Source organism: Malania oleifera, chromosome 8 (assembly GCF_029873635.1).
Source record: "Malania oleifera isolate guangnan ecotype guangnan chromosome 8, ASM2987363v1, whole genome shotgun sequence".
NCBI lineage: Eukaryota > Viridiplantae > Streptophyta > Magnoliopsida > Santalales > Ximeniaceae > Malania > Malania oleifera.
The window spans coordinates 35,380,267-35,452,355 of record NC_080424.1 but is presented as its reverse complement, the minus strand read 5'-3'; the positions used below and the strand labels follow the sequence as shown (position 1 = coordinate 35,452,355).

The 72,089-nt window shown below is 35.7% G+C and overlaps 1 protein-coding gene across 1 annotated transcript; it reads left to right on the top strand.

Moving 5' to 3' along the window:
- The first annotated feature begins 17,740 nt into the window (after positions 1 to 17,740).
- Positions 17,741 to 68,320, top strand: LOC131162641 (protein NRT1/ PTR FAMILY 5.10-like). Its single transcript, XM_058119251.1, has 4 exons — positions 17,741 to 17,894; positions 17,999 to 18,216; positions 66,664 to 67,223; positions 67,501 to 68,320. Exons 1-4 carry the CDS (start codon positions 17,741 to 17,743, stop codon positions 68,318 to 68,320), a joined length of 1,752 nt encoding a protein of 583 aa, XP_057975234.1.
- Positions 68,321 to 72,089: the final 3,769 nt, after the last annotated feature.

Here is a 72,089-nt window from a genome sequence, read left to right as displayed (position 1 = left end):
AAGTCTTTTGTACTGACCAAACTATTTCCTATGTCACTTACACAAAATGCAATCAAAAATAGGCAAAATTTGACACAAGGTGATGATCCAAGGAGGATGGGATAAGATGAGACTGATATGCATTTTTATTTCATTCAATTTCTAAATGATTTAAATGAAAAGCATGGATGCATTCCTATTGTTATCACTCTTAAGTGGTCAAACACATCATTTTTGTATCACGTGAGCTCACTTCTGAAGTTGAATACCAATCAATCCTTCAACCCGATGGAATTTGCAACATTTCAACTTTGATCGGGCAATGGGTTCCCATGATTCTAACCTTTCGCCTAGAATAGAGAGATTGTTTTTGTTCTGCTCAATGATGGAACCCTAAATTATTAACTTTGCCACCTCGACACACCATTTTTACAGAGAATTGGGATGTGATTATCGACTTATTGGAGATGACTATGAATGCATGGTTATGAAATTGAGCATGAGATGCATGATTATGTTGTGCAATGGGTGTTTATGTATGAGTGTAACTAGTGCAAAGATACATATAAACAGGGATATAAACATGTATACAATCTATTGTGCATGACTATGCGTGAAATTATGCATGAATGCATCAGTGCAATGTAACCTAAATAACTACTTTGCTAGAATTCTGGAAAAATCCCTATCGACTAATGAAAGGTTTCATGATTAAGCCGACCATTGATAGACCACTAATTCAATTAAATTACTCCCTCAAATATTCCTTTCCTTGATGATGGTCCATGTACCTTAGATCCTACGAAGGATCAAGTTATGATCTGGGTTTGGGATTAACTCGGGCGAGTCAACCTATTGGGTTGGTTCAACGCAGGCTTATGGACTTTGATGTGCACTTGGACCTCGGGTGTTTCAAAATATAGGCTTCAAGCTATTTTCTGATGGGTCAAGGCCCGAGTTTAAAGAGAGTTGGGTTTGGATGGCTTTAAAAATGTTGGCCTAGATTTTTATGTAATAGGGCCGAAGCCCCCTTTTGAAATATGGGTTTGACCCTTTTTGAAAATCAGGCTCAAGCCAGGTTTTTTTTGTTTAGAAAAAGGTCAGGCCTAGATTTGTTTTTTTAAAAAATTTGGGTCCGAATTATTTGTAAAGGATTGGACCGACCCATCTTTTAAAATGTTTAGGCCAAGTGTTTTATTTTTTGAAGGGATGGGTCATGCTCTCATTATTGGGTTTTTTTTTTTTTTTTTTAGAATAATGACAAAGTAGTATGCATGTCTCAAATGGATGCAAAATGCGTGACACGTACAACACAAAAACATATACATACAAAAGACTCGATTACATAAATGTGAAGAAGGATATGACCTTTGTCCCAACCTAGGGTGGGTTTGTATATACGGGGTTCTTCAGGGCTTTATCCTAGGCAAGAGATTATGGATAGTTATGTGTGGTTAGGTTCTAACCCTATTGACAATAGGTTCCCAATCTGACCCACATCCTTGCCTAAAAGAGGTTTGGATAAAGTTCAAACTAAGCGGATTGGTTCGCTGGTCCCCACAAGCCCTGCCACGTGGGGACAAATGGTGTTACACTTCTTTCTAATCTTAGCAGGTAAAGCCCAATAAAAGGTGCGTGAAAGTGTGTAAATTCAAATTTAGCCTAATCCCGCTACCCCACATGCATGTCACACGCTTATTCACAATTAATCACATACTTATTCAAACATCCATGAAAACAAATATTTTCATTAAATCAAGGATATTTTCCAAATATGGAAACTAAATGTTTACATTAAATCTAGAATATTTACAAATATAGTAACAAGCATTCACATTAAGTCAAGGATATTCACATATATGGGGGCTAAATATTCACATTAATCGAGGATATCTACATACATGGGAACTAAATAATCACAATAATCGGGGATATCTACCTATATGGGAACTAAATATTCATATTAATCAAGAATATCTACTTATATGGGAACTAAATATTCAAATTAATCAAGGATATCTACCTATATGAGAACTACATATTCACATTAATCAAGGATGTCTACATATATGGGATCATTGATTCACATTAATCAAGGATATCTACCTATATGGGAACTAAATATTCACACTAATCACAGATATCTACCTATATGGGAAATAAATATTCAGATTAATCAAGGATATCTACCTATTTGGGAACTAAATATTCAGGTTAATCAAGGATATCTACCTATATGGGTACTAAATTTTCACATTAATCAAGGATGTCTACATATATGGGAATATTAATTCACATTAATCAAGGATATCTACGTATATGAGAACTAAATATTCAGATTTAATCAAGGATATCTACATATATGAGAACATTAATTCACATTAATCAAGGATACCTACCTACATAGGAACTAAATATTCTCATTAATCAAGGAAATCTACATAGATGGAAACTAAGTATTCACATTAATCAAGGATGCCTACCTATATGAGAACTAAATACTCTCATTAATTAGGGATATCTACATATATAAAAATATTACTTAAGGATATTTACGAATATTAACTCAAAGATATTTACAACTATGCAAACATATGTCTTTACTAAGTCAAACAAGTTAATAATTTTCACAAACCACTTTATTCAAATATATATATATATATATATATATATATATATATGGGAGTATTTTATTTACAAAGTAAAGTGAAGTAATTAAAAGACTTAATAAATTTAAAGTGGGATAATTCCTAATTAATTATTGGCTCGACTCTCAAAAATCCCCAGCGGAGTCGCCAAGCTGTCCCGACATCCCGAAGCACGTGTGCCTCGGGGTCAGCGAAATAAAAATTGTATGTTTAATTTTCAGGGAAAATAGGAATGAAGTCGCCACTAACCTTTTAGTGTAGTTAGAACACTTGATTATTACCTAATTAAGGGTAGAATCGATCTACGTTACCAAAGTTGGGATGGGGAGTTCGGTTATGCGAGGGGAAGGTATGAGCACCCCCTACACGGCCGTTCTTACGAATAGTACCTAATTAATTAAGAGTTATCCCAAATTTAATTTAATAGATCTTTAAAATTACTCCCTTTTAATGAATTTTTGAAATACATACAAAAATATATATAATATATATTCCCTCAGAACTAAAGGTACGTAAAGCTCGAAAGCTTGTACCTCTTTTTGAAATCATAGGGATAAAAATAAAAAATATTTAATAACAAAAATATAATAATAATAATAATAATAATAATAATAATAATAATAGTGACAATATACACATATTAACACTAATTACATACTCCGAATATCATAATGGTTCCGTAATGATTCCACACATGATAATAATAATAACAACACCTAACATACATTATAATAGTAATAAAAAGTAATAATAATAATCCTCCTAATGATACACACCTCTAATATCTTCTAAATACCACCACACCAATAGGAAAATAATTAATGAAGGAAATAAACCAAATTTAGGATTAAAACATGGAAACCAATGAAGGGGTAAGGATATAATAAAATTATCAAAATAGATTACATTCTAAAATGTGTATAATCACCGAAATTAGTATACAACCCTAAAAAAAAAAAAAACTTGAATCCTGCAAGAAAAACACCAATATCATATTATCACATTAAAAACAACAATATTCATTATTTAACATGCATTAATATAAACAATAAAATTTTAAAATTAAAAGAATATCATGACAAAAATAAAAATCCTGTAAGAAAAATATGAATATCAACTGTTAAATATTATCACATTAAAAATAACAATATTATTTAACATACATTAGTATATACAATAAAAATTTAAAACTAAATGAATATTATGACAAAAAACAAACCCTGCAAAAAAATAAATTAACGTCAAATATATATATAACCTGAATAAAATATTATTACAAAAAGGCAAAAAATTCTGTAAAAAAATAAATTGATGTTAGATATACATATATAACAAAAAAAAAAAAAAAAAACATCGATTAAAAATTCACCCTTTACCACCAGAAGCTGCTGGCGGTGGTTGGCCCTGAATGGTGTCCACAGCTGTGGTTGGTTTACCTGATTTGATGACGGGGCTAGGCACAGCGACGAAGAATCGGCAGGAAGCGGAGGCGACGGTAACGGAGAGGAGGATGGATGACGGCGACGGCAATTGGACGGGGGCAGTGTGCTGCGGAGACCCGAGAGCGGCAGTGATGCTGAGTGGCAGCGATGATGACGGTAGAGGGCATGGATGGCAAAGGAGAGGCCAGGGGCGGCGACGACGGTGCATGTTGGCTGCTGTGTGCGTCTAAGCTTGTCGTTTGGTTTACGGTTATTGTCGTTCTTGTTGCAGGGGTTTTCTGTGGTGTGTATTGACATGAGGGAAAGGCTGTCGAGTAGATGGGAGACGCCGTGAGTGATGGGTGACGCCGCGAGAGTAGCTGGAGGGTACTGGAGATCCGAGAAAGGGAGAGGGGTGTTCGTGAGTTGTCTGTTTCAGAGACGGTGAAGGGATGGGGGGTGTGAGGGGCTACCGAAGTTGATGGGGTGGTCGTGATGTAAGCAAGGGGTGGCTGGAGATGGAGGGAGAGGGCTGCGTGGGCGTAAAAAATCGTGGGGGAGCAGCAGCAAATAGAGATGAGGGGAAGAGAAAGGAGTGTGGGCATGGAAAGCAAGCTTAGTTTTTTTTGAATGCCGCCCACCTCCCCCCTGTGCCGTTACTAATAGTGTAAGCATTAGTAATGGTTTTAGCAGTCGTCACTAATACAAAACTATTAGTGACGGTTTAAAACCGTTACTAATACATTTTGTCACTAAAACTGTGCGGCAAACAATTTTTGCACGAAAATTTTTTCGAAAAAATATTAGCGACGATTTTATGGTATTAGTGACGGATTAAATTCGTCACTAAAAGTCACTTATTAGTGACGATTAATAAACCGTCACTACTAATAGTTATGAATATATTAAAAAAATTTAGTTAATGATATTAGTGACGGATTGAGATATTTGTCACTAATAATGGCGTATTAGTGATGGTTTTAAAACCGTCAATACTAGTGTTTTTATTTAAAAAAGTTTAAGTATAGGGTATTGGTGACGAATTGGGAGATCCGTCACTAATAAGATCATATTAGTGACGGTTTCACAACCATCACTACTAGTATTTTTATTTTAAAAAATATTAAAAAAAATTAAGTAAACGGTATTAGTGACGGATTGAGAAATCTGCCACTAATAATAGCATATTAGTGACGATTTTGAAACCGTCATTACTAATTTTTTATTTGAAAAATATAAAATAAATTTGGTTAAGGGTATTATTGACGATTTAGGAGAACTGTCACTACTAATAGGGCATTAGTGACGGATTTGACAACCGTCACTACTAAAAAAATTTAAGTTCAAACTATTAATGACGAATTTGTAGATTCTTCACTATTGATCATTATTAGTGACGGTTGTCACTAATACTACCTATTTTTAAAAAAATTAAAAATATTAGGTTTAGAGTATTAGTGGCAAATTTATGATTTCGTCACTATTTGTCCCTTATTAATGACGAATTTGAAAACCGTCACTAATAATTCTTTTTTTTTAAAACAAATTAAAAAAAAATTCAATTTAGAGTATTAGTGACGATTTTGTACATTCGTCAAGAATAAGAGACTAATAGTGACAAATTTTTGGATTCGTCACTAATATTTTATTTTTTAAAAAAAATATAAAAAATTTAAGTTTAGAATATTAGTGACGAATTTATAAATTTGTCACCATTGGTATCTTATTAGTGACGAATTTCTATATTAGTGATGAATTTGGACCATCACTAATGCTGTGTTATTTATAAAAAAATAAACATAGAGTAGTAGTGATAGTTTTGAAACCGTCACTAATGTCGAGAATATTAGTGACGAATTTATAAATTCGTCACCATTGGTGTCTTATTAGTGACAAATTTTTTATATTAGTGACGAATTTGGACCATCACTAATGCTTTGTTATTTATGAAAAAAATAAATGGAGAGTAGTAGTGACGGTTTTGAAACCGTCACTAATGCCCAAATACCCTTATTGCTGTCCGCGGGATATTTTCCTTCCTTCTCATGGCTTCTTCCCCTTCCCCTCCACCTGCTCCCACGAATAGAGATCCCAGTCGAACTCTCGCCGCTCTCCGCCCCAAGCCACTGCACCAGCTCCTCCTCTTCCCCTCATGTTCCGGCGATCCTCTCTCCCAGTCTCCCCCTACTCTCGATCGGCTACAAGTCCGCTCCAGCTCCTCCTCTTCCCCTCTCATCCTGCTCCAGCGATCCTCTAGATCTCTCCCAGTCTCCCCTTGGTCTCGGCCGCAAGCCACCCCTCTAGCTCCGGCGATCCGCTCTCCTAGTCTCCCCCTGCTCTCGGTTGCAAGCCTAGGTTCTTCTTTCCCTTTATCTTTTTACTTTCAAGAATATATTTACATATTGTAAGAACGAGCATGTTATGGGCTGATTGAATGGAAGTACAAAAATTCATCGCATGACATCCTATAAACTCGTTCAACTTGTTTCTTGTCTCCGAGTCTCTCAAACTGATTTTTTAAGCTGTGTGAGCTGATACTGTGCATCAAAAACTGATTTTGAAGCTTCAAATCAAGATTTTGAAGGACCAAGGGTCTTCAAGTTAGGATTTGTTTGCATGGTTAAAATGTAGCCTTCTCTTGCTTTTTTGCTTTGATTCTTCATGGTTTAGGGTATATATCTAATCATTCTAACTTAGAGATATTGTCTCTAGATATATTATCTCTACTTGTCTTTAAATGTTTTCTAATTTTTCTAGTTGTAAATTAGTGAAGTATTTATTTTATATAAATATAATTGTTACTTAGTTACAAATTTACAATTTAGAGGTAGACTATAGACTATGGAGTTTAGATTTAGAATGTAGATTACAAATTTATGTGCATTTGATTTGTAGTGATTCATTATAATCTCCTAAATCCAAATTTATAGTGGAACTTTCAGAATTAGTTTAACTGTTTTTTTTTTTTTTTCTTCAATTTATTTATATGAAAAATAATATTTTTTTTATCCATTTTATAAACTGACTAGTTACTATACTGTGTACATTGGTTAAATCCGATCCAATATATGGCTTTTTGTGCCAATAGCAACTTGAAAGCCAGGTTACTTTCAGTAGTTGCAATATATGTTGCATGGAAATTGGACAAAAAGATCTAAACTTCATTTAAAACATTAACTTTGAAGGTTCTGGGGTCCAAACATTTGAATATGAGTGTTCTCTACAAGTTTGAATTCCACCCCATGATGTTACTTCCTCATTCAGTCCTTTGTAAGCTTGGTTTCTAAGGTTTGCAAATGTGCTTTTAATGATAATTGAATTGTTCTGATATGATTTGGGCACCTTTTATCTATTGGCTTTTTGTGCCAACAGCGACTTGAAAGCTACGTTACTTTCAGTAGTTGCAATATATGTTGCATGGAGATTGGAAAAAAAGATCTAAACTTCATTTAAAACATTTACTTTGAAGGTTCTCGGGTCCAAACATTTGAATATGTGTGTGCTCTACAAGTTTGAATTCCACCCCATGATGTTACTTCCTTGTCTAGTCCTTTGCAAGCTTGGTTTCTAAGGTTCGCAAATGTGCGTTTAATGATAATTGAATTATTTTGATATGATTTGGGCACCTTTTATCTGTTGGCTTTTTGCACCAAACCGTCTGTTTTTGTCAACGAAGGAAAGATTTTTATCCTGATTTATGTTTGATAACGATTTAGAGATGGAATAGTTGTCTAACACATCCAACTTATTTCCAAACTTTTCCCCTGTAAAAACTGTTTCAAACATGATATGCTATGCTCATTTGGCAGCCACTCAGGTGGGACAATTCATGAAGTTTGAAGAAGCATCCGAAACATCTTCGAGCTATGGTGGGATGACAACTGTAGGGGCAGTTCCTGTCCCTCAGTTGCCAAAAGTACAAGAAAATGTGTGCAACTCCATGTTCTTCTGTTGAATAGCTTGGACAAACTTTTTGGGGGGGGGGGGGATTAAAATGATTGAGCACAACATGCATGACTTCTGTATAGTTTCTGGATTTTGTTCCGTGTGTTGGACAACTTGAATCTTTAGAAATAATAGTAGAGGTAGTAGTGGTGATAAGCTTTAGGAGCATCCATTAGGTGTAGGGTTATCTTTTGATGATGCCTGATGTTGTTTTACTTACACTGTTAGACATGGCGTGTCGCCATTTTGCTTCAGATGCAGCTTGAGGCCTTAATGGATTTGCTCACTGCCCATGTCAATTAGAGCTTTATGCTTTGAATTAAGATGGGCAGCAGTGGTTCTACATTTTCTTGCGATAAAAGAGCTTCTTTATAATGTTTGAAGGACTTGATGTCATTTTTTTTTTCTTTTGTGATAACCATGGAACAATAGACTACATAAGAATATTGAAGATCTAAGTGAGATCATTTACATATATTTTCATAAAATAAAATAGTTTTTATTTATAAGTATTGTTAATTTACATTTATTTTTTCTCAAAGAATAATTAAAATAAACAGTAAAAATTAATTATAAATCTTTATGCAAAGTTGTTTTGAAAAAACTGAACATAATTAATATTTTCACAATTTTTTAAGACAAAATAAACACTAGAAAAATTCAGACCCACAAGAACTATATATGAAAAGGGATCCCCCTATCAAAATTAAAAACTTAAATTGTACTTTTTAAAAATTCATCAGATTTGAGCCCTCGAGTATAACTTAGTTCAACATTCCTTGGTTGTTGGTTCCGTAAATATTTTTAATATAATTGGCCTTCTTCCTCATATTAAATGCACGACTTCCATATTTTGAAGTACACAAATTTTCGAAAAATACTTTAAATTAAGAAGATTGCAATATTTTTTTTTTTAAATAAAACAATTTCATTTAAATAAGACACTTCTTTATCCATGACGTATGAATATCATAGTGAGATAATAGATGAAATCAACCTCTTCTCTTATTTAAGAGCAGATATCAATAATCCATCTCTTACTCTCCCAATCTCTAAAACTTACCTACTTTTAAATATGCCTAAGCTACAGTAACATTTTGAGCTGTCTCATTTTCACATTTTTTGGTTACATGTGAGCATGAATTTCACATTTTAAATTTAACTCGGTAAATTTGAAGAAAACACAATTATGTGCAGCAATTTGTCTCTCCAAAAATTTTTTTTTAAAAAAAATCCATGTTTAAAATCCAAGCTCAAATTCTGCACAAATCCAAGGTTTAAAGTCCAAGCTCAAGCACTTCTAGCACAGGACAGGTAAAAATATATGGTAATCCCTTAACTTTCTCTCCTACCAAGCATATTTTCCACCCCCCTTCCCATTCCCCTCACCACTTTTCCCGCTCAGCATGTAGCATGCCCTCCCTGCACACTTCTCTCCTAAACACGACTTCTCAAAATTTTCTACTTTTTTCCCTTGACTCCTCCCCACTCTTCCTCCTCTTAGGACATGTAGCAATTCCTATATCATATCCCATTTGGCATATAACATAGTTTCTGTCAAAACAATTCCTGCTTGCAAAGTAGGTCAAGAACTGCACGCTTATCACAAAAGAAAAAAAAATGACATCAAGTCCTTCAAACATTATAAAGAAGCTCTTTTATCGTAGGAAAATGTAGAACCACTGTTGCCCATCTCAACTCAAAGCATAAAGCTCTAATTGACATGGGCAGTGAGCAAATCCATTAAGGCTTAGAGCTGCATTTGAAGCAAAATGGCGACACGCTATGTCTAATAGTGCAAGTAAAACAACATCAGGCATCATCAAAAGATAACCCTACACCTAATGGATGCTCCTAAAGCTTATCACCACTACTACCTCTACTATTACTTCTAAAGATTCAAGTTGTCCAACACACGGGACAAAATTCAGAAACTATACACAAGCCATTTTGTGCTCAGTAATTTTAACCTCCCCACCCCCCTCCCCCCCAAAAAAAGAAGTTTTTCTAAGCCATTCAACAGAAGAACATGGAGTTGCACACATTTTCTTGTAACTTTGGAAACTAAGGGACATGAACTGCCCCTACAGTTGTCATCCCACCATGGCTCGAAGATGTTTCGGATGCCTCTTCAAACTTCTTGAATTGTCCCACCTGAGTGGTTGCCAAATGAGCATAGCATATCATGAGTTTAGAAACATTACTTGGCTCTGTGGAAGAGTTATGGGAACCTCATAGACTATGTTAATTTTCAGTTTTATGCATATGATAATTGAACATCTGTGTCTCAGTTCATTAGCTACTTCAATACCCAGATGATTCAGAGGCATGTTATTTTGTATATAATACGATAGTGGCAAAGCAGATTCATGTCTATTTGGGTCTCGCATCGATTTTTCAGGATATGTTTAAGTCATTTAAAAGCTTTTCAACGAGCATATTATCGGATGACTCGAGATAACAATTTTTATTTAAATTATGAATTTAAGATATGGTTACATGGATTACTGTTGTGAATATGCTACATGATTGCATGCTAGTCTAGAATGTCTCTTGCATGACAAATGCAATTGATGTGTATTGCATGCTGGTAGTGGATATAGGTTCTCGTGTGCCTTCAACTTCTTATAAATGATCTATTTGAACCTATCAGGTGCAGGTTTTATGGAAAAACGTCCAATTTATAGACGGCATGCTGCCGAAATTGCGTTAAAATTTTCCCAAACAAAAAAGAAAAGAAAAGATAGGCTTAGTTTAATGTTAAAATATTTTTGAAAGGATAAGTGAAACTTAGCAATCATAATAAATGAGGCAATGCAAACTTAGTTCTTTAGAACGGACATTCAATTATATGTTTTTGGTTCAGTAAGCTTAAAACATTCATTGCCGTGCTTAAATCATTGAAAATATTATATACATTTGGCTGAGGATTTGAAAATTTAAGAAAAAGGCATACATTGAATATATACATAACTCACAGGGAGCATCAGTTTCATAATTATTTAAATTAAATGCTCTCATCATCTCATAACGTTCATGTCCAAATGCCTGGATGAATAACAATACTACATTGAACCAATACTATCTACTATTTTTTGCTATTTATATTCTGAATTTAAGATATGGTTACATGTAATACTATCGTGAATATGCTACATGATTGCATGTTAGTCTAGAATGTCTCCTGCATGGCAGATGCAGTTGATGTGTATTGCATGCTGGTAGTGGATATAGGTTCTCGTGTGCATTCAATTTCTTATAAATGATCTATTTGAACCTATCAGGTGCAGGTTTTATGGGAAAACGTCTAATTTACAAATGGCATGCTGCCGAAATTGCGTTAAAATTTTCCCAAACAAAAAAAAAAAAAGAAAAAGATAGGCTTAGTTTAATGTTAAAATATTTTTGAAAGGATGAGTGAAACTTAGGAAGTATAATAAATGAGGTAATGTAGACTTAGTTCATTTAGAACAGACATTCATTTATATGTTTTTGGTCCGGTAAGTTGAAAGCATTCATTGTTGTGCCAAAATCATTGAAAATATTATATACACTTGGCTGAGGATTTGAAATTTTGAAAAAAGGCATACGTTGAATATATACATAACTCACAGGGAGCATCAGTTTCATAGTTATTTAAATTAAATGCTCTCATCATCTCATAACGTTCATGTCAAAATGCCTGGATGAATAATAATACTACACTGAACCCAATAATATCCACTGTTCTCTGCTATCTATATTCTGAATTTAAGATATGGTTACATGTATTACTATCGTGAATGTGCTACATGATTGCATGCTAGTCTAGAATGCCTCTTGCATAGCAGATGCAGTTGATGTGTATTGCATGCTGGTAGTGGATATGAGTTCTTGTGTGCCTTCAACTTCTTATAAATGATCTATTTGAACCTATCAGGTGCAGGTTTTATGGGAAAACGTCTAATTTACAGACGACATGCTGCCGAAATTGCGTTAAAATTTTTCCAAAAAAAAAAAAAAGATAGGCTTAGTTTAATGTTAAAATATTTTTGAAATGATGAGTAAAAACATTTGCCATGTCCGAGCAAAAAAAAAAAAATTGCCATGATCTAGTGGCTTTTCAGGTGTTGAGTGAACACTATAAATCCCTTAGACTATCTTTAGTTTGCAGAATGCTTATTCCTAGGAATAGAGATAGTTGTAATAGAAGAATTTGATAATTTGTATTAAAAATGTATTATAATGCACAAGTGAAAATTTATAAATTCTTATCAATCATAGTAAAGAGTAGACAAGGAATGGCTATAATTTCATCATAGATATACCTTCCATATTCCATGTTGAGTGGAAGAATGATGAATAAATATGAAATGACTATTTTCTCTATTTCTATATATCTTCTTATATTCCGTCCTATTCGTGGGAATAGCTATTCAGTGAACCAACAAAACCTCAATGTATCTGGTGAACTTTTATGAGGCATCCCACTCATTATCTGATGTCAATTGTTCTCATATGGTGAGGTGCCCTATTTTTGTTAGTTGTTTGTCGTCAGCTTGTAAAAGTAGCTTGGGCTTGTTTAGTTGTCAAACACAAATTTTCATTTTTCATTTCTAGATTTAAAATGACCAAAATATAACCTTGTTTTGAATTAATATAGATGTCTTCAAAACAAGAAAATGTGCTGACATTTTTTATTTTATTATATTTTGAAAATAGAAAAGAAAAATTATTTTCCAATACTAAACTAGCTGTTACATTTTCTGATACTCAATGATGAAGGGGGGGGGGGGGGTATCTTTTGCACGGGAAATTTGTCAAGCATCAATTTACACTACTGAATATTGTTGTATTTGTTTTGATTTTTCTTTTATGTTGGGCATCTCGGTTAAATGCATTTTTTAAATGGTTTTGCAGATATATTTTGGAGGGGAAAGAGCTGGAATTCTACATGAAGAAGATCCAGAGGAAGAAGGGAAAGAAGGGAAAGGGAGCAGGTGTTGCCTAAAGTTTTGTTGCCTAAAGATCGTTTTCATTTTTCTCAATCCCATATTTCATTTTAGGCATTGGACTGTCTCATTAGAATATATCAGACAACATTGTCTTTTATAGTTTTAATTGTTATTTGAACAAATGGAGTTTTTTGTATTTTAATTTGAATTTGTACTAGTATTTGTATTTGAATTTTGAATATTTTTAAATAATTTTTGTTATCTGAACATATGTTATTTCTTCATTTTAATTGAATTTGTATGAAATTTTGAATGGTTTCAGTTTATGTATTTGAAAATGTAATTATAGATTTTTATATAAGAATTCACGATTAAAAAAAAATTAGTATTAAAAGGTTTTTTTTTTTCTTTCTAATTATTAGTGAAGGATTCAAATTCCTCACTAATACCCTACTATTAGTAACGAATTTGAATCATTCACAAATAACTTACTTTTAGTAATGAATTTCGGATTCGTCAATAATACAATGCTAGTAGTAATGAATTTTTAATTCGGTACTAATACCATACTAGTAGTGACGAATTTCTAAGTCGTCACTAATACTTTACTAGTAGTGATGAATTTCTAATTCGTCACTAATACTCTTCTAGTAGCGACAAATTTCTATTTCGTTAGTGACGAATTTGAGTTGAGCCGTTCTATACTATATAGTGACAGTGTTAGGGTTTTAGTAACGGATTATATCCGTCACTAATATTCCATTATTAGTGACGAAAGTTATATTCGTGACTAAAAGTAAGTAGTAACGGCACATATAGCAACTATTTGAAAACTGTCACTAATAATCATAAATTCGTCACTAATACTATTAGTGACGAATTTATGACTATTAGTGACAGAATGGATCCGTCACTAATACCCTGATTTTTTGTAGTAACTACAATCCACCAGACTGAAGGTAATTTTAGACTACATCCATACAAATGTATGGGGCCCACAAAAATGGCTTCGTTAGGTGGTATGCATTATTTTATCACTTTTGTTGATGATTTTTCCGGAAGAGTTTGGGTGTATTCTACGAAGCATAAAAATGAAGTGTGTGATATTTTTCCTTAAGTGGAAAAAATTGGTTGAAACTCAAACTAGAAGAAAGATTAAACAACTCAGATCAGATAATGGTGGTGAATACATGAATGACCCATTTATGAAGGTATGTCAGGATGAAGGTATTGCTCAACACTTCACAATTCGAGATACACCACAGCAGAATGGGTTGGCAAAGCGCATGAATCGTACGTTGCTAGAGAAAGTTTGATGCATGTTGTCTAATGCTGGGTTAGACAAAAGGTTTTGGGCTGAGGCTGTTAGATATGTGTGTCATCTCATCAATCGTTTACCATCATCTGCAATAGGGGGAAAAACACCCTATGAGGTATGGTTTGGAAAGCCTACTAGTGGTTATGATTCTTTACATGTATTTAGTATTATGGCTTATTTTCATGTTAAAGAATCTTAGTTGGATCCAAGAGCCAAAAAAGCAATATTCTTGGGGATAAGTGTAGGAGTCAAAGGATACTGTCTTTGGTGTCTAGAGACGAAAAAAATGATTTTAAGTACGAATGTGACTTTTGATGAACTTGCGATGATGAAGAAAACAATACGCAAGGAGTCACGAGTTGAAAAGAAGACCAGTGGTACTCAACAACAGGTGGAGGTTGAGACAATTTTGGGAAACCCAGTGAGAAATGAGACTACACAAGGTAACTTTTCATTTATGGTGGGGAATAGTTTACAAGAAGAGGAGATTTCAATTTGAGAATCTTCACAGCAACAAGAATAAATTGTTTCTTAGAGGCCAAGACGAGAAATTCGAAAACCTGCTTGGTATACTGATATGGTGGCCTATGCACTTCCAGTTGTGGATGATAATGTTTCTTACACTTTCAAAGAAGTAATGAGGAACTCTGAATCAGACAAGTGGAAAAGAGCGATGGATGAAGAAATGCAGTCTCTTCATCAGAATCAAACTTGGGAGCTAACCCAACTGCCCAAGGGTAAGAAAGCAATTGGTTGCAAATGTGTTTATGTAAAGAAAGAAGGATTTCCATATGCAAATAATGTTCGCTTCAAAACTGGATTGGTAGTTAAGGGCTACGCACAGAAGGAAGACATTGATTATAATGAGGTATTTTCTCCAGTTGTTAAACATTCTTCCATTCGAATTTTGTTGGCTTTGGTAGCACAATTTGATCTTAAACTAGTTCAGCTCGATGTAAAAATTGTATTTTTACATTGTGATTTGGAAGAGGAAATCTATATGACTCAGTTAGATGGATTTCAGGTTGCTGGAAAAGAAAATTAGGTATGTAAACTGGGTAAATCATTGTATGGTTTAAAACAGTCTCCAAGATAGTGGTACAAATGATTTCATCAGTTTATGATGGATCAGAAGTACATCAGAAATAAACATGATCATTGTGTTTATTTTCACAGACTACAAAATGGATCTTTTATATATTTACTCTTTTATGTTGATGATATGTTGATATCTTCAAAGAATAGGGAAGATATGAACAAGTTGGAAAGTCAGTTAAATCAAGAGTTCGAGATGAAAGATCTTGGTGAAGTAAAGAAGATACTTGGCATGGAGATTTGCAGAGATAGAATGAGAGGAAGAGTTAGTTTGTCTTAGAAACAGTATTTGAAGAAGGTAGTACAGAGTTTTGGCATGTTTGAGCAGTTAAAACCAATAAACACTCATATTGCTCCTCATTTCAAACTTAGTGCGGCTTTATCTCCTAAATCAGATGAGGAACGTAAGTATATATCACAGACCTGATATTGGTAGTCTGATGTATGTAATGGTTTGTACTAGACCTGATATTTCACAAGCTGTTAGTATGGTGAGCAGGTATATGCATGATTCAGGTAAAGGACATTGGCAAGCTGTGAAATAAATTTTGAGATATATTATGAATACGATTGATATTAGTATAGTATTTGAGAAAAATAATATTATTGATCAACGTGTTGTTGGATATGTGGATTCTGATTTTGTAGGTGATTTGGATAAATATCGATCAACTACTGGATATGCTTTTACATTTTCTAATGGTCCAATGAGTTGGAGGTCTACCTTACAGTCTACCATTCTTGTCTACAATAGAAGTAGAGTACATGGTAACTTTAGAGGCTGTTAAGGAAGCTATTTGGTTGCAGAGTTTACTTGAAAATTTGGGAGTTGTTTAGAAGCACATTGTTGTGTTTTGTGATAACCAGAGTACTATTCATTTGTTAAAGAACCAAGTCTATCATGCAGGAACGAAGCACATCGATGTTCGATTTCATTTTATGCAGGATATTATTGATGAAGGCAAGATACTTCTTCAGAAGATTACTACAGCTGAAAATTTCGCAGATATGTTGACCAAAATTGTGACAACAATCAATTTCAAACATTGTTTGAACATGATCAATATCCTGCAAGTCTTAATATTTTTGGAAGGCGCCGATGATGTGAAACTCTAGAAAATGTCGGTGACTGAAAAATTTGTTGAATTTATCGTCAAGGTAGATATTTGTTATTTTTTTGTCCCATATTGGTAGAATAGTTCCCCATTAGTATAAAAAGTGGTTTTGAATCTTTTTATATTATTTGTCCCACATTGGAGAGAAGTGTTTTTTAGACTTGAGGTTGAAGCTATATAAAGAGCTCAACTCTTCATTCATAAAATATACCTCAAAGTTGTACTTTGTCAAGAAGTAATGGATTGATCATCGGCGTCCGAGGACGTATGTAATTGTATACCGAATCTCACTAATTTATTGTCTTATTCTTTTTACTGTTTTATTATTAGTTTTTACATTACTTTAGTTTCTTATATATTCAATAACAATAGTTGTAGTATTAGTATTTGACACAAGTGGGATGTCCAGCACAACAATTTTCAATCGTTGCGAGGCGCTGATTGATTGAGTGGAAGTTTGAGTGAAAATCTCGCTACATAACATCAAGTCTGAAGTTGATGTGCTGGCGAAAATCACGAAGAGCTCCTAGGATAGTGGCATGATCAAGAAAAGCAGCAACTGGACCAGCTTGAGCATGTGGTTCCTCATGGTGTGGATCATCCTAACGTGCATTTTTAATTTGGAAGATGACTACTCGGGTACTTGACCTTAGAGTCAGAGCATTTAAATTAAAAAAGAATAATAATAATAATAATAATAATAATAATAATAATAATAATACGAGTAGTTTGATGCACTTCTTTAAATATGAAGCAATTACAGTGAAGATTCCGGCCCACAAAGGCCTTCCAAAGGTTTTGGTCGCGGTGCTGGCCAGGCCTCGACGCGTGGTGGAGTCTGGCATCTAAAGCTAGTCAGCTGCGATGCATAAGCACATGACGTTCCGAATAAAAAACACATAAAGTGGAACCTGAAAATACGTACGCATGCATGGATGGATATAATCCCCTATAACTTATTCAATCACAGTTAATAATAACCAAAGATCGAATTTTGGAAATGTCGAAGCTTGGGCCACCTTGTCGCTTTTCCAGGGTCTGTAACCAGACACTTTACCAGCCTGGACCACGGCGGGCACGTTGACGCGCCCCCGTTCACGCCACCGCCTGAATATCATAACGCAGTTTTTTTTTGTTTAATTCTAAGTGTCTCGGAACGTGGTCGTTATGCTCAATATTAATCAAAATATTAAACTACTATCAGGACCACCCTAGTTCAACTTTCCCTTTCTACTGCTAACTAGGTGCCGAGGTTACTTTCTCTTCCCTATCCTGCGCTCCGGTCATGTCCACCTCTAATGCTTCTAATGGTAATGCTCTGGCCGGTGCTAGCGCCGGCGTCGAATCTCCGCTCCTTGAAGAATTCATCCATGGTGATGCTGATAAAAAACATACCTCCCATGGAGGTGGTGGTTGGAGGGCTGCTTATTTCATAATAGGTAAATTACAACTAATCATAGCATACTTATGGTTATGAACTGAAAATTTTAATGTGTGAAATAATTAAAATGGATGGTTTGCTCGATCTGGATGGGATGAGCAGGGGTGGAATTTGCAGAGAGATTCACATACTATGGCATAGGATCGAATCTCATAAGCTACTTAACGGGGCCGCTCCAACAATCTACAGCTGCAGCGGCGGCGAGCGTGACCTTGTGGGCGGGGATGGTGTGCATACTTCCCCTCGTTGGAGCTTTCGTAGCTGATTCATTTCTTGGTCGTTATCGCACCATTATCATTTCCTCCGGCATTTATATCTTGGTAATCATTCGAAACGTTTACTTTTCTAGCTAGCTATCTAGCCCTATACCTATATTGTTGTCTTTTTCAGAGATTGATATGTACATACACACATATGTGGGGCGATAATAAATTTTAAATGCACTATCAAAATCAAAATGCAACTTTTAGGGTTGAAAAGTTTTCAAAGCTCTTTTAAATCAAAATGTAAAAGAATTGAATATCGTAAAACCATTCGCATGATTAAAAGCATATATTAAATATCTTAGCATGCATTGTTGGTCAACATAGGTGTATGTTATTAAACAAAGAAAGAAAAAATATTAACCATTATATATTTGGGAAGATAAAAATCAGCATATTACCTTTTGTACTACTCTATTTTAGAAATTAGTATATATAACTAATCTTAAGAAGAAGAGATGGAACACATATAGGTGGTGTTAGAATATTACTCCAGTAGAAGGTTCTAAACCTTAATCTTATTAAATCCCTATTAATTGATTGAGAGTTTCGCACCGATCGACCAATTTTTCCGCTATAATCTTATACATCTAGTACCCTTGTAGATATATATATATATATATATATATATATATATATATATTATTCTTTAAATTGTCAACATTTGTTTTGCTTTTTTCCATGGATTGCTCCACTGATTTATTATTATTTTTGTATGATTTCATTATGTATACTTCTCCTTCTTTTTTTAAATTTCTCTAATTTTTTAATTCCTTCTTCACATAAAACCATGTCATTTTTTTTGGGCAATGATTTAATTATTTCTTCAATTTTTAATTTCTTTTTTGAATTTTATTGCATATTTTGGAATTTTTTTCCTAATGCAAAAAAGAGATTTTTTTTTCTTTCAATGATACAAAATTCATGAGTTATATAAAATCTTAGAATTCTTTGTAAGTTCAATAATTATATAGAATTAAAAGTTTATAGATTGTAGAATAATATTTAAGAGTTAAAATTCATAAAATATTCATTGAAAAATATTTTATAAAATTAATAATATCCAATAGCCTGTTAGTGTTTATTGGTTAGATTGATTGATGTTGAATTCAGTTCACTAATATAAACCTTGATTCTAGGTTCAATGTTTAACACTTTGAAAGATCTCCTAAACCATCTAATTTTTAGGTTAAACAAGTTGATCAAGGTGGTTCAAATAATTGCTATGTTAAATTTTGTTATGCGGAAATTCCTAGCTAGAAATTAAAAAATAGAAATTACATAAATCTTATTTCATTTCCTTCTAAAATAATGTGCAGGTATAGAGAAATACCTAAATATTCCTATTTTCTATTTATTTTTATTCTCTAGTTCATTAAAAATATCAAAATCATTGACGATCTGAATATAGTGTGCAAGTCCCTTATCAAACTGAAATTTCATCCTCTACTACAAAAATTCTAAATAACCTTCAAGATGAAAGTTATCCCATATATTCATGCTTGTTCGAAATGCAAATCATAATATTCATTTCTAAGAAAGTAGAAACGAAAAAATAAGAGATATTTTTTCTACGTACAAATGTGAATGAACAGAAGTTTAGGTCTAAGAAAAATACTTTATGAAACCTCTCAAATTTTAATTAATATATGATTAATTTAGTTCAAATATTTAAAAATAATGGAAGTAGTTTGAAATCGAACAAAAAACAAAGAATTCGGATTATACTTGAGAGTATAAATTTTGAATCAAAAATATAAATTTAAATAAATATAAATATAATTTTATATCATATTTTTACAAATTCAACTTATCTAATTTCAAAATTCCAATCCCAAATTCTAACACAATGCATATTCCAACCCACCAAGTCCTCCCTGTTAGATGGTCTTGAGCCTTTTCAATCCAAAAAGTAGACTTTTCCTCACGTTGCTTCCACAACTGATGTGAAATAACCCTAATAATCTCTCCCTCATACATCAGACTCGAAATCGTCAGGCACCATTCCATACTCGGGAAGAATATTAAATCTTAACTCTGATATTAGTGTTAAGTGATTTTGGACTTTCAACGCTCCCAAAGGTCGCAGTGTCATGCCGGAGGTTCACACATGGTGGAAATTGGCATCCAAAGATGCACTGCCCCAAGTATGAGGTTTAATTGAATAATTTATTTAATTATACCTGAGGAGGATTGGTCGAGGTTTAAGGCTTCATCGTTTTACATATAAAATATTGGGAGGGTTTGTCTGTATTAAGGTTTACTTGCCAGCATGAATGAACAACAGCTGTGCATACCATAATTAATTAATGCAGGTTGGGCGCTCGAGGAAAATTAAGTTAATTTTGCATAACAGATTTCCCCCCACCAGAACCGATCTCGTGTCGTACTCCGCTCAGTTCGATTCGCATTTGGCGGGCGCCGGCTCCCTCTATTTTTTTATATCTGGATTGTTGGATCCGTGCAGATTGGCGGGGTCCCAGCAACCTGTAACTTTTTATTTTTATTTTTTTCATATCGATCGTTTTGCATAGCACTGATCGATAGTATTTCCGAGCATAGGTTAAATTTGAATTTATCTAAATTAAAAAAAAAGTATTTTTAATTTTATACTATATTTTATCTGAATCCAATTAAATTTGAATTTAGCCTGCTAATTTCAAATTTAAAATATATAAATTATTTCATTTACATGCGTCTACTGTGAAATCTATATAACAGTTGTAATACTGACTTGACTAGAGTGAGTGAGCATTGTAGATAGATAATCGATTATATAAAAAGATAAAGAGAATTAAAAGTTTAGTCAAAACTAAGTTGAGTGAAATCAACCAAAAATATCGAATGAAGTGTTACGACCTTAAATCATTTCTTAGAGATTCTTGATAATGTTCGGGAACATAAATTTTGAACTCTGAATTTGAATTTTTATACAATGTTTCGTGCAAATCTACATAAATCCAAATATAATACCTACAATCCGTACTGTTAGCATAGAAGTTCTCATGACAGTCCAAAATATAGTTAAAGGATTAAAATTGAATTTAGACTAGTTTGGGATTTGATTTCTAAAGGGAGGGTCGGCATGACATTGTTTCTGCTTTTTTGTTTTCTACTTTCGTTTTTCTACAATAATAAATTATTAAAATATGTTTGTTGACATTAGTAATTTTCTGCTTTTGTTATAGATTTTTTAGCTGCATGTGACAAAAGAAAAAACAGAAAATTTGATTTTATAATTTTTCAAGTGTTTTGAGAACATGTTACTAGAATATTTTAAAATCTAGAATTGAATTTTCTTGATTAAATAATTTTATTTTATTTATATATTTTTAATTAAAACTAAAACCATATGGTCATATGAATTTAAAATACAATTAAAATGAAAATATTCATAAAATTTGTCATTTTCAAAATATTTTTACTTATTTTCATTTGCTATGCACGATAAGATTCTTCTTGTAAAGTATAATTTGAAATATAATAATTAAGTAAGATAATTATAATAATTTATTTTTATTATAGTATTTTTAGTTTGGATTTATTTTGTACTTTTATAATTTTAATCATATTTTTAAATTGTTAAAGATCAAAACGAGCATTTTAAGTTAAATTTTTAGTTTGTTTTAGTTTAAAAAATATTGACTGAGTACGATATTTAGTTTTTGTTTTTTTAATTTTTAGGTTCATTTTGGGTTTTTGTTTTTATAAGTTTTGAATCAAATGACTCCATAATTGCAAGTTCAAATTCAAATAGTTGGGTTTGAATTATGTGTACTCTCAATCCCTTGGAATCAAGGTTGGAGGCTAAGTTGGCTATATATAATTAGTACCACAAGGAGAAAAAAGAGATTCTTTTTCGACATATACATTAACCCAATTTCCTTTTATCTTGAATTCCCTTGTTCTGATCTCGTCTCTTTTCCTTTCCTTAATGTGATGTATATCTTGTCAACACTCTTGTTTCTCCCTATTTACAAGATTTGTATGAGTTTTATAATTCTCTATTCCCTATCATGTGATATATCCCTTGTTTGATGGGCATGCCCATAGCTTTGAGGGGCTAATGTGAATTTCTTATCTCATTTATCACTTACTTCCTCTCTTTTTAGTGGGTGTTTATTTTATACAACTATTTGTTTTGGCATGCTCACTTCAAGCCATGATGTCGTAGACTAGCATTGGGGTTAGAAAGCTTGTCCATTCTAACATCTAAAGAAAAGATTGTCAATAGTTGTACCATTGATCCAAAGAAATACAGTCCTATGATTTTTGGGAAACATCTCCAAGATTCAAAGTAGAATGTGATCCCACCTTCTCCATTGTCTCTGACACATATTAGGCACACAAACACTAATTTTATAGTCAGTAGTCAAAATAGAAGCCTCCAATACTTCTCAGGAAGTTATTATAGCAATGAATCCAATCTTAAGGGACTCCAAGAAGAAGATGAAATCATTAATTGAAAATATGTATAGAAATGTGTGGGGGTGAAACTATCGTTGTGTTAAAGGTACCTTTGAAAGCTTGTTGGAGCTAATGTGTAGGCATATAACTGTCACCCAGCTATTAGGAGATGCTTTTTTGATGTAGGATGGGATGGATCGACCTAGTCCTACGATTCAACCCTCACAAACACATATATACACTAAAACACTATGGATTTAGAATTTAATTAGCTAAGCATAAACATCATAAAGCATGATTTAATTCACATGTTGTTTGAATTTTGAGATGGTGTATGTATTTGTCAAGCAAATAAGTTCCAATTGTTTATTTCACAAAGGAATCAAGTTATATGCTGAAAAATTGTTATTTCAAATATTCAAGAATATAAGTTCTATGTTAGCAAACTAATATTCATTTAATTGATTTAAAGCTAGTAAGTACCAATGTTGCAATCTATGGATTCAAGGGGTTGTTCAAAGATGTGATTTTAATCTAACAACAAGGGTTTAAAAATATAATAAGGAATCAACACAAGTACTGAAGTTACCAAGAGAATTTCTTGGATGACTTTGACGTTGTTCAACATGAGATAAAGCACACCTTAAGTCCTTTTATACAAGCTTTGAGTTACTAAAATGAACACAGATGAAGAAAGAGTGGTCGTGTGGGTGTATTTTGGGTGTGGTCTTGTGGGTGCTAGATGGGAGGCTGTGTGGGTTAAGGAAGGAGGATATGGTGATGGAGTTGCTGGATAGATAGTGGTCTCTCACTGCCTGATCTCCGGAGAGAACACATAGCCTCACACTACTTAATCGGAAGATTGGACAAAGATTTTCAAGCTTTAGCAAAAGAAATTCCTTTAAATATTCAATATTCAAACTTAGCTGAATTTTCAGTTCTTACAATGGAGATATATGCTAGCATGGGAGAGGGGAAGACAAGACTTTAATTTAGCTAACACTCCCCACACAAGGGTGGGAGACAAGCTAATTAATACACACAACTTACAAACACATTGAACACTTACATACAAAAAAGCTTAATTGTCTTGCAATACTACAAATTAAATACAAAGACATAAGTCAAAGGGAGGTCCAATTCATGTGGGGCCCATTGGAGTCGTGCCCACAAGACCGTGTGGGGCCCACATGGGTCTTGAACTCAAATTTTCTTTGGCATATCAACTAGGGTTTCATGCACCGAAAGTCTTCATGAAATCCATGTGTACCTACAAAAGAGTTACAAACCAAAGTGGACATCTGGAGGTCGTCCACGTGTCACCATATCTGCAAACGAAATGAGTAATGTAGATTGATCCCCATCACCTCTCTCGAGCCCAAAAGAATTCTTCTCCAAGGAATGAGAAGTGAAGTACTGCGAGTATAACTCCGGGTTAAGACGAAGGAGGTCTTCTTTCTGAATCTAGCTATGCTCGGAAAGTGACTTACCTCTCCACTTGACCAATAACTTTTGGTATGATCTTATTTGTGTGAACATTTTCTTATCATCCAAGATCTCTTCGATTTCATCAAGGTTTTTTGGTATTGGTAAAGATGGAGGCAAAGGCAATTTTGGATTTTTAAGATCAGGAGGAGTGGAAAATGGAGTAGGATCACCAGCAAGGTTAGTATTTGATGGCTTCATAAAAGATGATGCTGCAAGAAAAGGTGTTAGATCCTCAACATTAAACACATTGCTTATGCCAAAATCACAGGAATATCAAGTATGTAAGCATTAGAACTAATTTTATTTAAAACTTTGAAAGGACCCATCCTTTTAGCATGCAACTTTCTTACTTTTCCTTTAGGAATCTGCTTGGGACGAATATAGACCATAACCATATCATCCTTTGAAAATTCTTGTAACCTGCGTAATGTAGAACGGAATGGATCGACCTAGTCCTACGGTTCGATCCTCACAAACACATACACTAAAACACTATGGATTAAGAATTTAATTAATTAAGCATAAACACCATAAAGCATGATTCAATTCATATGTTATTTGAATTTTGAGAAGATGTATGTATTCATCTAGAAAATAAGTCGCAATTGGTTCTTTCACAAAGCAATCAAGTTATATACAATAAAGATGTTATTCAAAAATTGAAGAATGTAAGTTCTATTGTTAACATAACAATATTCCCACAATTGATTTTAAACTAGCAAGTATCAATATCACAATCTATGGATTGAAAGGCTTATCAAATATGGAATTTCAGTTTTTCAAGCAAAGACTTTAACAATATTAAATACAGGTTCAAACAGTTACTGATTTTACCAATAGATATGTTGGATGACTTGACACTTTTCAACACAAGTTAGTCCACACCTTAGGTTCTTTGTACAAGCTTTGAATCACCAAGACAAATGCAGCAACAGAGTGGAAAAATAGTGGCCATAATGGGGGGAGGGGTATTTTGGTAATGGTTGTGTGGATGAGTGGGGAAGATGAAGATGGAGTCGCTGGATAGAATAGTCGTCTCTCACGACTTTATCTTCGGAGAGAAAGCATAGCCTCACACCACAGAGATTTGAAGCGCAGTTATTAGACTACTTCCAATTTAGTTTATTATAACCTTGTTATGAAAAAGAAGTAAAAGATGGTACTTTTCAATGGTTGAAATCTAACCAACTACTTGAAAGCAATGAAAGGAAAGCAAGTAAATTTATACTACTAGAAAGCGAGTAAATTTCTATGTTACCCTACTCCTAAAAAGCGATGCTGAGGTCTGAATCAGACACTGGACGCCATGCCTCTAACAATACTCTTTCAAACTTCGATAGAAATACTAACCCAAGCGAGCCAAAGAGGGAGAGGGTTGATCGAGGGCACAGGGTAACAAGGGTGCACCAACCGTCCAGAGCATGGTCGGGAACCACAGTATACCCTATCTCAATGATAACGAACACCTCCGTGGTTCTGTAGCCAACTTCTTCCCTTTGGCGGATACGTAGTATTGCTTATCCTTATCTGCAATCTTTCATCAAACAAACAACAAGTAAATGGAAAACAGTAAATCAAAAGCAGTAAAGGAGAAAATAGGTAAAAAGATCATTTTTGTATTCAAAACATTTGTCACTAATGTCAAAAGGTACAAGAGAGTGATCGTGTAATATACACGGATAGCACATGAACGCTGTCGGTTTTCACATGCTATCAAACACTTCATGCACACACCGAAACAAGAATTGAAAACTATGCTCCTCCTAATCTAACTTGGCTCTCAATGACATCTTAAGTTTGTCACTAACCTAAAAGAGGCCAAAGAGGAACCCAGAGCTTGTGTTCCTAGTGTATATTTATAGGCTTTATGGTTTACAAGGTTTGTTTTACAATATAGGAAGGTTTGCAGAAGTTCTCGCGCAGCAGATCGTCATTGTCAACCAAGTCATGCTTCTATCATTTTGTGTGCGCCCTAGTAGAGACTCAAGGTCTTGATGGTTGAGTTGATGGTCGAGACTTGTAGTATCTCGAGCTTAAGGAAATCTCAGTATCTCGACATAGTCGCCCCTGAAGGTCTCTTGGACGAACACTTCGTCGAGACTCTCGGTACTTCTAAATTTAAGTTCTATCTCAGCAACTCGACCTGGTCACCCTAGTGGGTCACTAGGTTGAGCACTTGGTTAAATCTTGCAGCATTCTAATCTTAGTCTGAACCTTGGAGTTTGCCATAGAAGACTAAGTCACCCCTATGGTTTGTTGGTCGTGCCACATGGTCGAGCATTATCTTCTTGTCCATGTATGATTTGAAGCTTCTGGAGCTTGGTTGAATGTCTGGATTCGAGCTTTGAATCCTCCAAATTCTCCTTGGCTTCTTGTAATGCCTTACTCCATTGTTTTAACCTGTTTTTCCTAAAATGACAAACAAACCTTGCATAGTTTTGAACAATGATAACTCTGGGTAAATATATAAAAAGAATGAGGATATGCACGGGTAAATGAAGGTTTAAAATCATATATTTTAGGGACTCATCACTATCAACTAAGTCACATGACCAAGACTCCTGGTCACACCCATGGTCGAAGCATTCTAGAAATCTTTAGTGTTTAGCCGACCTGGTCGCACCTTATGGTCTCTTGGTCGCACCCTAGTTGAGACAATCTGGAAAATCTATTGTATTGGTACTCTAGAATCTTCTATCTTGACCTAGTCACCCATTGTGCCTTCTTGGTCACACCAGATGGTCAAACAAGGACACTTTGTAATACTTGAATCCATGTGTACCTATAAAAGAGTTACAAACCAAAGTGGACGTCTGGAGGTTGTCCACGTGTCAATTAAGGAAAGAGGCAAGGCCTGCTGATCCCCATCATCTCTCCTAGGCCCAAAAGATTTCTTCTTCGAAGAATGAGAAGTGAAGTACAAGGGGTACAATTCCGGGTTCAGACGAAGGACGTCTTCTTTCAAAATCTAGCTACGCTTAGATAGTGGTTTACCTCTCCACTTGACCAAGAACTTTTGGTATGAACCTGCTCATGTGAACGTTGTCTTGTCATCCAAGATTTCTTAAATTTTATCACAGTTCTTGGGTATTAGTAAAGGTGGAAGCAAAGGTACGGGTTTTCATGTTTATGAGAAGTGGAGAATGGAGTGGGATCACCTGCAAGGTTAGAACTAGAGGGCCCAACAAAAGAAGATGCTTCAAGAAATGGGGTTAGATTCTTAACATTAAGAACATTTCTTATGCCAAAATCAATAGGAATATCAAGCATGTAAGAATTAGAACTAATTTTCTTTAAAATTTTGAAAGGACCCGTCTTCTTAGCATGCAACTTTCTTACCTTTTCTACAGGAATTTGCTCGGGACGAATACGAGCCATAACATATCCCCTCTGAAAATTATTGTAACCTGTGATGTATGTCAACACTAGATTTATAATGCTCATTGTTTAGGTTAATTTTCATTTTTTATTTTAGAGCGTAGGTCATGTATGTGCTAAGCAAAAGCATCGACATGTTCACTCACTCTAACTTGTGGAGGTAGTGAGACAAGATCTATTGGCATCCTAGGTTGATAACTGGTGACAACCTGAAAAAGGACTCAATCCTATGGTTCCATTCACTGAACTATTAAATGCAAATTCAGCCATAGGAAGACACAAATCCCATGAACCTATGTTCTCACCTACTAGGCATCTCAATAGGTCACCTAAGCTCCTATTAACTACCTCTATCCGCCCATCAATTTGGGGGTGTAAGCATCAGAAAAATGGAGTTTGGTGCCTAACATAATCCACAAGGTTTTCCAAAAGTAACTTACGAGTTTCACATCCCTATTGGAAACAGTAGTTTTGAGAAACCTATTCTTGATGATAATCTTGTTGGTTGCTCTATTATTAATGCACATAATCCAAGTGTTATCCTTCTTGGGAGTAAGGAGAGTAAGGCAGACACATAAACTTATGCTCTTCTGAATAAAGTTATGTTCCCTTAGTTCATTCACTTGTTTCATCAACATCTCATGTTCTCTCAGGTGCACTCTATGATGTGGTAAATTAGGTAGAGATGAACTAGGAACAAGGTCAATGACATGTGGAATCTTTCTCACAGGAAGTAACTCACTAGGTGGCTTAGAGATGACATACTTAAACTCGGAAAGTATAGGTGACACTTCTAGTGGTGTTTCCTTCTCAGGAAGGGGTATTTTAGTCCCCTTAGTAACAACCACCGACACTACCTGTGTATTTTGACTTTTCTAGTCAAATGGCTTTTCACTTATGATATTCAATGATTCTTCAATAGTTTCTTTCTTTTCTTCTTCCTTTTATCACCATATTCCCCATTAAGTGCCAAGTTCTTGGTGGGACATTGTTTAGTAAAGTGGCCCTTTTTATGACACTTGTAGCACGCATCATTCTAAATAGAATATGGGCAACATCCATTGGAAGGACATCCCGACAAATTTCCTCTTCATAGTCTGCAATTTTGATGGGAACTAAGCACCTATGGCTTACAAGCATTGTTGCTGCAATTACCCAAGCAACTTTTTAAGGATAGGGATGGGGTTCAATTTTCAAATTCAAATTTTATGAAGCTAATTTTGAAATTATATTCATGCATCTTCCACCATTTCTAATCATCTTACAACTTTTATTCCCACACTTCATGTAAGTATGGAAAATAAAAGTGCAGCACCAATCCTCTTGTTCTTAAGGAGTCACCATGATACATCTCATGACATTTACAGTAGCATTCTCATCTTCCTCAATGGACAACTTATCCTCACTTGCTACTTCCTTGGGAATATAAGGGTGTTCTTCTCCCGACTCTTCTTCTTCATCCTCTCTTTCAATTTCTAAATTCCTAGTTGGGCATTGCTTAGCAAAGTGGCCTCTTTTGTGACACTTGTAGCACACATCATTCCTAGGAATTTATTTTAAGGACCCATTCATGGGTGCCTTTCCTTTGTTCAATGGTTACTGGATGGTGAGATTGCTACCTCTAGAAGTTACTTGACCCGTGTTGGTGGGTCTAGTCTTCTCATACGATGTGGCCTTTCTTTGATTAGTGTCATTTTAAGTGTTTCTAAATTTCTTTCCCATTTGAGCATTATTGATTTGCTCATAGTCATGTGCCAAATTAAAGGCATGCTCAAGGGAGTCAATGTGATGGAGAAACAACTCTTTCCTCAGTTCAAGTTTCAAGCCTATCCTAAAACGATAAATTTGTTGGCTAGTGCTTTCTTCTACCCCACACTTAATGGAAAGTTCAACAAATTGCTCATATATTCAGTCACACTCAAATTTCCTTACCTAAGGCTATAGAGTTGACCCATGAGATGTTCCATATAAGAGATTGGGACATACTTTTCTTTCAATCTTTCTTTCATCAAATCCCAATGTTCTATAGGCCTATGACCAAGGTGAGTTTCTTGTCTTTCAACATTCACCCAATGAAGCTTTGCTTGCTCGGTTAATCTCATCTTTTCAAACCTCACATAATGTGGGTCATTCATCTTATACCAATCAAAGTATGAATCCATTTCAGCCAACCAAGCCTGAAAAATTTTTGAATCCATTTGACCATCATATATAGAGGCTTCAATTTTTACTCTTTTCATCATATCCATATCAAGATCATGATTTTACCTACAATATGGTCTCCTTAGTTGTAATTCCTCTTCATCACAATCCTTATTGATAGGCTCGCCAAGGCTTGGGTCCTTAACTATCAAAAATAATATTTATAAAACCTAACTAATCCCAAGTTTAGTAGAAAGTGGGGGAAGTTGGGTATCGATTCATGAGAATTAGAGAGCTGTTATCAACCACTTCCAAAAAAGTTTATTAAAGCTTTGTATAAAAAGAAATGAAAAGGTGGGATTTTTGTGGTGTAAAAGTGGGTTTTTTCTAACGGTCCTAATGAAAGCATGTAAAATCTAAGTTAACCCTACTCCTACAAAGCAATGCTTAGATATGAATCAGCCGCTAGACGCCATGCCTCTGACTAAGCTCAACTAGATATACATAAGAGTACTAGCCCGAGAATCTCAAGCCAAGTGAGAGAGGGTCATTCAAGGGCACAGGGTAGCAAGGGTGCACCAACCGTCTGGAGCACGGTCAGGAACCAGAGTATACCCTGTCTCAACGATCACACGAGCACCTCCACAGTGCCGTAGCCAATTACTTCTAGCTAAGTGAGACTGTAGTAGTGCTTATTCTTTTCTACAAGCCTTCATCATAGTCCAAGCAATAAATCAAAGTAGTAAATTAAAGCATGTAAATTGAAAGCATGTAAAGGAAAACAAAAAAAATGGTTTCTTATTGCAAACGGATTCGTCTGTCACTAACGATAAAAAATACAAAAGAGAACCACAACAAGAATGTAAAGGAAAGCAAGTAAATATACTCTACAATGGTTCTCAATGGCGTTCTAGGTCTATCACTAGCCCAGAATTGGCCAAAGAGGAACCCTAAGAACATATTCGAAGCTAATATTTATACCCATTAGGGTTTACAAGGTTGTCTTGGATTTTATGGGGTTCGGTTAAGAGCTAAACTAGCTTCTAGCTTCTCAATTGTGCAAGGGCATTAGTCAATTCTTGAGTTAAGACATGAACTTTGTCTTGTAGGTCATCTAGGAGTATATCATGGTCCATGTCATTTCTACGACCATGATAACGGTTCCCGACTCGGGTTGCCACCAAGAAGAAACACAATCCACCACCTTAGAGGTTTTCTACCGAAACCTAACCAAATTGTAATTCCAAATATCCAAAATTCAAAACAAGGGTAGGCTATTCTGGACAAAACCATCGATGGTTTTATTCAGTGCTGAAATCTTGCGAGCTACTAATGGATGGAAATTTCACTCGCAAACTCCTCTCAGTATATGGGGCATAACTTTTGCTAGAGAACTCCAAATAGAGCAATCTTGGTATCAAAAGAAATCTAAGAACATTTCCCACAACTTTTGTGTTTAAACTTTTTGAAGATGGGAAGTTTTTGATAGAGAAAATTGCACATAAATTCGAAAACATAAAAAATGAAATGTGGGGACTTAGAGGGTTTGCCTAATTCAACTTAGGCTATGATACAAAGACGATGTAGGACGGGATGGATCAACCTAGTCCTACGAATCAACCCTCACAAAAACATACACTAAAACACTACGGATTAAGAATTTAATTAACTAAACATAAACACCACAAAGCATGCTTCAATTCACATGTTGTTTTAATTTTGAGAAGGTGTATGTATTTGTCCAGCAAATAAGTTCCAATAGAAAGTAACCATGTAGTCCCAAGAGGGGTGAATTGGGTATTTAAAATTTTATAATGGGGAAGCTTAGTTTATTTTAAACCTTTAAATTAATTTCAATTACAACCTCAACCACAACAAAGTCAACTAGGCAGCGAACAACTATACAAATAGACAATCCTAGGTATATATGATATTGAAATACATAATCTGAATTTTTACCTTCAGCAAGTCCAATAACCAACCCTGAATTCAAACAATAAGCATGTATGTTTTTTTAAGACAAGATTCAATAATATAACTCAATTAAGTAAGCTTCTTATGCTTGAATAATCAACCAACCCAAACAACTTTACCTCAGCCAATCAAAAACTTACTTTAAAGTTTTAGCACTTGTCTGGATTTCAATCGAAAGCTTAAAATATACACAACCTCAACAAACCAATAAACTTATTCAAATTGATCCAAATCCAAACTTAGCATTCAACATAATTTCCCAATAAATTCAAAATAAACATAACAGTTTATAAGTGCAAAATTTAAAGAGATAGGGAAAGAAGATTAAACACACAGATGTTTTACAAGGTTCGGCTTCCCGCCTACGTCCTTACCCCAAGCAACTTGCTGTGAGGATTTTCCTTCACCCACTCCTTTCAATAGGTGGAACAGCCTCTCTCCATTGGAAGGTGGAGATCCCTCTTTAATGAGAATTACACTTGCTCACTAATTAACAACCTTATCCCCAAGTCGTCAGATTATAAAATAGCAAATCAATTTGTTTGTACAAGTATAGTACTCTCACAACAGAGCAAATTTTGTATAATAATAAAAACTATGCACTCTTAACCAACAAATTGCAATTAAAGCTCACAAAGATTTCGAAGGTATTATGATTGTGGTATAAGAATTTCAGAGAATTGAATCTGAAATCAATTAGGGCTCAAGAATATGCACAATTGCTATTCCAGAGTATGAATGAAAGAGAATAGTATGAATCTCAATGTGTATGCATGAGTATTGGTTACCCTAATGCGTAAATAATGATCCTTATATAGATTAAGAAAAATTCTTACCGTTTTTCCCAAGTTTGGAAACCATATCTTTCAAAATAAGAAAGAAATCAGTGTTATTCAAAAGTTATAACACAAACTTCAGTCGCCTGAACTATACATTCAGTTTCCTGAACCATTTAAAATGAGTGCCCCAGAACTGGCAGTAGCATATCAGTCGCTTGAACTCGTGAGCTCAGTCGCCTGAACTAATGTTTTGATTTCTTCTACACTGGAAATAGCAATTCAGTCGTCTAAGCAATGATCCTTAGTCGCATGTACACTATGTAACTTAGTATTTTTCATATTTTGATTCTCAAACTTGATTGTATTTACTTTGAAAAGTATTTTGGACTTTATAAAAATATTTTCTAGATTCTTAAGCAGGTCTCTAAGTCTAAGATTAATTCCTAAGAGCTTCAGTCAAAAATTTGAAGTTTTAAGAGTACTTACATGAGACTCAAAGAAATATGAAATACATTTAAATCCTAAGTCTTCATGTCATATTTTTTAACATCCTGCAAGCTTGATAAATACTTCAGTGAACTTGTATTCTTTATGACTTGTGAATTTAAGGTGATCTTTAGTCAATCTTCATCAAGTATAACCATTGTGCTTGTGAAAACCATAATATCTGAAATTTAATCTTGAAAGCACAATCAGTATCTTTAATTTGTTATCATCAAAATGAGATTAAGCCTTATTAGACCAACAATCTACCCCTTTTTGACAATGACAAATAAGAAACAAAATGAGGTTGCCTTTGTGACAACCTGCTTAATTTCCACATTTTAAAAAATATATATAATAACAAAATCAATATCACATATTCTAGCTCAGTAGATCATAGTCCACCTAGACCCGTGGGTACCAGGGATATATCAGAACATATAGCAGAAGCCTACACAGCAGGAAACATACAATCATATACATCTCATCATATCATACATAATAATACAAGAGTTACTACCAACACTATATTTCAGTATATGCATCCAAAAATCAGATCTAGGGACTTTCCCTACAAAATCTAACTGTCCCTATAAAAACTTACCCTTCACCGAGGGCAAATAAACAGTTCTAGATCAGCGGGGCTTTTCCTGCTCTCCTATCAGGGGCTCCTAAAAAGTTTATTAAATTTTGGGGTGAGACACCTCTCAATAAGGGAAATAAACTAATACCAGTGTGTGGCAATATAAGTATTCTGTGATATACATATACCATACATAACATATTCAGTAATTGTTTTGTCAATTCTGGGAAAACATATATATCATCAAATCATGGCAGAACATACTGCATTTTCATAAAAATATATCATTTCATATAATAATAATAATAATAACACAAAAACATTTCTGGTAGGTTAGGTGGCTATTGTCATGTATTACCCCTATACGACTGGGTTGTATGGCCCAAAGGCAGGACTTGACAATGGTTGGCTAATCACTGCCAAGTCAAAAATACAATCTGTAAGTTCGATGTGTCTACCTGACTTGATCCGTACACCAGGGGCGATCACACACACTTCTTAAAAACCACATCGACCATCCAACCTCACACTACTCCGTACAGCGGCATTAACACAAATATCATGATCACGAAGACCATGGACACATAGAAAACGTACCGTGCAAGTGTTAGCCTAAACCAAGCTAACCAAGTTCTGATATCATATAACATATACAGAAACTGTGATACATGGATATCTCATACCATTAATTATCAAATCAATCATGTCATTTGCACATATACGTTTATCATGAAAATCATCGACCCGTACGCCGGTATTACACATTTTTTCATTGCTCGGCCCGTACGCGGACAAATTATAGCACAACCCATACGCTGGCAAATCACATTCATAGCTCGACTCGTACGTTGGCAAATCACATCCATAGCTCGGCCCATACGCCGGCAAACATATCATAGCACAGCCAGTATGTTGACAAATATATCAAAATCATGGCCCGTATGCCAAAAAATATATATATCAAAATCATGGCCTATAAGCCGATTTTCCGTTTTATAATCACATTTCTAGAAGACAGTATTTTAGAACAATTTCTACTCATGCCACACTAACAAGTTTTCCACGTATTCAACATATCATTATTTTCAATAGGGTTTTCTTAAATATAAATCATATATATGTAAACATATTTACTTTCTTGAAATCAAATGCTACATATACGTATATTTTCTTAAAAAGAACTAGCTAAGTTTATCCCCTTACTTAATTCTTGAAAAGCCTCTAAGAAAATCTTCCCCGCACCCGTAGGGTTCCCTACTCAATACCCTGAAAACGAAATTTTGCAGAATTAAAGTTTAGTATTTCTACGCGTATAACACTTCCTACAACTGTCAAAACTCCAAATATTGAGTAGAAAGCCTTACCCTGGATTTGGGATGATTTCCAACTCGCTTTCACCAACGATCCGCTCCGATAGATTTGGAGAGAACTTCCCCAGGAGCGTCATGGTGGCTTCAGATTGTCGATCCGGCGTAAATTTAGCCTGAAATCGATGAAAGAGAGAGAAAACCGAAGGGGAGAGAGAGAGAGAAGAGAGTTAGTTTCTTAGGAAAGTTTAAAATCCAGATTTTGATATTTATAGACAAGGGATTTCGTTGATGAGCTACGTCATTCATCGACGAATCCTTCAATAATTTCGTCAACGAAATTCATTCCTCATCGACGAAATTCAGTCAACTCAAACCTTTCTCGGTATTTCTTCGTCGGCGAATCCCCTCTATTTGTCAACGAAGTTGACTTCCTCCTTCTGTTTCCAGTCTTCATTTCGTTTTCTTTTATTATTTAAATCCCATTATTATTCGGGTCATTACATTCTCACCTCCTTATAAAATTTCTTCCTCGAAATTTACTATTCACGTAACTCGTTATCCCTTAACAAGAAAAGGGTCTACTCATTTTATTATCTACCCTCACTTATGGCAGAGGAATACCGTGGTTACATTCTGAGTCCTGGGAGATTACATATACAAAAGAAAAATTCTCCTAAAACTAAAATGCTATACTAATTAAACCCTTACATGTACCTGCAAAAGAAATACTACTTAACTACTTACATTTTACCCAATCAAACTTCTTGGAATAGGTGTGGATACTTTTGTCTCATCTATTCCTCAGATTCCCATGAAGCCTCTTCAATTGCGTGATTCCTCCACAAAACTTTTACCTGAGGAATCTTCTTATTACGTAGCTCCTGTACTTTCCTATCCGGAATCTGTATTGGTACCTCCTCATACACTAGTGAATCATTAAGCTCTAATTCATCATAACTAATGATATGAGAAGGATCTGGGACATATTTCCTTAACATAGCAACATGGAATACGTTGTGGATCCTGGACAACACCAGTGGCAAAGTTAGCCTATAGGCTAGCGCTCCCACTTAGAATCTCAAATGGACAGATAAACCTAGGACTAAGTTTACCCTTTTTCCCAAATCTCATAACTCCTTTCATCGGAGCTATCTTCAGAAACACATGATTACCCACATCAAATTCCAGATTCCTGCGGCAATTATCAGCATAACTTTTCTGTTGGCTCTAAGCTGCACTAATCCTGTCCTTGATAAGTCGAACTTTATCACACGCTTGCTACACAAGCTCTGGCCCCACTACTCGCCGCTCACCCACTTCATCCCAAAACAAAGGAGAACGACATCTCTTACCGTACAAAGCCTCAAATGGTGTCATGCCAATATTGGACTAGTAACTGTTATTATACGCGAACTCTACCAGCGGCATGAACTGAGTCCAACTACCCCCTAAGTCTAATACACACGCACGAAGCATATCCTCTAATGTTTGTATCGTCCTCTCAATCTGCCCATCTGACTGTGGATGGAATGTTGTGCTAAATGATAACTGACACCCTAGAGCTTCCTGCAAGCTCCTCCAAAAACGTGATGTAAAACGTGGGTCTCGATCTGACACAATCGATACTGGCACCCCATGAGAATGAACTATCTCCTGAATGTAGATCTCCACTAAATGGTTAAGGGAGTAGCTGATCTTGATAGGTATAAAGTGGGCGGTCTTAGTCAAACGGTCAATAATCACCCAAATGGCATTCTGGCCATACAATGCCGTCGGCAGTCCTAACACGAAGTCCATAGATATATGATCTCACTTCCACTCTGGGATAAATAACGACTGCAACTCCCCTGCCGACCTCTGGTGCTCAGCCTTTACCTACTGGTACGTCTAACACTGGGATACATACTCGGCGATCTCTCTCTTCATACCACTCCACCAATACAACTCTCACAGATCTCTGTACATCTTCGTACTACCGGGATGAATTGTGTACAAAGATTTATGAGCCTCCTCTAAAATAGTCTTCTTGATCTCTGTATTGGCAGGAACACATAATCTGGTACGGAACCCCAAAGCTCCGTCATCTGCAATACTGAATTCCTCCCCTTGACCACTCTGTACTTTGTCTATCACCTCTACTAATTCTGGATCTTCCTTTTGAGTATCTTTAATTCTTTCCTGCAGAATAGGTTGTACTACTAGGCTGGCAATACACACTGGAAAATCACTCTCTCCTAATTCTATGCAAAGTCTCTTTAGATCCATCATGATTGGATACTGGATCTCCATAACAGCCAACACTGGCTCCCTGGATTTCCTACTCAACGCATCAGCTACCACATTTGCTTTCCCTGGGTGATAACTGATGGTACAATCAAAATCCTTAATCAGCTACAACCACCTTCTCTGCCTCATATTCAGTTCCTTTTGCGTGAAGAAATACTTTAAGCTCTTGTGGTCGGAGAAAATCTCACACTGTTCACCGTACAAGTAATGCTTCCAAATTTTCAATGCGTGTACCACTGCAACCAATTCAAGATCATGTGTAGGGTAGTTCTTTTCATATTCTTTCAATTGCCTGGATGCATATGCCAAGCCATGCTGCATGAATACATAACCAAGTCCCTTCAAGGACACATCACTGTAAATGGCATACGCCTCACCCCCTGATGGGATAACTAATACTAGTGCTGTGACTAACCTCTGCTTTAGTTCTTGAAAACTCTGCTCACAACTGTCATCCCACTCAAATCTGACATTCTTCCTTGTCAATCGTGTCAAAGGTCCTAAAAAAGCTAAGAATCTCTCAACGAAACGGCGATAATACCCAGCTAGTCCTAAGAAACTCCTAATCTCCTGGATATATCTCGGTCTAACCCAATTCACTACCGCCTCAATCTTGCTAGGATCCATAGAAATATCGTCTCCAGATACAACATGCCCCAAGAACACAACCTTCTCAAGCCAGAATTCACATTTACTGAACTTGGCGTACAACTTCTTTTCCCAAAGTATCTGCAAAACTTGCCTCAAGTGCGTCTCATGATCCTCATAGCTCTTCAAATAGATTAGTACATCATCAATAAAAACAACAAAAAACTGGTTTAAATATTGGTGGAAGACTCTGTTCATCAAGTCCATAAATACCACAGGAGCATTCGTCAAACCAAACGGCATAACAAGAAACTCGTAATGCCTGTACCTAGTCCTGAAGGTCGTCTTTGAGATGTCTTCTGCTTTCACCCTTACCTGATGGTAGCCGGATCTAAGGTCAATCTTCAAATACACCTGTGTACCCTGGAGCTGGTCAAACAAATCGTTGATACGGGGTAGAGGATACTTGTTCTTAATTGTCACTTTATTAATCTCCCTATAGTCTATACACATCCTCATAGTCCCGTCTTTCTTCTTCACAAATAAAATTGGAGCTCCCCACGGAGATACACTGGGTCGTATGAAGCCCTTATCAAGCAGATCTTGCAACTGATTCTTCAATTCTGCCAATTCTACTGGCGTCATTCGATAAGGTATTTTAGAAATTGGCGCTGAACTGAAAGGTAGATCAATAGGGAAATCTACCCCGTGATCGAGTGGCAAGCCTAGTAACTCATCTGGGAAAACATCTGTAAACGCCTTTACTATAGGCGTGCTAGCAAGTTTCAATTCATTCTTTAACATCTCCTTCACAATAGCTAGGAACCCTAACAACCACTCAGTATTAGTCTTTTGGCCTGAATAGATGAAACTAGCTGAGGCGAGGACTGCACTCGCTACCCTACAAACTTGAATTCTATTTCCCCCAAAAATCTAAATATCACTTCTCGTGCTCGATAATCTATGCTGGCAAAATTAGCTGCTAGCTAATCCATGCCAAATATAACATCAAACCCGTGCATGTCTAGCACTATCAGATCAGCAGGCAAAGTCTTTCCTTGAATATCAACTGGACAACCTCGAAGCACCCTACTACACCTCATTACTAACCCAATCGGTGTAGATACCAACAATTCAACATCCAATGATTGTGTTTCAGCCCCACATAATTTAACACACCCTGAAGACATGAACAAGTGTGTAGCTCCTAAATCAAATAATGTAATAACTTTAAAAGAAAACATAATAACCATACCTGTCACCACGTCACTTGACGTCAAAGTAAACACCCTGGCTAGATCCGTATTCCTTTACTGGACCCCACGTGGTGCCTGATAACCTCCCTGATATGGTCTCGAAGCTGGAACTACATCTGGTGGGGTAGGGTAGTCTCGTACTATGTGCCCTGATCTATCGCAGGGATAGCACACCAGAACTGCATTTGGTGGGGTAGGATAGTCTCGTACCATATGCCCCAATCTACCGCAACAATAGCACATCACACCACCAACTCGACACTCTCCCTAGTGCCTCCTACCACAAATCAGACAAACTGGAGGACCCTGCCCTGTCTGCACCTCACGTCCTCCCGTCTCCTATCTCCGCCCTCTACCATGATTTCCTCTCCTCCACTACCCCGGTCTATGATCCTGCTGGTAGCTGGTAGATGCAGATCTCCTCCTCTGTCCCTGCTCCTCTACATCAAGACGCTCATCAATCTCTCCCAAGGCCGCCTTGTCGACTAACTCAGTAAAATCCTGGATCCGCAGCACCACCACCTGCTTGAATATACTCTGCCTCAAGCCCCTCTCAAACTGCCTCGCCTTCTTCACTTCATCAGGAATAATATACGGGGAAAAACGAGAGAGCTCGATAAAACGCGCTGCATATTGCTGAACGGATAGTTGTCCTTGCTTCAGACTCAGGAACTCTTCTACCTTAGCCTCCTTGACCGTAGCTGAAAAATATCTATCGGAGTCACCCTTTGCTGCTCCAACAATCTCACTACAATCCACCACATCTCGTCCTCTCCTGTCAGTCTATAGGTGGCGAAGAGGACCTTCTGCTCCTCAGTACACTGCAACATGGCCAAGACCTTCTCGGTCTCCTGCATCCAATTCTCGGCGGCTGCAGGATCAACTCCACTTGAGAATGTCGAAGGATTCATCTTCGTAAACTTTTCTATAGTGCACCTATGGCCTACAGATGGACCACTCTGCTCCCTCGAGCTTCTAGTGATCTCAACCATAACTTGCTGAGCCACGCTACATAATACAGCATCAGAGTCAGTCCCAGCTGCACCTGATGGTCTTGCTCCATCACTGCCACTCGCATGTGCACTATTTCCTCTCAGACCCATCTTGAAAACAACAAACGCAACTCAGAAATCCTATTCTCACCACTCATCTCAACATCTCTATCTCATTTCTAATCCCCAGTCCTACATTCTAGTAACACAACCTGACAATAGCTTACTATGGTTTTCCTAAAATCGTCACCCCAGGAAAAACACAAAAACTACCATGGAAGTCCAGCCTCTAGACTGTAGAACAAAACCTCAAATCATTTCTTAAACTCTGGTATTGTTTCCGTTACATTCTAAAGTCTATAGAACTTAGCAACCTAGGCTCTAATACCAAACTATGATGACCTGCTTAATTTCCACATTTAAAAAATATATATATAATAACAAAATCAATATCACATATTCCAGTTCAACAAATCATAGTCCACCTGGACCCGTGAGTACCACGGATATATCAGAACATATAGCAGAAGCCTAAGTAGTAGGAAACATACAATCATATACATCTTATCATATCATGCATCACAATACCAGAGTTACTACCAACACTTTATTTCAGTATATACATCCAAAAATCAGATCTAGGGACTTTCCCTACAAAATCTAACTATGCCTACAAAAACTTACCCTTCACAAAGGGCAAATAAATAGCTCTAGATCAACGGGACTTTTCCCGCTCTCCTATTAGGGGCTCTTAAAAAGTTCATAAAATTTTGGGGTAAGACACCTCTCAGTAAAGGAAATAAACTAATACTAGTGTGTGGCAACATGAGTATTCCGTGATATACATATACCATACATAACATATTCAGTAACTATTTTGTCAATTCTGGGAAAACATATATATCATCAAATCATGGCAGAACATACTGCATTTTCATAAACATATATCATTTCATATAATAATAAGAACACAAAAACATTCCTGGTAGGTTAGCTGCCTGTTGTCATGTATTACCCCCACATGATTGGGTTGTGTAGCCCGAAGGCGAGACCAAACACTGGTTGGCCGACCACTGCCAAGTCAAAAATACAGTTTGTAAGTTCGATGGGTCTGCCTGACCTGGTCTGTACACCAGGGCCGATCACACACACTTCTTAAAAACCACATCGACTATCCAATCTCACACCACTCCATACAGCGGCATTAACACAAATATCATGATCACGAAGACCATGGACACATAGCAACGGTACCGTGCTAGTGCTAGCCTAGATCAAGCCAACCAGATTCTGATATCATATAACATATACTAAAACTGTAATACATGGATGTCTCATATCATTAATTATCAAATCAATCATGTCATTTGCATATATACGTCTATCATGAAAATCATCGGTCCGTAAGCCAGTATTACACATTTTATCATAGCTCGGCCCGTATACCGGCAAATCATAGCACAGCCCGTACGTTGGCAAATCACATTCATAGATTGGCCCGTACACCGGCAAACATATCATAGCAAAGCCCGTACGCTGACAAATCACATCCATAGCTCGGCCCGTACACTGACAAACATATCATAGCACAACCCGTACGCTAGCAAATATATCAAAATCACGGCCCGTACGCCGAAAAAATATATATATCAAAATCATGGCCCATAAGCCGGTTTTTCGTTTCATAATCACATTTCCAAAAGACAATATTTCAGAACAATTTCTACTCATGCCACACTAACAGGTTTTCCACGTATTCAACATATCATTATTTTCAACAGGGTTTTCTCAAATATAAATCATATATATGTAAACATATTTACTTTCCTGAAATCAAATGCTACATATACATATATTTTTTTAAAAATAACTAGCTTAGTTTATCCCCTTACCTGATTTTTGAAAAGCCCCTAAGAAAATCTTCCCCGCACCCGTAGGGTTCCCTACTCAACACCCTAAAAATGAAATTTTGCAGAATTAAAGTTTAGTATTGCTACACGTATAACACTTCCTACAACTGTCAAAACTCCAAATATTGAATAGAAAGCCTTACCCTAGATTTGGGATGATTTCCAACTCGCTTTCACCAATGATCCGCTCCGGTAGATTTGGAGAGAACTTCCCCAGGAGCGTCGTGGTGGCTTCGGATTGCCCATCCAGCGTAAATTTAGCCCAAAATCGACGAAAAAGAGAGAGAGAGAGAGAGAAAACCAAATGGGAGAGAGAGAGAGAGAGAGAGAGAAGAGAGTTAGTTTCTTAGGGAAGTTTAAAATCCGGATTTTGATATTTATAGACAGGGGATTTCGTCGACGAGCCACGTCATTCGTCTCTTGGTATTTCTTCATCGACGAATCCCCTGTATTCGTCGACGAATTCTTTTAAGCCCTTGTCAATGAATCCCCTGTATTCATCGATGAAGTTGACTTCCTCTTTCTGTTTCTAGTCTCCATTTTCCTTTCTATTATTATTCAAATCCCATTATTATTCGGGTCGTTACAGCCTTGATAAGCCTCCCCCCCCCCCCCCTCACAATAAGCATGAAACACAAAAATATAATCAATATATGAATACTTGTTCAAACTTAATCATGATTTGACGTTTCTCCTTTTAAGAAAAATTGTCCTCAACAAGTCATGTATAAAATATATTTTTCAAGAATAACACGAATAACCAAGTATAACATCAACTTTTATTCAACATAATCATAGCTTACTATCAACATATATCAAACTTTGCATAACATAGTTTACGCTCTATAGTTTTATCTCTTCATATATCAAAATTTTCCTCTTAATATCAACAAAGCTGATTTCAAAATTTCAATATAGCTTTAGCAAATATAACATGTATTCCTCTATATAATGTATCTCTCCCCTTAAAGGCAACATTCAACATAAGAGATATCAACAGATATCAACATTCAACATTAAAGATATCAACATTCACATTTTTCTATAACTTCTCCCTCTTTTGACATCAACAAAAAAAGGAATACAATAGAAAATTTAGCATGCAATTCATAATAAGATCGGTTACCAGCATTCAGTTCACAAAGAATAGGTCCAATAGTCAGCATGCAATTCTCAAACCATATATCCAACAATATGTCCATTACCTCATCATGCAATATATAGTCAATATAATCCTTTTCCAGCATGCATTTCTCAATGTCTAGAATATCGTAAGCAAGAGAAAATAGCAATAAGGATAAGAAAAATACTAAGAGTTTAAAAAGTAAATAAAATATCAACTATCACAATATTACAACCCAAATTATTTTAGTAAGTAAATTCAAATCAAGCAACTAGTCCTCATCGAAATCATCACCACCGAAGAGGAAGTACCACTCATCATCATCGTCGTCCTCCTCTCCTGAACTCACCTCCATGGGAGCCTTTCCTTTCAAAGAGGAAGAACCACTTATATGACTCACAATATATGCGAGCCTCTGAGCGAATGAATTGAATATGGACTGGAGTGTATTATACTTTGTATCCATATCACCATGGAAGGCACTCAGCTTGGAGTCCATATGTTGACGATAATTAATAAACCACGAAGGAGCATCAGAATCTAGAATTTTTGGAGTAGGTTTTGCATCCTGATGTGGATCTTAACATTGATCATGATCTCCCTATAATCCTATATTGCTTGAGGAGCTCTATTTAGTTTCGATATCCAATCAAGTGCTCCCTCAAAAGTGTATCCCATGAGTTTTATAGTAGTAGATGAGAGTTGGTCATAGGGTGTGCTTCTGATGAATAGGGTGGATGAGTTTGGAACCCTAAGATGGTAAAAAATGAGGTCAAAATTCCTCCATAGGGAAGAATAACTCACCTCATTTCTTCTTTTGAAATCATCCATTTTAAGATTAGTGTTGGAAGATCCAAGCATTTCCCTTTATATAAGTACCACATTACAAAACAGTCTAGGTAGTAGAGATGGTCACGAGACCCAACCCAAGGCAGAATGTTACATGTAATGAGGAGATAGATTATCTTAGCTTCAAGAGTCAATTGCCTATATAAAGGTGGGTGGCCAAAATATATAGGTTGCTTAGTCATGATTAAAGGTTAAAACTCCAATGGGGTAAAATCCTTTTCCATTATCCAGGATTGTCCTAAGTTGGGACATTCAAACTCACCAACTCGAATCCTAAATCTGGTTGTAATGGTCTGTTGAGTGAGTGCAAATGCTTTGTCCATGATGGTGGTGGTATAGATGTTTTCTCCCCTTTCCAAGTTTTCATAAAACAATCTAACCAAGCTTGGGTAAATTCCCCTTGGTTGATATGTAATGAATCTATCCCATCCTAAAACATTAAACATATGGAGGATGTTTGGAAACTCTCTTGCATAAATGAAACATTAAAGATCTTACCAAGTATTGGTTTGGTAGATCTGATGTGCTCATTGTACATTCTTTTTGTCATAGGAGAGATGAGCCACCTTTGAATAGCCTTGGAATCATCCTTCCCTAAAGTTCGACTCCGGTTTGCCCTCATTTTAGTTCTTGGCGTGATGTTTGGAAAAATGGTTCAGTTAAATATGCTAAACCAAGAGAATGGAGCAAGATATGGAGGTTTAATGGAGATTTAATGGCTAAGTCCGAGTAGGAGGAATCCAAAGAGTGAAGATGAGGCTTTAGGGGAGAGGAGAATAGTGTTCAAGTGCCTGAGGTTGTGAAAAGTTAGGGTTTTAGCGAGCAGTAAGTATATATATCTTTGCGGTTAAGGCACCTGACCCGAAGCATTCAGTTGCCTGAACTACCTGGGTTTTAAAAATTCACAACTCAGTGGTTGTCTAGTCGATTAAGTGCGATAGTTCAGTTGCCTAAAGTACTTGGACTTTAAAATCACACAAGTTAGTAGTTGTTCAGTCAACTGATAGTGAAGGGTTAGTCACCTGAAGTTCTGAAATTTTGACCACCTTGAACTTTTAACCCAAACACTTATCTTAATGAATTACTTCCTCTAAAATCACTTCCATACTATGCAATAATCCTAATTCTCATCGTGTTGAGATGAAACAGTCCTCTTGAAGAGGTTTTGTGAAAATATTAGCCCATTGTTCATCTGTGTTTATGAATTCGAGAGAGATATCCCCTTTTTTTTTTCTTGTACGTGAACTTTAAGGAAATGATGTCTTATATCAATATGCTTAGTCCTTGAATGAGATATAGGACTTTTGGATATGTTTATGGTGCTGGTGTTATCACACTTAATGGGCACAACCACATATTCAAAATTAAAATCCTTGAGTTGTTGTTTCATATACAACATTTGTGCACAACAACTACCTACTACTATGTACTTAGCCTCAGCAGTGGATAATGCCACATAATTCTGATTTTTGGAAAACTAAGGTTCCAAAGATCGTCTTAAGAAGAAGCAAGTACCACTTGTACTCTTACGATTTATTTTGCATTCGACATAATTCGCATCAGAATAGCTGATCATTTCAAATGATGTATCTTTATGATACTATAAACCTAAGTTTATAATACCTATCAAATACCTTAAATCTCTTTTTAGTGCTATTTGATGTGATTCTTTTGGTGCTACTTGAAATCTAGCATACATGCAGACACTGAACATAATGTCAGGTCTACTGGCTGTCAAGTAAAGCAAGCTACCAATCATGCCTTGGTAATATTTAACAACTGCTCCTTTTCCTTGCTCATATTTATCTAAACTAATAGAAGTACTCATCGTGGTTCCCAATGGCTTGCCACCTTTTATATCAAATTTCTTAAGCAAGTCCTTTATGCATTTTGATTGATTAATGAATGTTTCATTTCTGGCTTATTTAATCTGAAGACTAAGGAAATATGTCAATTTGCCCATCATGCTCATTTCAAACTCATTTTGCATGCATGTAGCGAATTCTTTACATAAGTCATCATTTGTAGCATCGAATATGATATCATCAACATAAATTTGAATGATAAGCATATCATCAATTTTAGATTTTATAAACAAGGTACTATCCATTTTACCTCTCGTGAAACCGTTTTTTAACAAGAAGCCACTCAACCTTTCATACCAACCTCTAGGAGCTTATTTTAATCTGTATAAGACTTCTGTTAGTCTAAACATGTTGTTTGGAGAATGGAAGTCTTCAAAACTAGGGGGTTGTGCTACATACACTTCTTCATTTATATATCCATTCAAAAAAGCACTTTTCACATCCTTTTGATAGAGTTTGAAGTTTTTGTGGGATGCCTAGGCTAGTAGCATACAAATATGTTAGCTTTGGTGCAATCCAAAGAAGGGGGGGGGGGGGGGATTGGTATTTAAAAGTTTTATCCCCTAGGTCAATCCACTAACAGCAGTTTTACACAAGCCTAAGGTCAATTTAGTGCATATAAAATAAATCAAAGCAAATATTCAACAGAATTTAAATTGTAATAGAAATTTAACCACGCATGCACAATAAAGCAATAAAGGATACGACACCAGAAATGTTATCGAGGTTCGGCTAACTGCCTACATCCCCGCCTTGGCTAACAAGTACAAGGATTACCACTATAAGCTCACTCAACAGGTGGAGCGGCACCCAAACAACCAGGTCAATTAATGCAGGGCTAACCTCAACCTTTACAACCAGGTCAAATTAATATAGGGCTGACCTTAACCTTTACAACCAATCTTTACGGGACTAGATTACCGCCCCCTCAGGCCATGCCTGAAATACAACATACAGATTTCTCAGTAAAATTTGCGTACAACAAATGTGTTTCTTAACTAAGTAGATTATGTACCAATGTAATCAATACACTACCGAATGATATGATAAGATAAACTCAGTGTAGCCTTAGTGCCTACTCTAAAAAATTAATGCAAATATTGCAATCAGTGTGTGAGAGTGTAAATGATAGGATCTTTGTGTCAAAATAATATTCTCAATCACAATGCAGCAACAAAGATCACAAGTATGCTTCAAATATATCAACAAATGTTTTTCTCAATATAAACCATAAGAGATATTCAAAAATGATTTGTAAAGCCTTATTTGATCTTTGTATTAAAATGATAATCTTAATCAAAAGGTATACCAACAAAGATCTTTAGCACTCAAGCAAATATCTCAAAATATATTTCTCAATGATAAGCACAAGGGATATTTCTAAAAATGATTTGTAAAATATTTTTAGCAACCAGAATCCAATATGAACACCTTGAGTATTGCAATGACAATGCAAAAATCAAAAGCTTAATGAAGTATTCCTAGGGAAGACTTATTAACAAAGTCTCCTAGAAACACTTAGGGCTTACTCTCAAGATAAAGAAATTTCAATTAATCACCATACAAGTGAGAGTGTAAGCCTTATGAGAAGAACACTCAATCAAACTTACAAAGAGATTTAAGTAATAAAAATGAGTAAGAATGAGTGTAGGAGGCTTAAAAATGGAAGTAGGATTTTTTGAATTGCAGAGGATTTTAGCTAATTAAGATTGCTAATCCTTGACTAATTTTTGCATATGAGGGGGTATATATAGAATTCCCCAAAATTATAACTGTTTAGGACATATTAGTCATCTTTTGAAAAAGTTTAACTAAGGTTAATAAATTTTAACTGTATTTTAACCTCAGTAATTCTTGCCAACCCGAGAGCACCGGTCGACCAAACTTAAGATTTGGTTGACCAAGTGGCTGGGTTCGGTCGACCGAGAGAAATTTGAACTAAAAGGATGGTCGACTAGACTTGAAGGGGTCAAGGGTGATTTTCCAAATCCGCGCGATTTGGTCGATCGAGTCTTTTTGAACTACGAGGTTCAATCGATCGGGCAGTTGACATTTCCCATGTGGGGGTTCGGTCAACCAGGGCATTGCCTATATAATCTTGGTCAGTCGACCAAGCAGTCAGCTTGTTGACCTATGGAGGTTTGGTCAACTAGGGCTTGCCTATATAATTCTGGTCGGTCGACCTAGCGATCAACCTATTGAGCCGGTGGGATTTGGTCAACTGACGATCTCAGTGTAACTGAGTTCGGTCGACCGAACATGCCATCCTTGGGCATTTTAGTCTTTTACCCTTTATTAAATTGTTCCTATTCATATGATGATTGATTTTAAGATTATAAGGGACTGTTAATGCATACAATGCATTAATTATTACTGACCATAATTAATGTTATAGACCCTAAAAAATATGAAATATAAATTACAAAATAAACACTTTGGGTCTTCAGTTTCTTTCAAGTCCATGTGCGAGCACCATATGAAACTTCCAATTGATCCTGCACACAAACTCACTAACCATTAAATACTAGAGTGTTTGTCATAATTAAAACGGGATATGACCTATAAGGTCAACAAAATAGCGTCCATTCTAGCTACGGGAGGAAAAGTTTCATCATAGTCAACACCTTCTTTTTGATTGTAACCTTGTGCTATTAATATAACCTTGTTATGTACTATAATTCCATTTTCATCCTTTTTATTCCTATAGACCCACTTGGTGCCAATTACTGAATGATGAACGGGTCTAGAAACTAATTTCCAAACTTTATTCCTATGTCGTAGCACGATGGACAACATAGCCCTCTAGGGTCAAAGCAGCCCCAATCACACATAACACTTTGGCTAACCTTGGTGACATAAAACTTTGACTAACCTTGAGCTACTAATTTAGATTAGTTTTTTACTTTATCTTTAGATTCATTGAATTTATTTTTATAAACCCATTTCATTCTAATTACTAAATGAGCCTTATGTTTGGGGACAAGGTCCCACATATGATTTCTTTTGAATTGATTCAGTTGCTATCATCCAATATTCATCATTTAAGACATCCTTAAAGATTTTAAGTTCAATTTTTGAAATAAAATCATAATTCCACATACTTCCTTTAAATAAGATATGGTTTTCACACTAGCATTCAAGCCACCAATAACTAAATCTAAGGGATGAGTTGGATTATATCTTATAGAAATTGATGAAAAGGTGGTGTATTCAAAAACATGCATTTGGGTTTGTATTTGGTAGAGCATATGTGGATGCATTTGTAGGGGCATTTGTTCTTGCAACTATAGATGTGTTTGTAGATAAATTTGTAGAAATTCGTCAACCTGCATCTATATATGTGTCTGTAGATGCATCTATAGATGTTCATCAACCAACTTTCATTTTGTGATTATTTTCAATTGTACATTATTAGCTTCTTCACTTGCAAGGTATACAACATCTTTAATATATAGCTAATCAAACTTAACATTAATGCTTTCCTCAACTACTAGAGTTCGTTTGTAAAAAATTTAGTAGGCTTCGCTTGTGTTATAATAACCTAGTAGATTACCTTCATCACTTTTTGAATCAAACTTGTGTTTTCGGTTATGTTAATTCAAAATAAAGCATTTACATCTAAATACCCAAAATTATAATACATTTAGTTTCCTATTAGACAAAATTGCATATGCCTTTTGTGTTATATAGGTCAAATTAGGATTCTATTCAAGTTGTAACAAGCTATGTTAATAGCCTTAGCTTATAACTATTTTGGCAAAGATTTATCATTTAACATGGTTCGTGCTAGTTCAATACGAGTTTTGTTCTTTCTCTCAACAACTCCATTTTTTCGTGAAGTTCTAGGTGCAGAGAAATTATAAGATATGCCATATTCAACATAGAATGCTTCAAACTTTTTGTTCTCATGCTTTCTACCATGATCACTATGTAAGGATATTACTTGAAAACTCAGTTTATTTTGGATCTTTTTACAAAACATAGAAAATTCATGAAAAGTATCATCCTTGGATTTCAAAAATATAGTCCATGTAAATTTAGAGAAATAATCTAAAATTTCCAAAGTAAATCTATTTCCACCTATACTTAGGGATTGCATTGGACCAAATATATGAAGGTTCAAAAGCTTAAGTGGTCTCTTAGTAGATATAACATTCTTTTTTTTAAACAGATGCCTTGTATGCTTTTTTCAACACATGCATCAAATACGATGTAAGTTTGTGAATCAATTTCATGAAATCCTATTACATTATCATGCTTGGAGGCATTCAAAATAGCTTTGAAGTGAATGTGTCCTAACCTCTTATGCCAAACATGCAAATCATTTTGAATAAAGACAAGGAATTTATCTTTTCATGATTTAGTTAAGTTAATAATCTAAACATTTCCTTCTCTAGGTGCATCAAATAATAGAGTACCATTTTCATTATGTATCACACACGCTCTTTTAGTAAATTATATATGTTTACCCTTATCACACAGTTGATTGGTAGCTGAAAATTACGTTTTAGTCCTTCAACCAATAGCACATTTTCAATCATGATACATGATTAATTACCAATACTACCTTTTCCAAATATTTTATCTTTTTCATTATCACTGAAGGCCACATACCCATTGTCTTTAGGTTGAATTGATAGAAACTTGGATTTGTCTCTAGCCAAGTGTTGCGAGCATGCACTATCTAAAAACCATTTTCATTATTCTTCACACTTGTTTACCAAAAAAAAAAACAAAACAAAACAAAACAAAACAAAAGAAAACGAAAAAAAAAAAACATCTAACTTGGTACCTAGTGAAGGCTAAGTCCATATTCATTAGAATATTAACATTTTTAACTCATTTTTGTTTTCTTTTGGCAAACAAATGTTATTTTTCAAAATAGTTCTTTTAATAATGTCTAAATTCCTTATAAAAATTGCATCTAGTAGAAGATGAATGTATTCTTAAAAATACTTTGCAAACATATGTTTAGAAGATGAACCAATCTCTTAAATTTTTAGGGGTCATTGCACACATAGTTCAATAGATAAATTTTCAAGGCTATATTGTAAATCAATAACTTGACTGTGTAGCTAATCATTCCATTACTTAAACTCTTAATTTTCTTTTTCAAAGTACATTTTTCATTTTCAAACAATTTTACTTGAGATTCTCTCCCTTTAGAAAATTAGTCTTCCTAAAAAGCAATTTGTTTTCAAATTTTAGTTCTTCGATGTGACTCTCATAATCTTGTAATCTATATTTTAAATATGCTCTCTTTCAAAATGATTTTGAAATAAATGAATGGAAAGAGAGTGGACGAGTTTTGAGAAAAATATGCCCCGAATAAATGATTTTATCAATAAAAATTGGTTTAGGGGAACTTTGATTAACAAAAGATTTAGAGAGAATTTGGAGTTAATCAGAATTTCTGATCAAAGCAAATAAGGGGGTATATATAGAGTTGGATGAAAATATGACCGTTGGGGACACGGAGGTCATTTTAGAAAAAGATTAATGATGTTTAACTTAAAAATAACCTCATTTACTATGATAAAAAAATTTTCCAACTCGAGAGGTTCAGTCAACCATATTAAAGTTTCTGTTGACCATATCACTAAGTTTGGTCAACTAAGGATAATTTGAACTACAAGTTCGGTCGACCATATTAGGGCAATGATGAACACCTTCATGGGTTCGGTCGACCAAGACAAGGTCGGTTGACTGTTCCTATAGATTTGGTCGACCAAGGCAAGGTTCAGTTGACCATTCATGAGGTTTGGTCGATCAATGCAATTTTAAACTATGAGTTCAGTCGACCAAGTAGTTGGGGGTCATACATGTATCAATTCGGCCGACCGTGGATGACACGTTCATTTTAGAACGATCAACCGAGCAAAGTCAATATGTTGACTTCTTGACTATTCGGTCAACCGTGGAATTTATACTTCCATAGGTTCGATTGACTGTGACTTAGCCAACATTGAATTATAGCCAGCAGAGGATTCAGCCAACCAAGCTGAATATTATTGGGATGGTTCAATCGACCGGGGCTATTCAAAAACCTAATTTTGACCCTAAGTTTTATCCCTTGTTGTATAAGTGTGACATTTTAGTTTTAAGGGATATTTCATTGAGTGCAAGGGGTCCTAAGGTCGATCTACGGTCATCTAAGCATTTAAACATATCATGCAAATGCATGCATTATTACAGACCAAATATGAAAACTAAATGCATTTACAAATTGAAACATATGTCTTCTTCTTCTTCTTCTTCTTTGCTCTCCTGTCTTTATGGAATATGACAGAAAATATTGCTCTTTAAGTTCCCTTGGCATCCATTTTCCCTTGATCTTATGTGTGATCTGAAATATGTACGTGTTCACACACTAGCACACATAAGATACGAGTGCTTTGTTAGCATCAAAATAGGGATCGGACTCAAAAAGTCAACAAATATATTTTACACTTAATTAAATAATTTTCTTATCACTCTCATCCCATTTGTCCTCAAACATAGGAGTTAGATCACCATTATCCATTTTCATTGAAATCATTGGTCCTTTCAAGATGTTTTTTTTTTTTTTTTTAACTCCTACATCATGTAGGATGTAGGTTTTCATTCGAGCCTTCTAGTAGGTGTAATTAGACCAATCATATAAGGGAGGCCAACTTTTTCGATTTTCCTTTAGCCAGCCCTTGGATTGCCATGGATGCTTATTAATTCAGTTTAAGGTACAAATAAAGAGCTAGTGCAAAAGCATTACTTTGCTACCAAATGTTTGTCTGATTAGGCACCCAAAAGGTATAAGAGTGGCACACTAATTTTATAGTGGTTTGGTCGCTTAACCTTTGTTTACTTCCCAAATGAACTAGTTTGAGCTTTTTAACTAATACATTTAGTATTACATTTTTTTTTTATGAATTTTGGCTCACATTTTGAGTGGAAAGCATACACAAAGGAAAAGTATGAAGGAAATCAAACATCAGCAAGGGAAACCGTCGACAGTAAGGCTCTAACTGTCGAACGTTTGGCTTGGGATGTCTAGCAGAGATTTTAAATTTTGAATGGGAGATGTTAATATGGTTGGGTTTTGGAGGGAAACCTTTGAGAACTCTATTTATATGTCTTATTGGATGTATTTGTAAAGATAGTTGAGAGTATTGTTGAGAGGATTGTATTGTTCTTATAATTTACACAAGAAGATAGTGAATCCCTGCCATTTGCTCTCGTGGATGTAGGCATTACCAAACCACGTAATTCCTTGTATCTTTGCAATTGTTATTGCTTTCATATACTTAGTGTGGCTGTGGATTGCTCTGTATTTTCATTATTAAAGTACTACATTGGGTGTTTTTTTGGAGATGTGGCTCATATTTGAGTGTATTGCATGAATCGAGAAAGCATAATGAAGCGTTGAACAAGGCAGTCTACAGGGGAATTTCTTTCTACCTGAAACCACTAACGGTTTGGCTGTAACCATCAATAGTTTGGTTCAACGCAAACATGGAAACTCAAATCAAAGATCGGTAAATTGGGAGGATTTGGGGCATTTTCCCCTGGAATTCAACCTAAAGCCTATGGTGCTCATAGGTTTGGTACAAATACATCTTATTATAACCCTAACTATAAGCTTGAACAATCATATAGTGAAAATTAACCATTGCTCTCATGGATGTAGGTAAAATTGTTGAACCACGTAAATCTTGTGTCTTTTGTCTATTGTTCTTCAATTACTATGTGTGTGATTGTGATTCGTGCTTGATTGATTCGTATCTTCATTATTGTGTGTTTGCATTAATTGTTTCGAATCAATCCGAGTGTTCCAAATTGGTTTGAGTTGTGCGTGCTTCCACCGCGTGTTCAACTCTAACAATTGGTATCTAAGCTATTGGTTCGCAATGGCTGGGATTTGTTCTACAAAGTTCGACGGAACAGAGAATTTTGGACTTTGGCAGAGGAGGGTGAAGGATAAGTTGGTGCAACAAGGAATGGTGAAGGCTCTTTACAAAAAGAAATTAGATGACATGGATGACACAAGTTGGAAGGAGTTCGAAGCTAAAGTCGTGGCTACTATTAAATTGTGTTTAGCTGATGATGTGTTGTACCATGTCATGGATGAGGAATCACCAGCGGCACTTTGGCTAAAACTAGAGAGCTGGCACATGTCCAGGTCTTTATCAAACAAGTTGTATATTAAGCAACGACTTTACGGGCTTAACATGATAAAGCGTTTGGGTTTGAATCTATGCATCAACATATTCAATCAGATCATTAGGGATCTAAAATGGGTTGATGTGAAGTTCGAGGATGAAAACAAAGCGTTGATGCTGTTGAATTCCCTGCCTATGTCTCCAACATATAAGAACCTAGTTACAACTCTGACTTGGGGGAAATAAACCCTGAATTTGGAGGATATCACAAATGCCCTATTGAGTTTCCATCAAAGGAAGAAGGTCAGACGATAATACTCAAGGTGAAAAACTTATGGTGAAGGGAAATCATGACCGTGGAAGAGGAAAGTCTTAGGTTGGATCGAGCAGTCATAAGGCTCGGTCCAAATCTAGGAAGAGGAAGGATGCGTGGTGTTTTAAGTGTGGTAAAAAGGAGCACATAAAACCCAAGTGCCTCGAAAGGAGGAAAGGGAATGTTGAAAACAAAAGAGGGTCATCAAACACTATGAATATAGTAAAAGGAGACTTTGGGAGTGGTGACAGTGATATTCTCTTGATTTCATCTAAGTTAGATGAGTTCGAGGATTCTTGGATCTTGACTTGGTGTGTTCTTATCATATGACACCCAATAAGGACTGTTTCACTATATACAGATTAGTGAGTTCCGGTTTTATTATGATGGGGAACGATGATGCGTGCAAAGTGGTTGAGATAGGGAATATCATAATCAAGATGTACGATGGTGTGGTGAGGATGTTATGTGATGAGAGGCACATACCAGAGTCAAGAAAGAATTTGGTTTCATTAGGCACCTTGGATTGTAACGAGTTTAGTTACAAATTTGAAGGTGGGGTAATAAAGGTGAGCAAAGGTGTTCTAATCGTGATGAAGGGAAAGAGAGTACCGGGGTGTACTCCGGGGGATCTATCTGATGCTTAAGTAAGGGAGTGCTTTAGAGAGGTTGAAAGAAACAATTAAATTGGGTTAGAATGAGATACCTAAGCCTCTCCGTAGTACCCCTTTTATATTGGATAGGTTCCAGGATGGTCATCAGGTACCCCGTGGAGGCCAATAGAGGAATACGGCACTGGCAAAAGTCTATGCATTGACGCTAGGAGACACCGAGAATGTTGGAGACGTAGTCACAGGTACAATTACTGTATTATCATATAAAATTCTTATTTTTCTTGACACAGGTGCCACTCATTCCTTTATATCGGAGGGGTATGTTAAAGTAACTGGGGTAGAGGCACAGTTATTGGATGTAAAGCTATTTGTAGTCATGCCGACGAGATCTATGGTGAGGTGTAGGAAGATACTTCGAAAATTTCCAGTAAGCATTCAGGAGAAAGTACTACCAGCTGATCTCATGGTACTAGATATGTCGGGGTTTGATGTAATATTAGGCATAGATTGGCTAGTAGCTAATCATGCCAGCATAGATTGTCATAAAAAAAAAAAGAAGTGATTTTTAGACCCCTGGGTAAGTAAGAATACAGATTTGTAGGTTCACGTGTGCGTGCCTTGCCACAGCTAGTGTCAGCTATTCAAGTGAGGAGACTGCTACAGGTGGTTGTCAGGGGTATGTTGCCTACATAAAGAAATTGCCAAAAGAAGAATTAAAACAGGTTGATATTTTAGTAGTTAGAGAATTTTTAGATATTTTTCTAGAAGAATTTCCTGGCTTACCACCAGATCGAGAGATTGAATTTACCATGGATCTACTACTAGGGTCGACACCGGTATCTAAAGAACCATACCATATGACTCCAATCGAATTGAAGGAATTAAAAGATCAGTTGCAAGAGTTACTGGATAGAGGATTTATCAGGCCCAGTGTGTTTCCATGGGGGGCCCCAGTCCCGTTCTTGAAAAAGAAAGATGGGACCATGAGGTTGTGCATAGATTATAAGGAGATGAACAAATTGACAGTCAAGAATAGATATCCTCTTCCTAGGATTGACGACTTATTCGATCAGTTCTAGGGGACCTAGGTCTACTCTAAAATTGACCTACTGTCAGGTTATCATCAGGTGAAAGTTAGAGTAGAGGATATTTCGAAAATAGCATTTTGAACCATATATGGGCATTACAAATTTTTAGTGATGCCATTTGAGTTGACTAATGCACCAGCGGTATTTATGGATTTAATGAATCAGGTGTTCCATCATTACCAAGACCAATTTGTTATGGTTTTTGTTGATGATATACTGGTCTACTCGAGAAGTTTTGAGGAGCACGAGCATCATCTGAGGCTAGTGTTGCAAACATTGAGAGAAAGAAAGTTGTACGCAAAATTCAAGAAATGTGAATTCTAGTTAAAGTAAGTTACTTTCCTCGGGCATGTGATCTCCGAGGACGGTATATTGGTTGACCCAAGTAAGATAAAGGTAGTGGTGAGTTGGGTAAGGCCGAAAAATGTCCAAGAGATCAGGAGTTTTCTGGGTTTGGCAAGCTACTATTGACACTTCGTAGATTCTCCAGATTATCAGGTCCATTAACACGACTCACGAGGAAAAATGTGAAGTTTGATTGGACTGATGATTGTGAGCAAAGCAATTACCCAGTCGAAAGTGCGATGAGATTCACATCGCCTGGGTTTGGAAATGTGGGTTCGCAATGAAGACGTTGCGTTCTGTAAGTAGGGGAGAATGTGATACCCCATCGAAGAAAGAATTAAAAGGATTAGATGTTACTACCCATATTAACAAAGTGCATTTTTCTTTTTGGGAGCCTTCCCATAAGAACTCCACTGTTAAGCGTGCTTGGCTTGGAGTAATCTTGGGATAGGTGACATTTTGGGAAAATTTCTCAGGAAGTGTGTTAGTGAGGACAAAACACACTGAAAAGGACATTAGTTGGGTTATTTTTGCCTAATGAGCTGTGCTCATTTGTTGGGCAGTCTTCTAGCCTCACGAGCATTGCTCATTAGTTGAGCCATTTTTTTCTAATGATCTATGCTTATTTGTTGGGTAGTCTTCTAGCCTCATGAGCATTGCTCATTAGTTGGGCAATTTTTTCCTAATAAGCTATGCTCATTTTTTTGGGCAGTCTTCTGGCGTTACGAGCATTGCTCGTCGGTTGGGCTGTTTACCTAATTAGCTGTGCTCATTTGTTGGACAGTTTTACGGCCTCACAAGCATTGCTCATTAGTTAGGCCAATTTTGCCTAATGAGTTGTGCTCACTTATTTGGCAATCTTCTAGCCTCATGAGCATTACTCCTCAGTTGGGTTGTTTTTACCTAATGAGCTGTGCTCATTTGTTGGGCAGTTTTCTGACCTTACGAGCGTTGCTTGCCAGTTCGTCCATTTTTGCCCAATGAGTTGTGCTCATTTGTTGGGTAGTCTTTTGGCCTCACAAGTGTTGCTCGTTAGTTGGGCCGCTTTTTCCTAATGAGTTGTGCTCATTTTTCAGGCTGAAATCAAGTAGCGTGATAGAGAATGCACTTATAGATATGTACGCAAAGTTTGATAATTTAATAAAGGCACAGACAATCTTTTAGTTCATAACTAACAGAGATGCAATTTTATGGAACACTTTCCTTTCTAGGCATGCTAGATTGTGCCAGAATCCCCTAGGGCATTTATATGCGAGACATTTAGGGGAGTGTAGGACTGGAACTTACTTGTATGTCCTAACCTCCTAAGGCTGCTCTGCAGCTTGTTACTCTCTTGCCTCTCCTCTATTTTCGAGACTTCTTCTGTGTCCTTTAGGCTTTTTCTCTTCAAATCAGTTTGTTCTCTTCTTGTGTCCATTACCTCTTCCAAATTAATATACTTCTACGCTCTTTCCATAAGCTCCCCCCTATTAGCCGGAGGTCTCTTTTCTAAAGAATACAGGAAGTCTCCAAGTTGGAGGGCTATGGTTAGGGCCGCCAGTACTACCCCGTGATCTAGATTGCTAATCTCAAGGGTGGCAACAATAAAGCGATGTATGAATTTATTTAGTGTTTCCCTTTCTCCTTGGACCAGGCTCTTCAGGTGAGTTGAGGTCTTTGCAATCCTGCGGCTATTGATGAAGTGCCTAGTGAATAGTTGTTCCATATCAGAGAAGGAATTGATGGACCTAAGCTTCAGGGTTTAGTACCATGCCTTGGAATTAATAAAGTTAGACAAAAGCACGACACATGATGGCATCAGGTGTGCCTTGCAGTTGCATCAACACCTTAAAGGTATCCAAGTGATCAATCGGTTTGGTCAAACCTTCATACCTTTCAAAGGTTGGCATTTTGAACTTACCTAGCAATGGGACCTCCATCACTTATTTGGTGAAGGGAAGATCTATAGATTTCAGTGAGGTCTCTCTGAACAATCTTCTTGATCCTTTCCTCCAGCTCATTCAACCGTTATTCATCTACACTATTCGTGTCATCCACCTTCTTTGCGGGGTCACTTTTTCCATCGTTCTCCTTCGAGGTCACTATTTCCTTGGGTGATTCAAGATTTTCTGGTTGATGTGGAGGTACAAATCCTCCATGACCCTTTTTCTGTAGGATTATGTTGAACATGTCTTCCATCCTCTTCTAGGAGGCTTCCATCTTCCTTTGGAAGATAAGGAATTCTACCCTTGTCACTCTCGCTTGGTCTCCGGGTATGGAATGAATGGACAGGGGTGATTAATCACCCACGGCAGGCTCTGACCTTGAGTTGGGGATCATTGTCATGATACAAGGATTGAGAATTGAAAATTTAAAACCTCTTAGAAGCGTTCCCACAAACGACGCTAACTATTGCTACCAAAAATGTTGATTTGACCTTTGGCGAGCTTTTCGATCTCGTTCACCTGAAAAGGATGAAAACAAACATGGTTTGGAGGACCCGGGGTGTACTCCAGGAGATCTCTCCAATGCCTAAGTAAGGGAGTGCTTTAGAGAGGTTGTAAGCAACAGTGAAATTGGGTTAGAATGAGATACCTTAGCCTCTCCATAGTACCCCTTTTATACTGGTTAGGTTTGACCCTGGTAGATCTATCATTTATAGCCCTTGGCGTGGATCACTCTGACCATTATAACGCAGGCATGGATCACTCCAGTCAATATATGGCCGACTTTAATGGCTCTGGTCAAGCGATTGACTTAGTAAATGATTTCCCCCATTAATGCTAGACATATGCCTTCTCTTTAGGGTAGGTGATATATTTGGAGTATATCATCTACCAAGTCTCAGACTTGATTGTGATCCACTTATGCATGTTCATCTTTCATAACATCCATCCTCTCTTTGTGGTTGAATAAGTAATAGTAGTTGTAGGAAATATGAAATGTTCCACTTGAAAAAATAATGTTGCGTGGCTGAGAATCATTTCTAAAGATTTCATCCTCAATGAAAATTGCTTGACCTGACTCAATTACTCTAGTAGTATTACAAGGACAGTAAAATCCAAATCCTCTTAAACCAATAAAGTATCTAATGAAATAGCCACTAATAGATTTAAGATTAAATTTCTTCAACTATGGATTATAATGTCCAACCTCAAATTTACACTCTCAAACATGAAAATGCCTTAAACTAGGTTTCTTGCCCATCTAAAGCTCATAAGAAGTTTTAGAAACAAACTTGCTAGGTTCCTTATTCAAAATGCATACAATTGTTATTAAAGCATAGTGCCATAAAAATTCTACTAATTTCACATGACTAATCATGCATCTCATCATACCTTTAAGGGTGCGATCTGACACTCAACTACTCCATTCTGCTTAGAGTTTTCAAGCATGGTATATTGGACTTCTAAACCACTTTCTTGAAGAAACCTAGGAAAAGGTCCAAGATATCAACCTATCTTATAATATCTTCCATAATATTCACCTCATATGTCTAACTTTATTAATTTAATCTTCTTCCCTACTTTAAGCACAATTGAGGCTTTGAATGCTTTGAATGCATCTAATGATTCAAATTTTTCATGAAGAAGTTCAATAAAGCTGTAATGAGAAAAATAATTGATAAATGTAATGAAATATTTGTGACCACCCATTGCAATAGGGGTAAGAGGACCACAAATATATGTACATATCAATTCAAGAACATGTTGGCTTTTGTTAGCCCCTTTAGTTCTAGCTTTAGCTATCATTTTCCCCTTTATGCAATCAACACAAGTCCCAAAATCAGAAAAGTCTAAGTCATAAAGGACACACTCTTTAATCAATCTCTCCATCATCTCTCTTAAAATATGTCCCAAACATCTATAACATAGCATGGAAGAACTTTCATACATCCAACAACTGCATTCACGACAGATGAAGACAATGTATTAATGCAATCTAAATCACATTCAAGTTTCTATAATCCATGAGTATATTTTCTAGTTCTTAAAGTTCCAGAAGTCTATCTTCTTATGACCACGTTTGTGGTAGATGTTTCTTTTTCTCTTGAATTTATCACGCTTAAATTCAATTGATTGCTAAGATTTCCCATAATACTTTTCTTCTTCCGAAATCAATAGTTATTCCTATGATTTCTCCTAAATTTCTTCTTCCCATCAAAAGAAGATGAACCATGAGTGACAACCCAAACCAAGCTCATATTACACTTTCTTAACATCTCTTTCTCTTGAACCACAATTGCGGTCATCTAATTCAAGCTTCTTTCCTCTTTATGATAATTATAAAAGGTTTTCAATATAATGAATTGAGAAGACAAGGATTCTAGAACTTGCCAAACTAGGAAAATTTCTCCTAGAGACACTTTCATCACATTCATTTTATTATAATAATGAGTAAGTTTCACGAATGCTTTTGTACTCCACTAAAACCATTATTTTTTGCTGAAACTCAATAATATCATATACGTCCCCTTATCGGTCTTGTCAAACTTAGCAAATTTTTTCAAAACCACTTTTAGGATATCCTTGGCATTCCTTATTTTAGGAACACTTTTCCTAATGGATTTCTCCATTGAATGCTTTATAAGAAAAAAAACACTCAATTTGAGTGTTCCCATATCTCATAATGAGTTTCTCACTAGTATAAGCATTCTCATTTGGTTTCATCAGGTTCATCCTTTCTCAAGCTAGACCCACACACATGATAATGAGATGAACCCTTAGAGACTAAATCCAATCCTCATAATTGGTTCTAGACAACGGTTTAATGGTCGATAACTGAAAAGGCTGAGCAACTAAGGAAATAGTCAATAAACATATTCAATATGCATACAAACAACAAAATACATGCTATACTAACAATTTCCTCTCAGTTTTATTAAAAAAAAAAAAAAATGGGCAACATCAACCCCTTTACTATTGCAATTCCACCTAAGGGTCCTAGACAATTTTAAAATACTTGATCTAAGAATAAAGCAAAGTAATCAAATATTACACATTTTAAAGTTTGATACCAATAGGGTATCTAAATATTCAAGTGTATACAACCCAATTCACTTTCTTATTCCCACCAGAATATTTCTTAACGAGTGACATACCAATAGGGTAAGACCACTAACCATTAAATTTCTAGTGCTAATAACAATCTTGAACAAATTTACATGACCATCTTCCTTTTAAAAAAAAATTTCATCTTATTGAACAACGTTGGTTGTACCCCATGATAGGTGAAGACACAATCAATTATGTTCATTAACTCTTTAAATAATCATGATCATTTTAGTTTGCTTTCAATTTTTTCCAACTTCTCATCAAATTGTAATTTTAAGTATATTAATATCGTTTATACATATAGTAATCAAATTTTGAATTCATGCTCAAAATAATGTCAACATCGAGAGTATGAATTAAGTATATCTCCTACAAATTCCAAAAAAATAAACATAGAAAAATTTTGTCCTTATAATCAGATAGTACGGTATAAAATAGATAGTTAAAATTTTGAAATTTGAGAAACTAATCTTTGGACAATTCAAAAAATTATGGCATGTCTCGAAAATTTTGATATAAAATCCTAAAAAATAAAATAAAATCATGGTAGGACTTGAAAGTGGGCACCATGTGCCCACACACACCTGGGCTATGCATGGGAGTACCCCTGTTGCATAACAGTCTTCTTCTTTGCGTAGTGTGTTGTATCCAAGTCGTATAAACTGAATTTCTTGTTGATTTGGGTTTCCATCAATTTTTACACAAAAACATAATTTTATTATGATTTAATTATTTTTCTAACTCAATTTCAAAACCCCTTTTCTAATTTTAAAAAAAAAAAAAAAAAAAAAAAAAAACACTAATCATGAAAAATGCTTTTTTTTCTTAGATAGCCTTAACCTTTGTGACTATAGGGTTTGGCCTCTATGTGTGTAAGGTTCAACTTCTACTACTGTGGCCAAATGGCGTGCACCTACTCCATACTCAATCCATATATATATATATATATGAACGGATTCAAGAAGGCAAGAAAAAGGAAAAAAAAAAACCAAAAAAATGAGATTAAATTTGATTGTTTGTTTCATGCATATGACTATGAGAGATTTGAGGCAGCTCTCATACCAATTGAAAAATATGCTCTTCACAGGACACAACAATAATTTCACATATAAAAACAAACACAATATCTCAAATAACCCGCAAGCTCATTGACATAAAAATAGTTTGGGATTCTAAAACTATGTACCTTGTACCACAAAATTCATTATTTGTGTTTCAAATAGGCTACAGAGTTTGAGAATATACGTTGTCTTCTTCTCTTCCTTGATATGTGTCTCTGATGGGGAACCACACATAACTAAAGGTGAAGGTAGGACCTTTGCTTTTTGTTTATTTAGTAGCACAAGATCATACCCATGATAGGCTTCTTGTGCAAACAAGGCCACACAAATATACTATCCCATGGACTAGTGTATAAGGCCCATAAGGTGATCACTAACCACAAGGCCTTTTAATCTATGCTCCCATAATGTTAGATATCCAATTTAATTTGGGTTTTATAAAAAAACTATGTAAGTCCATAAGAATTCTAATAGATTAAACTAAAGAGAAAGTAAAAAATAAGGATAAAATCAATGTGAGGGTCAAAGATAAAAGAACATAAGAAGAAGGGATAAAGAAGCACATTGTCAATATAAATTGCCTAGTAAATTGATGTGCTAAAAGAAGGACCTTTTTGTGTTGTTACAATGTTATTCATATATATCCAATTTAATCTCCAACATTCAAAAGGGATTACAATTTTCTTAATCTTATCCCACAATTCAAACTCCAGTCTATTTGAATTCAAACCTAGAACTAACTTTCCATATCAAACCATCAAATAGTTCAAATTCAAATTTAAACCTATAATTACCCCTAAGATCCTCAAGAGATATCTCTCATCATATCTCAACTATTTCTTCTGGGCTAAGAATATTTAGGTAATGACTTAACCTTGGGCAATAAATGGTTAAGTGCATTTGGGTAATCCTATTTGCCTTGGTCTTGGTCAAGCTATTGGCCCTTACCATTCTTTTTCAAGGAGATCATCAAGGTTATTCATATATATCCAATTTAACCTCCAACCTTCAAAAGGGATTACAACTTTCTTAATCTTATCCCACAATTCAAACCCCAATCTATTTGAATTCAAACCAAGAACTGCCTTTTCATATCAAACCATCAAATAGTTCAAATTCAAATTTAAACCTATAATTACCCCCAAGATCCTCAAGAGATATCTCTCATCATATCTTTACTATTTATTCTGGGCTAAGAATATTTAGGTAATGACTTAACCTTGGGCAATAAATGGTTTAGTGCATTTGGATAATCCTATTTGCTTTGGTCTTGGTCAAGCTATTGGCCCTTACCATTCTTTTTCAAGGAGATCATCTACCTCCAACTTCTAGACACTCTAGTTGATTTTAGCACTACATAGCTATCTTTGTTACTTCCATGCAACCTATACAATAAGTGCATATGTATGGGAAGACAGTACCATTATAATCACCTATTTCGAGGACATTTACTCCTTGTAGAATGATATATATATTATTTTGGTGCACATGTCCTAAGTCACTTCATTTAAAAATTGAAATCAAATTTTGACACTACCTACTACCCGTACTTTTGCCATATGGCCTCAACCAAGCCATTTGATTATATGCCTATTGGCATTTTGAGGAGTTCAATAATTTCCCCTTTTCCTTCAAAATTGGGGCCTAAATACTCACAACTATAAATATGTTCCTTCTATCATTTCCGTTTTTCCACCACTATTGCATCTTCAAGCCTTTTCAATTATGCAATCCCTTGAATTTGCTACTCTTATTTTGTGTCCACATTTTCTTCATGTTTCACACCCTCTTAGTTTTCAAATATCAATGGTGTTGATGGGAAAAATGTGACCAAAATTCCCCATATATAGATTACTTCTCACCTCTTGTCAGTGCTCCTCTAACCAAATCCTTTAAATTTTATTTCTTCTATGAGAAAAAGTTAACAATTGATCGGAGACTCTAGAAATATTCATGGTCAGATCCATATTCTGAAAATCATGGCCTATAGATTCCTCAAGATTATTCATTCATGTTTGGCTCTATGTTCACCCCCTACGTCACAACCAAACTATGGGAAATTTTTACCTTGCTTACATAAGAAACCTCTTTTAACCAAATTTTCACTCTTGGACACAAAAGTTTGGAAGACAATGTGTCCTATTAAATATTAACCGACTACCCCAACAATTGTATCCCATGACCCCATTAAATTAACACATGCTAATAATACATTCAAAATTTACATTATCAACCCTATGTCAACCTTTTATGTTTAAGTGCTAACACATTAATTCATGTTCTAATTCCGTGCCCTAACCATCATGTTACTATACCCAGTAGCTATGTTTAGCCTATACCCATGTAACACAAAAGTGTGTGCCATCATGAGCATAAGGTTAAGGTGTTTCAAGTACAAGCACAGTTCCTACTCAAGCATTATGTCAATGGTTAAAGGTAATAACATCTCAATAGTGCATAATGCATAGCTTGATGTCCATGAAAATTGTTTGGGTATATGACAACTCAGTTGTTTTGTTAGTCAATGGACAAACTTTTGCATTAATATCCCAAGTGTTTTCCTAGTTTAGTATAGCTTGGCCAAGCTATTGTTAGCCAAGGATGTGGGACAAAACCTTCAAAATACTAGAGGATCACAATGGATACTTTAATAAATAATCTTTGCCTACCCTCCAAAACTTGTTAAGGACCAAATAACTTTAATTATTGCCTAAAAGGCCCCCATTTATGGCTATGTTCTATTGGACAGCAAGCAAAAATATAGCACCTTGATAGAAAATTTCCATCATCTATACACAAGTTAGTCTTGTATAGCATTAGCTTGGCACCCTTTTTTTCAAATATATATCACTTATGCCTAGATATTTACATAATAAACCGTGGGCATGTGTATTTATCACTCAGAAATTACACTGCCAAACCTTTTGTTCAAAGCTCTAAGAACAAATGCAACAGTTGGTTCTACAACCTACACTACCATGCATGACAATTTAGGTGATCAAATCCTTTACAATGCCATAGGAACCTTCCTAATAGTTAAACTACCATGACCATTACCATAATTTTAGTAGATTCTAATGGATGACCTTCATTTGATATTCACACACCCCTATCTTTTGAGGCTGACTAGTGCTTTTGTGGATCAACCACTAGAAGAAACTGCACCTAACCCTTATCTTGAGATGACTAACTAATTTGTAAAACCTATGTCTAAAACATCATAAGCAAATGCTTCTTCCCTTGTCATATATCAAGTGGAACAAGCCACTATAATAGAATCAAAAGCTCAAGTGACACCATTAGCCAAATAGTGGGTTAAAAAACTATTCCCATATCTATGACAAAGTTACAAGTGATGCATATGTCTTTTAGCATTACAATGTACTTTTACACATTGATATTCTACAAACACCTTAGGTTGTAAACCTGATTTTTCAAACTCCTCAAGCATTCATATATTCCATATGAATGTGACCATTTAAATGGTATTTTAGCAACTCTTTTCTAATTATCATTTCACCTTGTTAAGGATTTCTTCATATCACATAACAATCAATATAAAACAGGACATTCTCATTTTATTGGGAATTAAAAATCTCATGTTTTACTCTCTTTTTCAATTGGATCATAAAACCCAATTCATTAGTGCGTTATTTCCTTAGAAAAGCTGAAATATGACACAACTATCAAGTCCCAAAATGACAATTCACATAACTATAACTAAGAACATCTAATTAACAAATTGTAGAATTTGCTTTAGATATTCATGAAATGATTTTAAATGTAATTTTTCTCTAACAAACACATTTATGGTATTATAATTTGTATCTCCACCCAAGTGACTAAAGACTAGTTATTTAGGAAAGAGATACATGACATATATGAGTTTAGATAGTCAATACTTAATTAAAAGTCTTATGACTAGGATTAACAATTAACTACATGTTTGGTACGTTAGAATGGAATGAAATTGAGAGAATAGAATCAAATTTATCACTAGATTTTGGCATGCTTCCCAATCAAATTTTCATTCTACTCCCATTCCATTTGTGACGAAATATGACGCAAGTGTCAAGTATAGTTGTTATCCTCTTTTAAAATATTATTTTCTCAACTTAGAATATTTTAACTTGTCCATGCAACTTTCGTAGAACAAAAACAAATTGACATGAATATTTGTGTTGCTTTTATGAATGACAAATATGAGAAAACACAAGATATCCTTGACGAGAATTACCTTTTATGGTACTTTTGGAAGCAATGATGACAGACTTTGGGTGTGGAATTGAGTGGATTTGGATAAATAGGCATACAATTTTGTGTTATATTTTGTCCAAATTCAATATAAATCTAAATCCAGACCTCTCTAAACATGGCATTAGGATAATTTATTAGCAACATACACCACAATTTCACACCTTTTTTTCCCCTCATTTAGGGTTCTTTGATTGTTCAGTTATTTTTTTTTCTTCTTATGTATGTATTTGAAATTATTACTGCAGGGAACAGGATTGTTGACACTATCGGCAATAGTTCCTTCTCTCAGTCCCTATGAATGCCAAAATAGTACTGAAAAGGCCAGCCCGTGCTCTGCTTCCCGACTCCAAATTGTGCTTTTCTACTTGTCTCTATATCTAGTGGCAATTGCATTAGGCGGACACAAGCCTTGCATTCAAGCATTTGGTGCGGATCAGTTTGATGAGCATGACATTGAAGAGTGCAAGGCCAAGAGCTCCTACTTCAACTGGTGTTTTTTCGGTTTATATGCAGGCACTTTAATAGCAATATTGATCGTAAGCTACATTCAGGAAAATTTAAGCTGGGTGCTTGGTTTTGGACTCCCATGCATTGTAATGGTGATTGCATTGATCATTTTCTTGCTTGGATCCAAGACTTATCGGTATAGTGTCAAAGGGGATGAGAAAAGACAATTACTGAGAATTGGAACGGTGTTTGCTGCCGCGACAAAGAATCGGCAATTATGTGCCCCTTTGGATCTATCTATGAAAGAACCTGCAGAAGCTGGAGAAAACTTGCCTCCCCAGGGTTCTAAACAATTCAAGTAAGAGAAAAAACTTGTTATTTTTAATTGACAAGTCCATCCATGACGTTTCTCATTCAATTGTAATATTGCTCAAAAACTTAAAAAGTCTTTTTCAGGGGATTATTGCAAAAAATCTTCAAAACAAAAACAAAAATAAAACAAAAGAGGTGCGTATATAATTCCCCTACTACATATACTTTTTATATGACTAGTGTTAAATTACATTTTATTAGATTTGATATACATAAATTAATTGTCATGAACTCTTTTAGTTATTTTCTATTTATGGTGCTAGGTTTCTAGACAAAGCCCAGGATGCACAAGATTCTTCAGAGGCAGGTAGGAAGGTGTGCAGCGTGGGTGAGCGTGAAGAAGCGAAGGCAATGCTAAGACTAGTTCCAATATGGGTAACAAGTTTGGTTTATGCCATTGTCGTTACACAGCCTTCAACTTTCTTCACCAAGCAAGGAACCACCATGGAGCGAAGGCTCGGATCAAAATTCGAAATACCTGCTGCCTCGCTCCAAGCCATCATCAGCCTCTCCATTGTTCTCCTCGTTCCCGTTTACGATCGCATTTTCGTCCCCATGGCGAAGTCCCTGAGTGGGAAACCCTCAGGCATAACAATGCTTCAGAGAATCGGAACCGGGATGTTGGTCTCTACCCTTTCAATGGTAACCGCAGCAATAGTGGAGGCGAAACGGCTCGAGGCTGCTCGAGACCACGGGCTGGTGGACGAGCCGACGGCAACTGTCCCGATGAGCGTGGGGTGGCTGGTTCCGCAGTATGTGCTGAGTGGGGCTTCGGACGTGCTGGCTGTGGTTGGGCTGCAGGAGTTTTTCTACGATCAGATGCCAAGTAAATTGAAGAGCGTGGGTCTGTCTGTTTTCCTGAGCATATTTGGCGTTGGGGGGTTTTTAAGCAGCTTTCTGGTGTCTGGCATTGATAAAGTAACGGATGGGGAAGGGCGAGATAGTTGGTTTGCGGATAATCTTAACAGAGCACACCTTGATTACTTCTACTGGCTGCTGGCTGGATTGGGTGCCATACAATTGCTCGTCTACGTGTATTTTGCAAAATCCTACGTATATAATAGGGTGAGTACTGCTGGCTAGTTGAGTGAGATCGAGACCCTAACGCTCGCTATGATCGGTGCTAGCTTCATGGAAATGGTGTGACAACTTAATTATTTGGCACTGTTACATGGGATAAAGGACTTGAAAATCAACTTTATATGTATTTGGTCTGGTATCTTGAAACTATTGTGTATTTTCTTTAGTTTTAATGTGAAATTTCGAATCAAAATGATGACAGAATGTGCATGCAACCCTACCCCCAGGGCCAGGTTGGATAGGGAATGGATGGCTTATACACTTGAGAGATTAATGGCTTGTATAATTTTCAGCATTTGTGAGAATAGAATTCGTACTTTTGATTTAAGTTTGTGTGAATTGTGATAAAATCTAATATAAAATTTTATTAAATTTCTTATAAATTTATACAAAAGTAATTTTAGGCCTCGAAATTTATGCACTCATATACTGTCCTCTTTTATTTATAAAAAAAAAAAATGATATTCTGAAAAATGTGAATTTTGAGAGTTAAAATAATTTGCACTTCTTTAATCACGGTAGCCAAGGGATGGGAACATTGTGTCATGAGTCATAAGCTAAAATTTGGATGACACTATAGGAACCTGTTGACCGCAGGTGTTGGATCAATACTAGCATGTCACTGTCCCTCGATTGCTTATCTTATAATGATAGAAACCTATGGGGCGACCACCTTACCCTTACCGTCCATCAAAAGCAGAATCCATCAATGTTTTTTAGAAGTTACCATATATACTATTGTTTTTAAGAGCAAAAGTTAGAAGGAAAAGAAGAAACTAATTTTGACCTATACTTAAAAAAGGATTTCTAGGAAGACTATAGTTCAAGACAAGTTATAAATTTCAAAGGTTAGTTGACACTAGGTCCCACCCCAATTTTCCCTTTGGGCCTTGTTTTTGTGAAGTTGATAATTACATGCATTTATAAAAACCTATCAGAAAGAAGTATATAATGAATGCTAAAAAGAAAAAGTAATTAATCAAAACACTAAAGGCGATATCTCAATCATGGACTAGGGGATTAGGTTCAATATAGTTCTTACTTTGACGAAGAAGGTGATTTAAACAAATTTTACCGCATGCACATGGACATAAATTATCCAACAAACATTGTATAACACTTGTGAGCACACTTTGACACATATTCCATAGATGTACATGCTTGTTCTAGCCATACAAATAAACAAATTTCCTTATTACAATCTCTTGTTTTTATCTAGGAAATGAAATAATTCCCATTCTCAACTGGTCTTGTTTTGGGACCTTCCTTGTAGCTCCTCGAGCTTAGGCGATGTTTGTTTCTCCCTACTTGGATGAGCTAATTTCTCAAGTGGATGCCTTGTTTTGGCAATGTTGAGCTACAAAATTGTTACAAATTTCTAGCACTCCTAGTGGGACAACTCTCCTCTCATCTCTATCTCTTTGATAACAAATTTTCAACTCTGCATCATCATATTTAATGGCTTCTATAAAGAATCGGGGTGACTAGCAGAATGCCACTGCTACCTTTGCGGCTTCTAGATCTATATGTGGCGATACCAACACCACCAACAATTCCACTTTTATGAGTCAACTTACACACAACTAATCAGGGGCCCTTCACTTGCGAGGCCCTCAATAAGTCAAGTGTCGTCCTGGGAGTAGAGAGTCTAGAGGGGGGTTGAATGGACTCTTTCGTGTATTTTCACTTTTTTCTACAAAATAAAAATCTTGGCACGATGCAAGTAATTATATCACAATATATCAAATGTAAAACATGCACAAGACACAATATCAAGAGTATAGAGAAGTGAAAGCTCAATACTGGTATTTTAACGTGGTTTGGCACCAAGCCTATGGAAAGAATGTTCCCAAGAGCGAGGTGAATTGGGTATTAAAAAATATTCTTAGGTTTAATTTAAACCATAAATAGAATTTTGCAGCTTAGGGTCTTTCTAAGTAGTTACCAATTCCGAAGATATAAATGTATGTTAATATTTAAAACAAATAAAACATTCATAGTAATTTAAACATAAGCATACAAGTGCAAAAAGTAAAAGTGTAGGTCAGACACAAAATTTGTTATCATGGTTTAGCCAAACCAACCTACGTCTCCGCCTTAAGCTAGCAGCTCAAGGATTCACTAAGTGCTCACTTTAACTGGGCGGAGCGATGCTACTTAAACTCTCCTTAGGAGGCGGAGACTCTCCAGCTCAAATTACAGGGCTGAGTAACAACCAATTCTCCTTACGAGGCGGAGACACCTCAACTCGATTCAACAGGCTAAGCCCAACTGTGCACACTTTACAGGATGGTAAAAATCCCAACTTTCCTAAGCAGGTCTGAGTCAATCCGGGACTCCTTATAGGGCGAGTCTCCCTCTTTAGGCCATGCTTGGAATACAATGGATAATATTTTTATACAAAATAAGATGCTTCTCAAAAGCAAGGCTTGTACACAATGAAGCTAAAAAATGCACTCACACAAAATATGAATTAAAGCTCAAGTGAGTATGGGTATTTTCTCAATGTAATATTTGAATAATATATATATGATGAGTGCTCAAAGATTTATACCCTAATAAATATTTTTTCAAAAAGTATTTTTCAATAAAAGTGTAGGAGAATCTAGGGTTTTTGCTCTCAACTAATTTTTGCTCAAATAAATAAATAAAAATATATATGATCTTAGATTTAAAAAAGAGTATGCAATAAATACTCTAAAGATCTATAAATTCTCAAATGATATCTCCAAAAATATATTTTTCAAAATAAAGTATAAAAAGATTTTTGAGTTTAGTTCAAAAATGGATTCTTACAATAAAAGGAAGATGACCTTTGTGAATCTTGCAATGGAAATGCAAAAAAGATTCACAAGTTCAATTACGAGGCTAAGCCACAACCAGCCCTCCTTAGGAGGCGGAGACACCTCGGTTCACTTTCCGAGCGGAACCAAGTCATACACACTTTACAGGATGGTGCACCTCCTAACTCACCTAATCGGGTTCGAGCCAAACTAGGACTCCTTACAGGGCGAGTCTCCCTTTTCAGGCCACACCTGGAATACAAAGATAATAATATTTTTTGTACAAACAAATTGCTTCTAAAATAAGCATAGATGTACAAATTGAATCACAATGAACTCTCATATGATATGAAATAAAAGTTTAGCAGAGTATGAGTATTTTTCTCAAAAGTATTTTGCAATCTTTGAAAATGGTGTGTATGATAAAGTTTTCAAAGATTTAACCCTAATTAATATTTGTGAATTTCGGTGTTATCCCAAGATGGGGTGAATTGGGTATTTTAAAAAATTAAGTCTTTCAAGTTCTAATTTTGAAAACTTTCAATTACAAACTTGCAAGCTACTTACAACGAGCTCAATGTTTTTCAATTAATCAATCTAATGAGTGATTTTGTCAATCAGCCAATTTTACCCAATTAATTTGCAAACCTACTATATATTCAAAACATTCACAATATTCACATAAATAAATGTTACACGAAAATTAAGAAGAGTTAAGGGTAAGAGAGATGCAAACACGATTTTACGAGATTCAACCAACCCGGCCTACGTCCTCGACTTGAGCAACTCAGTCAAAGATTCCACTAATCCCTGCTCCTTTAACTAGGATGGAGCTTCCCTTAATAGTCCACTGCTTACAAGAGGTAAACATTCCTCCTCAACTCCGGTTCATAACCCGAATAGTGAATACAATATAATGAATACAATTTCTATAAAACTCAAAATGCTTCTAATCAAGCTAGTGAGTACAAGATAAATCCTAGTACATA

Coding starts and splice junctions, on each gene's coding strand:
- LOC131162641 (XM_058119251.1), top strand. CDS start 17,741: ATGTCCACCTCTAATGCTTCTAATGGTAATGCTCTGGCCGGTGCTAGC. Junction 17,895..17,998: donor GGCTGCTTATTTCATAATAG/GTAAATTACAAC, acceptor TGGGATGAGCAG/GGGTGGAATTTGCAGAGAGA. Junction 67,224..67,500: donor CAGGGTTCTAAACAATTCAA/GTAAGAGAAAAA, acceptor TTATGGTGCTAG/GTTTCTAGACAAAGCCCAGG.